The sequence below is a fragment of the Solanum pennellii genome, chromosome 11, assembly GCF_001406875.1.
Source record: "Solanum pennellii chromosome 11, SPENNV200".
In the NCBI taxonomy this organism is placed as follows: Eukaryota; Viridiplantae; Streptophyta; class Magnoliopsida; order Solanales; family Solanaceae; genus Solanum; species Solanum pennellii.
The window spans coordinates 60,442,134-60,499,494 of NC_028647.1; the positions used below are offsets into that span (position 1 = coordinate 60,442,134).

The following is a 57,361-nucleotide window of genomic DNA, read 5'->3' on the forward strand; positions in this document are numbered from 1 at the left end:
CAACTAAGTTACACTCCGATATCATTGCACACAAGTCATCTGCATCTTCCATCTTTTCCACGATGTTTGCTTGATTTTTGCCTTTGCCTTTGTTTTTGTCCTTTCTTGGAGCATGACAATTAGAAGATCTATGACCAGTCTTGCCACAATTATAACAGTTGCCTTTGAATTTCTTCTTGGCCTGTTCTGCTTCTGCCCTTTGGACTTCTTTCTCTTTTTGTCTTTGATAGGAGCTTCTTCAACAATATTAACTCCAATTATTGTTGAACTCTTACGCGACTTCTTTTCGGCATTTCTGTTATCTTCCTCAGTCTTGAGCCTAATCACAAGATCTTCAAGCTTCATTTTTTTTACGCTTGTGCTTTAGATAATTCTTGAAATCGTTCCACGAAGGAGGCAACTTCTCGATCATTGCAGCCACTTGAAAAGCTTCATTTACTACCATATCTTCAGCAATCAGATCATGGAGAACGAGTTGAAGTTCCTGCACTTGTGATCCAACATTTTTACTATCTACCATTTTATAGTCTAAAAACTTTGCGACCACAAACTTTTCAAGCATGCATCTTCTGTCTTATATTTCTTCTCAAGTGCATTCCACAACTCTTTTGAAGTTGTTATTGCACTATAGACATTATATAAGTCATCCTCTAAAGCACTCAAAATGTAACCTTTACATAGGAAGTCTGACTGTTTCCATGCTTCAACAATCATAAATTTTTCCCTGTCTGGCATATCATCAGCAGGAACTGGAGTATCTTCACTTGTAAATTTCTGCAGACCAAGAGTGGTAAGCCAGAAAAATACTCGTTGCTGCCATCCTTTGAAATTCACACCTGTGAATTTACCCGGTTTCTCTGCTTGTGATACAAGAGTTCGGGTTGGTGCAGCAACAGCCACTGTAACACCAGTGTTTTCCATTTCTGATAAACAAAATTGATACAATATAAGTAAGCAATAAACTATAATTGCAGACTTAAAGGAGTATAAAATCACAAAGATTTTTGTCTCCACCAGAAACACAGATTAATAATTTTCTTAAAATTGTTTCCAATCTGTGTTATGAAAATCAGAAATTACTGGTTGTAATAAATCATTCAGAAACACGAAGTAACTGAGATTTTTAGAACCAGTAAGTAAGATGAACAGAAATTTATTTGTAAAAAAATAATTGAATCTGTAAAAACTTACCAGAATCTGGAATACTCTTTTTAATAATTTAGGAAGAAAATCAAGTCCACTGAATTCACAGTGTCCCCTTAAGGAAATTATTCCCCTCTAGTATCCGAGGTTTGATTTGGAATATAACCTCCCAGGGTAAAATGATCTCTTGGATAGNTTTGATTTGGAATATAACCTCCCAGGGTAAAATGATCTTAATCAGTAGAGTATCGATACCAAAAACTCTACTGTCAGCGAATCAATCCACAACAGGAAAGTACACGAAAAAATATGTGTTTTTTAAGAAGAAGGAAGATCAGAAAAATTCGTAGGGAAATATTCTGAAGACTGAATGGTATTTATAGGCAAGAAGAATATATTCTGAAAGGTTCCAACCCTTTCAGAATTGACACGACCATTAATGAAAGGTTGCAAACTTTCAGAACAGTCATGGCGGGAATTTTTTAAATATAACGGAAATTAAAGGGTCACGCGCGCGGATCCGAGTCGGATCGGGTTAACTAAAAAGTTGAAAACATTTCGATTAACTTCTGTTATCAACTAATTAATTGAAAATAATTTTTGGCCATTTGATCATTTGCCAAATCCAAATCCAAATCCAAAGCCGTAGCCAAAGCGAGCGATGACGACGGCGGCGCGAGGGGGGTCCCTCTTTCCAACCCTTTTAACAATTAATAGGAGTGTTAATTTATTTAAACTCTCCTATTTTCATTTCCATTACCGATGAGGGACAATTGCCTTTTTCATTAAAGCATTAGAGGACTTTTCAAGTTCCCAACCTTTCAAGTTCTAAACTTTTCAAATTCCTCTCCTTCCCTCTATTTCCATCAATTCTTGCTACATACCCAACAGTTTACTAGTAATTTATTAAGCACGCACAACAATATATTCCGTGAAATCCCATTAAGTGGGTCCGAGGATGATAGAGTATACGTAGACCTTAATCGAGGTAAAGAGGCTTTTTTCCGAAAGATTATTGCTCAAGTGCATCAAATCCAAGTAAATGAAAGGGAAAACAATGAAGAAAACATAGCAGTTACTAAAAAATACGGTGTAAAGTATACAAGAAAGAACAACAACAACAACAACAACAAAAAGTTTCAAAGATCTTTTAATTTTTTTTAATATTGAAAACTTATGTGTTAGCACTTTTTGAATGATCAAAAAGTATTTGTATATTTTGCTTTTATGACATCACCTAATTTTGGCAATGTAAAATTTCTACTTTAGCAAATCATTACAACAATGTCATAATAATAACGATCGCAATAGCCTAATAATGACGGTGTCAATAGCCTAATATAATTGTTCGCATCACCCAGATCTTGTATTAACTGTAGCTATAGCAATGGAGTAATAGTCTTAATAGTTGAAAACTAAGGTAAGTAACTAGTGATATTTTGAATTAATCATACTCAATATTTGCATAATCTAACAAGATTTTGAGCTATGTACATCAAGTTGCTGCTTTCATTTCATTAATCATCAAAGAATGAAGATAGATTAAAAATTAAATAAACTTCATGATACATAACTTGAGATCTAAATAATCTCACAAGTATTTTTTCAAAAGGAAGCTAAACATAAAATATTATACCATATATATAAAATTATACTATAATATTATATCAAGTATGTGCGATAGCAAATATTATATTAAACTACACTATTTATTGGTAGTATGCTTTTTAATAAATGAGCTACCATATTGAATGTAAATTTCTTTGATATGTCACTTTATAATGTACTTCATGTGATTTGTTTGATATGAATTATGTGTATAGTAGAATACATAATACATACAAACAAATATCAAAAAATCAATTATAGTTAGGTTGACTACCCCTAAACATTAAGTGGATGAATATTGTTTTGTTGTCATATACTAAAAAGAAGAAAGGATAACCAAAACAAACCACCAAAAAGACAACTAGTAAAAGCAAAGATACTATATGTACGAAAATAAGGATACCATACTTAACAACTATATTATTTAGTACTATTACTATTATTAATTATATTATAAAACATAATTCAAATTATTGAGATATTAATCATATGTTCCGATTATATTACATTGGATGTTACCACAAAAAATATTATTTACTAATATGAAGTTATCAATAGTTTAATAAATTCGGGCCTCATTTTTCATTCAAAATTTGTTTTAAAATAAATTATAATAGTGAAAATACAAAAGTAATTGTAGTTCTGCCTGAGCCTTTTGACATTTTTAGATGTGACAAATGGTTGGATTGGATTGAATTTGGATAGATTGAATATGAATTGAGCAAAAATTGTTTGGATTGCAATCCATCCAAATATATAGGGAAAATTGTATATAATAGCAAAGTATTAATTCAAATTAAATATTATAAACATAGTTTGATTTAATTGTACCCCATAGCAAACTGTTGCTATTTTGCGTCTCTCCTGGTGAATTTCGCTCGCCACAGTTATTCTCACACACCTCTCTCACTTTTATACAAATGCAAATTTATAAAATGTGTTTGTATAAAGCAAGAGAAAATTATATATATACATATATTTTTGTTTCCCTCTCTCTCTCTACTCTCACAAATCTCGCTCGCCACTTTCCTAGATATCGCTCACTCGCCTCTCTCACTTTATACAAAAATGCAAATGTATAAAATGTGTTTGTGTTGGTATAAAATATGTTTGTGTCATGTCCAAGATAAAGACTCGAGGCGTGACACGTTTGCCGGATATACAAATATATATTTTTATATCAGTTATATATATATATATATATATATATATATATGTATATATGACAAATATACATATACAATTCGTCTCTCTCCATTTTTTGCCCTCGCTCGCTTCTTTCCTCTCTTCTCTCTCCCAATCTCGCTCACCTCTCTCCTCCCTCTAACATGTAGCTATGAATCGTAATTAGCAAATTATAACTATGGAGTATAGTTAAGTTATTTTTGAGTGGCTATAAGCGAATTTTTTAAAATAGTTTACACTAATTTTTTTATTTCCTTCCGAAATAAATAAACTACATTTTTAAAAGAAAGTTCTCAAGAGGGCGCAATAGGAACAAAAACACAGTATCCTCTTCTATATGGATTGGGTTGATGTAAGTTTTTATATATTAAATTAGATTATTTGTGTTGAATTTTATAAATTTATAAATCAAATTAATAAATTTTGGGTTTTTCAATCTTGAATATTCTTGGATTCTTTGGTCTTCTTAGGTTTTTCCATGATGTTACAATCATATAATTAACTTGTGTTTCAAATATTTTTTTTAAGTCATAGCAAGATATAAATATTTAGAGTATTTCTTAAAAAACATAACAATATTTAATAAGTGTTGACGATAGAATATTCAACAAAAAAACCGTATAAAACAAATATTGCATATTAATAAGTCTTAATAAAAATCCTCATAATAATTTAAAAGTATAAATCATGCTAAAATAACTCTAATAAATATTAGTTACATGACTAAATACTAAAAAGAAATATGAAATGATGAAGTATTTAACTTTCTCAACCAATGCAAAACTAAAGAATAGAGAGCAAACAACATAAAACCCGTTTATTATAGGTAGCAATTACTCAAAGCATCAATAGTTTCTACAGTAAGTTATCTTAATTGAGTTGCCTCTAGATACACTATATCTACAAAATGTATTTCGCCTCTCTCCTCTCTCGCTCTCCTTTTGTCTTTTTTTATCCCTCTATTTTTGTGTATCTATGTTTCACACTTTCATGTATCTGTGTATTTAGTATTAAATATGCATTGATGTATTTATTGTATGTGTGTGTATATATATATTTCATCTAGTGTATGCAATATCAAATATCTAGTGTATCCAATATCAATTTCATTAATTCAGTATAAAAAATGCATTAATGTACCCAGTATTGTGCATAAGTACATCTACTTAGTATCAATTTTTGTGATGTATCTAATATATTTGTGCATAAATACATACTTAAAACAAGACGAAGATGAAGATATAGTTATTCAGATATATGTATTTGTGCATAGATACATGTATTTGGTGTAACTATGAGTTCATTACATACTTAAAAGAAGACAAAGACTAAGATATAATTATCCAAATACATATATCTATTACTCAATTTGATCCATAGTTTCTATAATTACTTATCTTGATTGAGTTTCCTCTAGATACACTATATTTAAAAAATGTATCTCGCCTCTCTCGCTCTCCTTTTGTCCTCTCTTATCCCTCTACATTTGTGTATTTATGTTTCACACTTTCATGTATTTGTGTATTCAGTATTAAATATGCATTGATGTATTCATTTCATGTATGTATATCAATTTCACACAGTGTATTCAATATCAAATATATGGCGTATCCACTATCAATTTCATTTATTCAGTACAAAAAATGCATTAATATATCCAATGAATATGTGCATAAGTACATCTACTTAGTATAATTTTGTGATGTATCTAATATATATGTGCATAAATACATACTTAAAACAAGACGGAGATGAAGATATAGTTATTCAGATATATATATTTGTGCATAAATACATGTATCTAATGTAATTCTGTTAATTACATATACTTAAGAGAAGATTAAGACTAAGATATAATTATCTAAATACGTATATCTATTACTCAATTTGATGAGATCATAGTCTAATTGTTAAGGACTTGTTTTGGAGGCTACTACTGGATATATCGAGGGAGAAAAGTAACCCAATGTTAGGATTAGTATTTACTCCCTTTGTCTGTGTTTATATGACTTAACTTTTTAATTAGTTCCAAAAGGACATATTTCTATATTAAATAATAATTTAATTTTTAAATATTTATTTTATCTTTAATGAAATAATTTTTATAATTAAATAAATATTTATCACTTATTTTAGACTAAAAAATTCAAAAATTTTCATTATTTTCTCAAACTTCGTGTCAAGTCAAACTAACTCACATCAAATTGGAGAGAAAGCATAAGTTGCATTACAATAAATATTCTTATGTAAATACTTTTAAAAATTATATACATGTAATATTGAGTTGAGTTGATTCTGTTTGACTTTTGTTTTTTTAGTTAAAATCCAACCAAACTAATTATGATGAATTTTTTTTCCATAACAAAACCAAAAGCAAACTAAATTACTGATCGGACTTTTTCTCAGTTTGACTTGATTTATCGATTTAGTGCAGTTTATCAATTTTCTTTGTACACCCATACTTGAAATTACAGAGATCTCTGACATAATATCTAGTACATAGAAAAAAGGGAAGGAGGGCCAAATTCAACATGGAACCACATAATTTACCTATCTTGGAGCGAAACAGTGACGGATCAATGACAAAGTTCATAGCTAATTTCAGCATTTTAAATAGTGATATCAAGCATATTATTCTCTCTACGTTCACAAGGTAGGGATAAAACTGCTTATACATTATGCTAAATGTGTTGTCGTCAGTAGATTTTCTACTTATTAGCCATAACAAAAACTAATTTAATCTCGAATATATGAAATTTGCCTTGTTTTATTAGTGATAAGAGAGAACCACTTCATGCCATCAGGATCAGCAATTTACAAAAAAAGTAACCTTGGAACAACAAATTAACAATTTCATTAGCGATTACTGATGGAGCTAGGATTTTTAATAAGGGAGATCAAAATCTAAAGAATTAAACACAGGAACTAATTGAAGGAGATTCGTTATCTTACTATATATACGTAAAAAATGATTTTAACCATGTATAAATATATTCCGCCGAAGGAGTTCTCATGAATCTCTTAATAGAAGGTTGGCTCCACCCCTACTAGAGACGACACAAGGTTAAAATTCGTGTATATCATAGCCTCTTCAAATCCTAACGGTAGAATTTCATTGATATATTATTGTTATTCTTACAACACCACAAGCTATATTGTTGTTGATTCATGAACATGCATGATACAATATATAACATAATAACTAGTATAATATAAAACGATACATTATGGAACGATAGAAAAATAATTTTTATTAGTAAGATACTCTTTTCCCTTTAATATCTAACCTAAAAGGGAATTATATTCATCATTCATTTTTTGATATTTTTCAGTCAATTTTCTGAAAGTCTCTTTCTTTTCCTCAGAAATATTATTCTTTGACAATTGAAGCTTCATTTCTTCTCTCTTTTTCTTAAGCTCTTTTATTGCTGCCATTTTCTCATCATGTTCCTTTTGAAGTTTTGCAAGATCTGACTTCTTTTTCTTACCTGATTTAATCACAAAAATGGACGTATACATATATGTAATATATCGATATTGTATAAATAGTTATGTAATATATTGATATGTTGTATAAATAGTGTATAACTATATATATAATATATATATATAACTATGTATTAGAGATGTGTATACATGCATATACATTTTAATAGGTAAATTCACTACAATAAAAATAGTTTTTAACAACAATAAAAGTGCATATTAACAAAGAGTGTTAAAGTCTTTATCAGCATTAGTTAAATGATGTTAGATCCAATGTTGTTATAAGCTTCACGGACATTTACAAAAAGTATTAATTGTTTCTAAACAAAAAAAAATAGACTTTAACGGCAATTAAGCTGTTGTCATAAAGATCACTTTTGATGTAATGAGTAACCACTGAGACTATTAGTAAAATAGTAAGTATTTTCTTATTTTAAATCAAATATCTCAGAGATAAACCTTCGGAATAGAGAATCTTTCTATTAAAAAAATCTTTGTCTAGTTAGAATTAGAATTGATTGGATAGTGAAAACACATACCTGAATATTTGATTGAGCTGTTGCCTTCCTCCATAATTTCTGTAAAAATTAAAATCATGTCAATATTTAGAAATTTTGTTTTTATTTTTCTTAAATCAATAATCTTTATAAGGAAAAATAAAAGAGAGCAAAAATATGTCTTTTAATTGCTGCTAATAAGTTTGCATTCAATTCACTTGCCAATTATTAAACATGTTTAACTATTTTCCTAAACAAAGTTCCATTTTATTTTATTTTTTTATATTGGTTTATAGTATAATCTTTTGTGTAATTTTATCTTTATTTTACTGTCTTTAAAAAAAAAAAATCTTATCTTATCTTGAAAGAAAAAAATAGGGCAGGGCATATCGTGGGAGATTTTAGTAGCTCAACTTGGTTTATGATTAATTACGTAAACTATTATTTTATAAGTGAAGATTCGATTTATCATCTTATATTCCTCATGTTACAATTAGTTTCTCAAGTTACGAACTGAAAGATCAAAGAAACTTTAAAATATAATGAAGTTAATCAAATTAAGGGTGTGTTTTGCAGAAATTAAAGAAGAATAATTCCAAAAAGTTCTTCAGAAAAAAAATTGTGTTACAAAAATTATGAAAAAATATTTTTTCATGTTTGGTTGACCAAAAAATATTTTCTCGTACGAAACGCACCCTTAAATATTCATATTATGCAAACATTATATATGGTAAGTAATAAGTTACCTTAATTTGGTGTCAAACCTTTACAGCTACCTTCTGTTCTGCACTACTGTCAACTACGAGAAACCTTTTATAAGCAACGAAAATTGACGATCTATCGAAAATAAATTTTTAATATTTATTTAATAAGAATAAGTTATGCGTAAACCCTATGTTTTTAGCAATTACTTATAAAATTACATAGAATATATTATTGTTGTTATTGACAAACATGCTCATGTGCAGAATAATAAAAATAAATAACGCTTTTTTTTATAGTCAATTACAATGCGTCAACTCTAAATAAATAGGGTTGGTTATATAAATCTTCGTGATCAGATATATTTTTGAGAAAAAATTATAAATAGCAAAGAGATTAAACTTAATAAACCTCCTTAGCTACAGTTTGGCTAATCACGCTCCATAATTATAATTTTATTTGCTATGGGTATTTCTGTTCGTATAATTCGTTTGTCAATTTACAAAATGCTAAGTCTATACAAATTTTATGTTTAAACATTTAGAAAATTTTTAAAACTCATATAAATCAAATATATCAACAGGATAATAATTATATACAAGTTAAGGTAAGCATATACAAATTCTGGATTCATACAATTAGACTTATACAACTAGAAATTGAAGACACAAGTTCTTATACAATTAGGAGCCGAATTATACAAATTCTAAATATAGACCACGTAACAATGCTTATAAGTTAATGATGAATGATAATTTTTAATTAAATAAATTACAGCTATGTTATCTAATTATATTTATTTATCCTTGTAATTTTCCCTATATTTTTCATTTATATTATTCTCTTTACAAACAAAAAATATTGATGATATTAAAGACAACATTGATTTTTCTGTTTTGTTTTATTTTAGGTACAAATACAAATACAAATAATAAAGAAGAAATTTCCCTTTGATGGAAATAATATCCATGTTATAGAATTGAGTACAGAGATTTGCTATGCCATAGACATGTAAGTGTTAAAGTCATGTGACTCAGACAAATAAAATAATGATGCAAGGAATCAGAATATTACACGTCATTGCTATGGACAAATTATACATATTTCAAATAAATATACATAAATAATATTCAATATAGTTTGAAAAATTAATTTTCAAGTATAATTATTTGTCCTAAAAATGGTATAGTTGAATTTGTATAAGGTATGCGTCTTAATTTAACTCTTTGTTTTATATTCGTTTATTGAGGATTTAAAGATAGATTTAGTTGACACGAAAAGTAAATATAATTAAATAAAGCATGGAGAATATAATTTCTATCCTCCTTAAATTTTATTTTAGGCTTAAGTCATATGCGGCCCCCTAAAGTTGTCTGCATAATTCATTTAAGCACCTCAACTAAGGCAACTACCTATTAAACACTTTAATTATTCAAAACTGTGTCTATTGAGCATAAAATGCTGATGTGGCTAAATAAGTGTATCTCACAGCCTAGTAGCGCGTGAATATATTCCTAATCTTTTTAAAAATAAACTTTACTCTTTTTTTTATCCTAATCAGCATTAATTAATACAACTCAAAGTATTTTTTTATTTAAAATAATATTTTTGACCAAAAAGAAAGCAACCCCACCCATCCCTGTAGGCCGTACCAATTGTCTTCTTCTTCACCCCATTTCTGCACTCTATTTTTTTTCTTTCATTTTTTTTTCACTCTTCATAAATTGAATTTGTTAAAAGAACTTGCAACAAGAAACAAATGGGACATCAAAACTATAAGAGCAATATTTGTTCTCTTTATTGANCTGCACTCTGTTTTTTTTCTTTCATTTTTATTTTTCACTCTTCATAAATTGAATTTGTTAAAAGAACTTGCAACAAGAAACAAATGGGACATCAAAACTATAAGAGCAATATTTGTTCTCTTTATTGATTTTGAAATAATTTATCAAAATAATTTATCTACGTAGATTTTTTTTCCATAAAGAATCTTAACAATCACTCCATTAATATATTATACTTCATAATTTATTTCACTATTTGCATTAGACTTGATTTCAAAAAGATTAATCTTTTCAAAGGAATAGAAAATGAGAAGTAATTGATGATGATGAAAAAGAAGATAAGGCAAATGATTAGGTTGACGAACTTGGAGGAGGGGGTGGGGGAGATTTTCTTTTTATCTTTTTTTTGTTGTTGCCGGAGGAATGGAATTTGTTGTTGGAATCAGGATGGCTGGTGAAGGGAAGAAGAAGAAAGGTGGGTTTGTGTGGGAATGGGGGTTTTCTTTTTTCTCCTTTTTGCTAATTAATTTTTAGGATTATTAATGATTGGAGTTTTTATTTTCATTTTTTAAAAAATAATCAAATATTCATTAGATGGGGCCCATGTGCCACATACTGCAATTTTATTGGTTACTTTTTAAAAATAGTGCGCGTGAGTTACACACACAACATTTTAAAAGCTTATTATTATTTTGTATTTAATAGGTACATATTTGTTAATATTAGAGTGTCTAATAGGTAGTAGCCTTAGTTGAGGTGTTTAAGTGAATTATGAGGACAACTTTAGGGGGGCGCAGATGACTTAAGCCTTTATTTTATGAGACTACGCTAAATATAACATACAAATAATTTTATTCAATTGTGACATTTATGCATTTTAAATATTTTTAAATTTTGTTCTTTCCAGAAAAGAAGCGGTTGTCAGTTCTTTCATTTCAAATTGTTTTTCATATATTCTTTTTAGTTAATTTCATAAATATATTTTTCTTTTTAAGTAACTGTTTAATTTTAATTTCTAACTTTTCATTTGGTATATTTCAAATCACATGATTAAATTAATTTGATATATTTAACATATTTAAATTTAAAATTATAAAATTTAAAAATTTTTCCAGAAATAAATTAAAATGTGAGGAGTCAAATAAAGTGAGATGTCAAATTAAAATAATTGAAGTCACTTTCAATCGATCTTTTCGCAATGAAGGTTAGTGAGTAGTGACCAATTAATTAAATTCTACAATTGATTTTGGTGGATGTCCACCTTAAATTAAAATTAATTAAAAAAAAATGTAATGCATTAACTCCATAATATCTCTCTTGGCTGGATACAAAAAAAGAACAAAATAAATTTGTTTAACTTAAACTTAAATTTACTCTAAAAATCTCTATAAATTAATGTAGATGGGATTATGAAATTTTATTATTTTATAGAGATATTATTTAATCGTTAAATTAATATTTTTTTTAATTTAAAGAATGATATGAGATTTGATGATTGTTAATTTTGATTATATCAAAATTATTGTATCTTACTAATTTATGTATCATATTTATTGATTTCACATAAAGTATTATTACACATAAAATACAATAAATAACTCAAAATTATTGTATCTTACTAATTTCAAACTTGTGATGTTTATGATAGTAAGAGCTTTCAAAATGTGTTATCGGACAAAATTTATCGTAGGATATTAGAAGGTTATGAAGTGAGAAAATTGATCCAGCAAAGATCAATGTTTTGGATGCTATCAATTTGCAATCCTTGTTTGGGCAATAAATGTTCTACAAGAGATAATAGCAAATTATTTTTGACACTGTAAAACTTATTGGGGGATGTAATCTTAGAGATTTGAATGAACCTACTTATGAAAACGTCATTCATAAACTTGAAGTCATGATTAATGATCTCGTTTACCATAATAAAATAGATTCCAATAACTTGTTGGATTATCCAAGTGAAAGTGATATATGTTCAGAGGTCCAATTAAAAGAAATTGTGGATACCATCGAAAAAAGTAATGTTGATGATGAAGTTAAAGACGATAATATACCTTTGAAACTAGTTAAACGTAAAGAAACACTTATCGCATCTAGGACTCTTAACAATTTTATGGTGCAGTTCGAAAAGAAAACACAGGAGCTCTTAGATGCAATAAGAAAAGTTAGAGATGAGCTTCGACTAGATTTCAATTTTAATAAAAAACAAAACACAATAGAATCATATTTCACTAAATTGTCTTAGATATATTTATACTTTTAAAGAATTATTAATTTATGATATTAATGGGATCAGATATTTATATAAGGGTCTTCTGAAAATATATTATCTTATCGAAATTGGTAATTTTTTCCATTGGCCCAAATTGAAACCGGAGAAAAATATTATTTTAGAGAAATTATCAATTTAACGAGTATTAATTTATAGAGATTTTACTATACTTCAAATAAATAAAAAGCATACTCCATTTTCTAAAAAAGAAATCGTCATTTCATTTAACAGTTGAATTTATAGTTAGGAATTAAAAGACAAATAAGTAAATAATTTGTATAAAGGGAAATAGATCAAAGTCCTAAACAGTCGCACAAAAAATATCACCATAGCATGTCTGTAGGTGGCCAAATATATCTTTTGAACAATTTAAAATAGATTAATTTAACCCATGGTATATTTTTAGCTCAAAAATATTATAGCTTCAACTTAAACTTAAGATAACTTAAAACTACGAAAAGTAATATAACTTATCATGATACTTATAGTTATTTCAATATAATAATCTTAAAATTATAGTCATTTTAGTAAGTTACACGTTTATTTTATCGAATCATTCTTAAAGTAAGTAAAATAAATGCATTATAAATTGGAAAAACATACCAAACACACTCCAAAAAAAAAAAAAATTAACCCATTTTTTATTTTTTTGGAGCAATTGTTATAAAAAAGGATAATTTTTGGAAAGCATTTTATAACCAAAGACGTAACGATAAAAATATTTTTAACCTAATGGAGGTAAAATAATAAGAATGACCTTTTTGAGGTTGGCAAAACTAAACTTCAAATTCAAACATTTTTTTTTAATTTTAACCTTGAAAATTTAACTCTATTAGAAAACTATTATATTTGTTAATCCAATTAATTATAACACTAACTATTATTCTTTTTAGGGCAAACATTGTTTGATGTGCAACTCACTTGATCACATAAAAAAAGTGATATCTATACATTCAATTTCAGATACCCCACAAATAGAAAGAAATTTTCTCAATGATTGTCCAAATAGTTTTACTAAATTAACAAACCACTTAATTAATCGAATATTCCAACTGTTCAAGAATAATATCTATGAATTTAACTCAAGGCCGTTATTACGACTAATAGGTTCAAAATAAGTTTGTACCGCACGTTTGTTGAACAAACAAATCACTCAACATATCAAGTATAAGTTTTCAAGGTTTCGCGCTCATAAACTTTTTTTCTTTCATATATATATATATATCAATAAATTCAAGTCACTTTCATCGATAAGTAGAAGTCATTAAAAAGAGCAAAAAAGTACTGAAGTAAAAGTCCCAAATATGAACTTTCAACTAGGCCAACATACCTTTATGTACAAACCATATCACATAATTGTATGGGACATGTTGTTTCGTGGAAGCTCACATTTCTAAGTTTATTATATTATTTATCTGTTATTATTATTATTATCTTGGACTTATAACACCATAGAAAATCAAGAGACAGAAAAACATGAATATCTACTCAAGGAAGATCTTCACCAACTCTTTATTTGACTAACTAGACTTAGATACACCCCTTTTTTGCAAAATGAGTAAAATACACTCCTATTATTTTCAACACTTTTCTCGATTTTCTATTAAGACCTCATGCCCCTACAAGGGTTTGAGATACTATATCTACGTTTAATTAGTCAAGTAGAGGGCGGTCGATAATACAAACATCAGTCATACAAACATCAATCACTTGTTATATTTATAAACAAATCCTACTTAGACTCTATATAATATTGGTTAGAAGATAATTTGGGTGCACATGTGTACATAATAGATGAATAGGAGAGCATGCTAAAACATAAGGGGGGGCAGCAGTACCCATAAAAACAAAAGTCCAAAGACACATTTAAGTATGAATAAAGGCTATGGGGAGTGAAAGTGAAAGTTGTGGAGTGGAGGGGTAGGTACCCTTTGATACTACCATTCAAATGGTGTCAGTAACCATGTGATAGTATGGCCCTTCAACCCTCATGTTCACCTAAAAGAAACCATAAAATGAGACAAAAGAGTCCCCCCTTAAAGTAGCCTTTGATAGCACAAAAGAACACACTTTTCTTTACCCTCCCACAACCTTCCTTTTGGTAATACTAGTGTCCAAACCATTACATCATGTACCTACCACTTTATTACCAAGGTAACTCTAATCACCAAGACAGCCTTTCGGAAACAGTCTCTCTATCTCCACGAGATAAGAGTAAGATCTGCATACATTCAGTATCACCTACCTCATTCTTGAAAATCTAGGAAGACAAAGCTGGAACCCAATTTGACAGAAAGTGATCTAAAAGACATTTTCATTTTTTCGACTTTAATTTTTTACATCATAGCAAGTTACAACAGTAAAAGCAGAGAAAAGGGAGGAAATTACCATCATAACTAAGGGGTTACTACTAGCCTGCCTTTCATTTTTGCTATTGTTCAGTGTGGTCCAGCACACAACTACAAAGAGGGTACAAAATAGAGAGAGAGAGAGAGAGAGAGACCCCACTCCCATTAATCAGTTCATCTGTCCTTTATGTATACATTTATGTATTTGTTGTAAGTAGTATGGTATTGATGATGACAACAATCTTGAGAATATCTTCCTTACCGGTAGATCGATCTTTTCTTCTGTTGAGGGTATTGTTTGGCTATACAGCTAGAGGACTTTTACTTCTTGTATATGCTACTACTCATGCGTTTTTCTGCATAAACGACATTTAGAGAATCTCATTTAGAACAAAAATGGCAAGAAAGTTGGAAACCGGGAATAACAATAACCAACCTAAGTTAATCCCTCCTAGCTAGCCATGCACAACTCTTAACACCTACATTTCAATGGCTTCTTGCCCAGAAGTAAACCTGGTCAATGACCACCTCAAATTAACTTCTTTCACTCTTTTTTAAAAAATGCAAAGATAATGGAAGAAGAAAAGATGTGGAGATTAAGTACCTTGGCATGTGGAAGTAACATGATTTAAGAGAAGCCATGTTGAGGGTAGTTGTCGTAGGAAGCATAGGGATATTATTGTTAGAAGTAGCAGTAGTTATTGGAGAACTAACGCCAGCTTCAGCTGAATCAGTGGAGAACGCGGCCTGGTTTTCTGCAGCTGACTTTGTAGGAGAAGCAAAAAGGTTATCGGGAAGGATGTGCTCCAAGCTGTTTCAATACAAAACAAACGTCAATACCATTAGACAGAATCCAAAAACATTATTAGCAATAGGTTAAAATCAATCCCAGCAAAATTTGGCATCATCAATCGGGAAAAGAAATAAAAGACTTTTCAACTGCCATCTTGAACTTGGAATTTATGTTGTTAATAATCTTGACATTACATTAAAGAAATCGTAGTTCAGTACCTTTCTTGAAGATTAGAGTTGTCAAAATTGGTGGTCTGCTCCTTGCTGCTACTTCCATTCCCAAAATCAGTAGGCAGCATTTCTTGAGGCACCTTTTCATCAGCTGCATTATGGGGGGTGTTGATAGCTTCATGAGTATCGTTACTTTCTATAAGAAGAAATAAAATCAGTTAGCACTAGATCTATTAAGCTAAAGAAGAAAACTTAAAAATGTCTTAAAAGTTAACCTGCAGGGACTTCTTGATCAATGTCATTCGACACAGGAATAAGATTGTGATTGTTTGGAGAGTGAAACTGCATCTGGGAGGCCGTTGGAAGACCAGGACAGAGGCTGGGTGGGAAGTGATCATTGCGATGTTGATTCTTCAGGTCCAGCAGTTGCAAATTCATTAACCTTCTGCCTTGAAGTTCGATGGCTTGCTGTAATTCAGCCTCCTGCTCTATTTTTCTTCTCAACATCATCTCATGTGAATTATATAACATTCTTGCTCCTAGATATGAAGAGATATATTTTAAGCGTCAAACAACCCATCAGACTATTGACAAGAAAAATAAGAAATTCAGATCATTTATCTTACCAAAGGGAAGGTCAAACGGCTCCCTAGATTCAAGAGCTGATGGGCTTAAACAGGTCGACAGCTCTCCTCTATCAATTGGATGGTGTTGTTGCTGAAGCTGCTTCCTTTATAGTTTAATCAACAATGAAACATTAGTTATGAGTAAAGGGAGATGCAATAACTCAAAATAACATTACGGGGTGATCATATTTACATACTTGTCCGCGATTTTTCCCTTTTCCTTGTAGGGCTTTACAAGTACCCGAGAATCACACACAAAATGTGGGTTTCCTTTAGCCAAGATCATCTTAACAGTTTCTGAGTAGACAAATGTAACGAATCCAAACATTCGCTTCTGCTGATATGGAATTCTAACATCTTGGACAGGCCCATACATACTTCAAAAACAAATTACACAAGACAAGTTACTGTCAAATTTTCATTCCATTTAACCATTTCAAGAATCCGTTTCACAATAAGCGCCACGTACCTAAAGTAGTTAGACACATCCTCCTCCTTAAATGTGCTATCCGCAGGAAATGTTAGGTAAATTTGTCGTGAACTTGAACTTGAGATGCCACCCAACGCCATTGCTGAAAAATCATTTCTATCAGGCCGGCTCCTACCGAATTTGTGGAATTCTTCACCCATCATAAATGCCGCAGCAGCTGATCTGCATTTCAGACCATACATGAAGATACCTTTTAAATATCCTACCAATATTCCAAATCTCAACCTCCACATGATATCCCAACCAAAAGTCTAAGCATAACTACCTAACCTTAACCAATGAGTTGGTATTGAAACGTTTTTTAAACACAAATAAACATCAAATCAAGATTAAGATTAGACAAGAAACAGCAGCATAATACCATAACTACAATCAAAACACCAGAAACTGATTACCCAAAAAAAAAATGTAAAAGTTGAAGGAAATTACTAGCAAGACAAACATTTACAAGTTCATAACAAGGTAGAGTAAAGTTATAAAGTCAATAACTAACAATGAGGAAATATCATGTCAAGGTCCAAAAGGAGATACCTTTGGTTATCATTCAAGACGTTGATGCATTTGTTGTAAGCAATTGGATGGTGATGAGCACCAGAAGCCATAAGAGAGACAGCAGCAAACCTCTGTTGCTGCTGCTGTTGTAAAGCCTTCATCCTCAAGAAATCATCAACAGAGTCAACTTTACTAGGAGAACCAACAATAGCATCTGGTGAAGAAGAAGAATCAGGAAATCCACTGTGCATAAACTTGCAACTATTCCCATTTTTGCAAAACCCTCTAGCAAAATACATGCAAGGCCTCCAACCAAACCCACCACCACCATCATCTGAACCACCAAGAAAAACATCATTGACTGAACAACTCCTACGATGAAGATGAGGGGTTTCCTCACAATTCCCATAAGGGAAAACCAAAGAATCACTTCTTCCACTAGGACTCATAATTGGATCCAATGATTCATCAAGAAAAGACAAGTGTTCTTGAACTTGAGCTTGAACACTACCACAATACTCATCATTATTTGGGTCATAAAAAGGGAGTGACAGTGAAGTAGTTGAACCCCCAGAAAGAGAATTAGTAGAACCATTCACCACAGCAGCATAAGAAAGTGAACTAGACCCCCCTCCTCCTCCTACTGGTGAAGCCAATGGTCTAGGGCTTCTTGTAAAAACTGGTGACCCATTAGTAGACCAAGGAGAAGGTGAAGAAGGTGAAGAAGAAGAAGGAAACCCATTGTTAGGAATGATGATTCTTGGTGAAGATTGATGAAAAAGATTCAATTTGGACATTGCAGATGAATTGTTTGATGAAATTCCTAAACAAGTTTTAGCTTGATTTATCAAAGAAACCAAAAGGGTTTCTGGACCAAAAGCTAATCTTATCATCTCCTTCTCCCCTTGATCTTGTATCAGTATATACCCCATAATTTTTGAAGCATTTTCTGGATCCAAACTTTGAATTCTTGATAAAACTATCTTTGTAGCTTCATAGCCATCCATGGTAGTACAAATTTCTTCAACATTCACTACTACTACTCTCACTGCTACACTACAAAGTTGGAACCTTTTTTCAAGAAATAGAGAGAGAAAGAGAAAGGACAATGATAGAGGATAGTGGACTTTTAAAATAAAATTATTATAAAATAAAATAAAAAGATTTGTATGATTTGGGGATTTATTGTATTTTTGGGAATTATTACTAAAGATTTAAAAAATGTTTATACAAAAGGTAATGATAGTTATATTTGTTCAATCATTATATACCTTATTCAAACGTGACACTTGAGAAGGATATTTAATAGTAATCACTATCTAATTCACGTGACATAATTTGACTTGATATAAAATTTAAAAAATTATGATTTAAAATAATTTTTTAGTATTTATATTATTATGCAATTTTATAAGAATAAATGAGTATTAAATATAGAAATGTAACATTCTTATTTGTACAGATTAAAAAGAAAAGTAAATCATATAAACTAAAATAAGAAATTCATTTCTGAATCTTAATTTATTTGTTCGATTTAAAAAAAATAAGGAATGTGTTTTTGAGCTAAAAATATGTAAAAACAAATATCTTTTAATTTTTATGCTCTTGAATCTATAGCATAGAAAATTGATATTAAAATATTTTTTTAAAACTATTTAAAAAATAAAACAAATTAAATAAATTGAAATGGAGAAATTATACAATTGCTAAAAAAAATTATTATAACGATAGTGTTTAAGTTACTCAAAATTTTGTAATTATTTTACCAGATATTTATAAATTTTTACTCATATAGATATGAAATAATTTCAAAACATAGATAAATAAATAAAATATGTACTTGAAAAAAAAAAACATAACGGAACTCTTATCAATCATAACATTTACAAAGTTAAATTATTAATTCGATGAATCATAGGATAATCAATTAGTCATATACAAGTTACAAAATTAATTATTAATTCAAATAAAAAACGTTACGCTTATTTTCAAACGGAATAGATAATGAGACAATGAGTCATTATGCTTGATAAACGTGAAGTGTCTTGATATTTTTGTCTCATAATATAAATAAATATTTTAGAGGAATTTGTAGATAAAAAGACTATATTTCAAAATAAGTAGAATATTGTTTTAAGATTTCATTATATATGATATTTGTGTCTGTCTTATGTATTTTATATATAAGTAATAATTTAATACATGGACTTTCTTTTGAACGTGTAAGTAAATTCACTTAGATAATTTATTTTAATTTTCAATTCCATTTAAACATGAAATTAATTTTATGATTTCTTTTTCATTTTATGTATGCTCTTGAATAGCAATTATGCATTTACAAATTGACGTACATCCGTTAGTTTTCATTAAAAATATTGACGGAGGAATATCAAATTTTTTTAAAGAAATTCCGTATTTTTGCGTAAAAATAATTGATGGGAGAGTGTCGATTTTCTTTCTTAAATAATCGGTTAAATTAGATAGCATTATGTATTTTATATTTTTCACATATATGTTATCTAGATTTAACTTAAATGCTAGCTTTTAAATTTGGGAAAAGGGTCTGATATACCCCTCAACTTTGTCATTTGGAACTGATATACCCTCGTTATAAAAGTGGCTCATATATGCCCTTGCCGTTATACAAACAGCTCATATATACCCCTGCCGTTACAAAATGGCTCACATATACCCTTCATTTAACGGAAGTTGAAAAATAAATTTTAAATTTATATTTATTACTTCTAATTTTTTTAAAAAAAATTATTTAGGGGTATATATGATTCTTCTATCAATTTCATACATAAATTATTTTTTTACTTCTTTTATTATAATTATTTGAGTTTCTTATTCTTATTTTGTTTGTTTCTTTCATTCCTTAGTTTAAAGAGAAAAAAATCAAACTATTTTTTTTGTGTGTATTGTAATTTAATTTCGTATTTGAAGAAAAAATTTGATCATCTACAATAAGTTTACAAGAATATTAGTAAAATATAAATAAATTTGATTATCAAAATAATAATTATAAATTAGTCATTGAAACAAAAAAAGTCATAAAAATATGTTTGACGAGGATTAAATTTACTCATATGGGATTATATTTTTTAGAAAAAAATAATAAAAATTTAGATTAAAATTATTTTTTTTCATTTCCGTTAAAGGAAAAGGGTATATGTGAACCATTTGTTTACAAGTAGGGGTATATATGAGCCACTTTCATAACAAGGGGTATATCAACTCTAAATGACAAAGTTGAGGGATATATCAGACTCTTTTCCCTTTAAATTTTAATTCAACTCAATGCAGATAAAATGAATTAATCTTCAAAAATTCATGGGAAAATGCATAAGTACCCCCTCAACCTATGCCCGAAATCCTACAGATACACTTATACTATACTAAGGTTCTATTACCTCCTGAACTTATTTTATAAGTAATTTTCTACCCTTTTTCGGCCTACGTGGCACTAGCTTGGAAAAAAGTCAACAAGCGTTGGGCTCACAAGATAGTTCTACATAGGCCGAAAAGGGATAAAAAATTATTAATAAAATAAGTTCAGGGGGATAATAGGACCTTAGTATAGTATAAGTGTATCTCTGGGATTTCGGGCATACGTTGAGGGGGTACTTGTGCATTATCCCAAAAATCATTGCTAACAATATTTTACTAAAAATGCGAAAACTCAACTTTGTTGGATTGTCATTAGTTTTTTTAAGAAAGGAAATCGATACACTTTCGTTGATTATTTTTCACACAAAAATAAAAAACTTAAAAAGAAATTATTATTTTTAAATAAGTCAATGTTCGTCCATCATTTTTTTAAAACGAATTACGAAAAACTAACGAACAAACGTCGCTTTTAAGATGTAAAATTGCAGTTGAAGAGCGTATATAAAAATAAAGAAATCATAAGACTAACCTTTTTTTTAAATGGTACATAAAAAAGAAGTTGAATGGTTAAAATGAAATACGGCTAAAATAAAGTGTCAAAATAAAAAATAAAGACAAGTTATAGAGGCTAACTATGTATTTGACTCTTATTATAATTGATCAAATCCCCCCTGAACTTGGCAGGAAAACTCGCTTTAGTACTTAAACTATACGGGTGTTTATATACCCCCCCCCCCTTAACATGTTTGATGTGAATTATTTTTAACCTTCCGAGCTCCAGCCTCCTGCACGTGTTGATACAGCTTTGTATGGCGTGTAATTCATTTTTCAGCATTTTTTAAAAATAAAATTTGACCCTCAAACGGTATATCGGACCCATTACATATTTGAATGTAAATCTTCTCTTTTGTAGAACTCTAATTTTCTCTTCTCCTCACCAACCCAATCACCCAAAATGCTGACCTAATTCATGCTATTTTTCTTTATTTTTCTCAAATCTTAGCTCTTCAAACCTCAAATCTTAGCTCTTCAAACCTAAAAGTTGAACCTTTGAAGGAATAATTGTTCTTCAAAATGTAAGCTTCAAACCTATTCTTCTTTATCTATTATTTTTATTTTTATTTTTATTTCGTCCCTTTTTCTTATTATCTGATTTTTTTCCAGATTCTTGTTACTTCTTGCACAAAATTTTTAGAACACAATGCGATCAATTAATATGACAAATCTTTGTATGGAAGAAGATGATTTATACTACGAAGAAAAAACGTTTATTGTAATCATGGACTTGTTGTGCGTTTGAAAACATCTTGGACTTCCAATAACCGCGAAAGAAGATATTGGTCATGTCCTTATTATGGGGTAAACATCATTTTTGTTTAATTTTAGCTGATTAAGAATTTAAGTACTAATTCCATCATCCTTTTTCATTATTGAAGGGTCCTAGATCTTGCAACTTTTGGTGTTGGAAGGATAAAGAGAATATTGATTCGAGGTCGAAATTTGTGATTCCTAAACTAATACAGAAATTGGTTGAGCTTGAGAATATAGTAGAATCATCTCAAATCTCAGCCACTGCATTTGAATTGGTTGAGGATAATGAAGAAGTTGACAAGTCGGGAGATTTCAAACAAGATGATGATTGTCTAGGAATGAAATTAAAAATGTTGGAAGAAGAGGTTGAGAAGATGAAAGTAATGCAGAATAGATGGAGAAGAACATGTCAAAATGTGCTCTTTTTGTTTGTAGCTTGTTGTTGTGTTATGGTAATAGCTATAAGCTATTGTTTCTGGGTGATGTATAAAAAGAAAGGTTCAATGAAGTTACCTTAAGCTCTTGATGTAGTGAGATCAATGTTGGAGTAGTGTAGCACTGTAAATGTTGTAATCAATTAGGTGCAACTCTTTTGTAATGAACTGTGTATTCTTCTTATTCTGTTAATGCAATTTGTTGGTTTATGTATTTTGTTTGTGTTTTATTTATAACTGCATTGACATTATTGCAGTCACAACTGCATAATTGTATACGTAAAAGTAATGCAAAACTGGTTGCACAATTGTTTCAAAAAGAGATTACTAAAATAACAAACTATTGCAGCAATCACAACTGCATAATTGTTCAAACATAGATCAAACTAACGCAATCACAGCTACAACATAATTCTTTCAAAAACAAACATAGATCAAATTAATGCAGTCACAGCTGCATAATTGTTCTAAAAACAGATAAAACATCAATCTAAAGCAATCACAACTGCATAATTGTTTCAAAAACAGCTGAAATATCAAACTAAAGCAGTCTCCATATCAAACATCATCTGCATTAGACCTTGTTCTCCTTCTTTTGTTTTCTCTCATCTCTTGAAAACCTTGTTGAGTACAACATCTTTTCCTTTCCATTTTAAGCCTGATCTTGGTTTATGATGCCCAAGATTTTCAGTCACTATTGAAGAGTTCATAGGCATTCCAGGCTACATTCACAACATAAACATTGTCTTAGATGCTTCATAAGTTACAATTGAAAGGAGTAAATATTTAAGACAACTTACATTGTAGATTGTAAAATCACTCTGTGTATGTAAAATCCCCATTCCGACCATTCTTGGCCTCTTCACTCCTCCAGTAGCGCCAGGAACATCTGTAGCAGTAGCAGCTACACCAATTCCCCTTCCTCTTCCCCTTCGAGCTACACTAGTTGCAGTTCCTCTTCCTTTTCCAAGAATATCAGTGCCAGTTCCTCTACCCCTTCCAGTAGGACAAAAACCATTGACAGCACCACTAATCCTTGTTTCATTAACAGATCCAGTTGTAATTCCTCTTCCCCTTCCAGTTCCAGCTAAACCAGTTTCAGTTCCTCTTTCCCTTCCAGTAGCACTAGCCTATAACATAAGTTGATAACAAAAATATTAGACTGATAAAGCTGTAAAATAACAACTACATGAATTACTATAAACATTACCTGTTTTGTAGAACCTCTTGGTCGACCTCTTTCTCTCTTTGTGCTTGATTGTGATTCAGTTGATGTTGTAGAAGAGCCAACACTTGCCCTGGTTGAACTAGTATTTGTTCTTCTCCCATTTCCTCTTCCTCTGCCTACATTAGCTTGATTATTCAAATGAAAACCCTTCTTATTATGACCCTTTGTATGACAGAGACTGCAGGTCATATCAACACCTCTCTTGGATAATTTTTCTGTTTTATTTTCATTCTGCTCCTCCTAAACTTTCTAGGCCTTCCTGGTAGTGTTTTGATAACAAGTGATAATACAGAAGGGTGGTCGATTGTGGCCACATTTCCATGTTAGTAACTGGTTGAATGTAATGACTATAGACCTTGAGATAAGTCTCCTTGCTATACCAATGTGCAACATAGTTAATGGACTCCAGTTTTCTAAAATGAAGTGCAGCTATAGCATGACAACAAGGTTAATCCTCTTAGCATCCAAGATCTACAAATACATGTTTGTGTGCCTAGATTCACAATAAATGTGTTACCCCAGCTGTCTTTAACCTCAAAACCATATTCACCATTCCGTTCAAGGTTACATTGCATCGACTTTGTTGTGTTCTCTGTTAATACCTTTAAGGCCATTGAAGATATGTCTGTTATGCAAGTATCACTGAACTCCCTCAATTGTCCTATTCTTCTCATCACTTTGACCCTTATTTCTTCAAGCATTGTGATGATAGTTTTGTGTCTTGCCCCCAAAATCCATGAATTAAAGCTTTCAGCCATTTTGTTGTCAACACTATCACATTAGCTAAAAAAGTTAAAGTATAATTTAGACCACCTTTCTATATCGTAGTACAATAAGTTATCAATTATTCCAGTACCTAACTTCTCCATATGATCCAAATTTCTTTTTAATTCTTGTTCATATGTAGATTTGGCACATCTCCAAAAACAGTTTCTTCTTTCAATACCTTTTCAATTGATAGACCAGTTGGCTAGCACATGTCTTTCACACATTCTTTGTTCTACATTTGGCAGAAGTTCTTGAATAGCTTTATCAAGACCCTTTAACAACATTTAGAATATCATGAGAAAATAAATGAAAAAGAAAATAGATAAATAAATGGGAAAAGAAAATAAATGAATAAATGAGAAGGAAAATAAAAATACCTTCTGCATATCAGTAATGGTTGTCAATTCTGTCCCACCTCCTAGCTCAAGATCATATCTTACAATCTTGATAAACCATTTCCAAGTGAATGTGTTTTCCACCTCAACAACTGCCATGCTAGTGGTAGCATTTGGTTGTTCCCATCCTTACAAACAGCCACAAGTAATTGACCTCTAGAAACACCTTTCAAGAAGCAACCATCAAATCCTATACATCTCCTAGCTCCAGCTTTGAATGCTTTATTTAAAGCATCAAAACATATGTAAAATGATTGAAACATTTTCCTGCCACCTTCAAAAGTTTCTTCACTAAGTCTCACCACACATGTGCTACATGGATTAGTCCTTAAGAGCTCATCTCTATAATCTAAAATTCTTTAAACTCCTCCATATGATCACCCATAATTTGTTGCAACACAATGTTTCTTGCTTTCCTTGCTACAGTCCTCCCACATACACATTCAACTCTTTCTTCACTAAAATATGAAACTGAAAAACTCTAATACCATGCTCAAAAATAATTTTGTCCTTGTACCTTCCTGCTAAGTACTTTGAATTTATCAATTTATTTCTGGTTGTGCCATTGCATTTATGTACTGAATTGTAATTCTTCACCACAAAATCTCCTGTTCTTAAATCAATACTTCCAAACAACAACCATAGACAACCAGTCATACACTTTATCCTCACCCTAGTTGCATCATTAACATATTTATCTAATTCAGCATGTTCTTGAACTGCATATCTAGTAATAGCTTCTCTAAACTGCTTAACACTTTCAAAAGCAAGTCCAGTCTCCCAAACTATTAACTGACAAGTAGGATCAAATACAATTTTCTTTTTATTTCTTTTGCTCTTTTTTCTTTTCTTTGTCTTCTTATAGGAAGTTCAACCTGATCTTCCTCATTAACATCATCATCAGTATCTATTTCAAAACTAACAACTTCATCTGAATCAAAGTAGGGCTCATCTCCAGCTATCTTACCAAGTAGTTTGTTTCTTGGATAGATATTCATCATATCCCAAATCAACTCCTTTTTTTCCTAAATCAACTCTTTCAGATCTTCTAGGGCCTTTTTCTTTCCTCTTTTTTATTTTAGCAGCCCTTTTTTCTTTCCTAAGATTTATAACTTCCTCATGAACATCACTACCATACTCATCTTCTCCTTCATCAGACAAATCTGCATTGTCTGAATCATCACTTTCTTCTGTTTCACTTTCCCAATCAGACCCAACTTCTGGAATATCAGATGCAGCAGCAGCAAAAGAAGTATCACCCAAGTCTTCTCCAACACTAGCAGAAGCCCTACCCAATTCCTCTCCAGCACTAGTAGAAGTCCTACCCGATTCCTCTCCAGTACTAGCAGAAGCCCTACCCAATTCCTCTCCAGCACTAGTAGAAGTCCTACCGAACACTTCACTCAACTCTTCACCCACAATAGGTTGTGCAGGTTGTGCAAACCCCAAACCTTCACTATCCTGAAAAGTCTGACTAGATTCCTTATCAAAAACAGCATTAGATTCCCCACCTACCCCATCCACTCCACCTAACCCATCCACCCCACCCACATCACTTAGATATTCAATTGCTGGTGGGGTCACAACAGCTTCTTCAACTAAATGAGTCACATAAAGTTCAACAATATCTCCATTTTTTAATTTAGGTACAATACCCATAATATCCCTATCACATTTAACTTCAACAACATGTCGACATTTAGGTTGTTTAATATAAACAACACTAGCAGCACAGTTATACCCAATTTCTTTAACAATATCAACAAATTCGAAGTAGGACAATTTATCAACATCTATGTCAAAACAATCAGTGACCATACCTCCTTCATACTTAATACGAGGTTTTCGTTGAAGTATTCTACCATGGTGAAACCTTAAAGTAACGTACATATCCATCATCAAACTGAAAAGATTAAAAAAGACTAAGCTTCTCGAAAACCCTAAAATTGGTCAAATGCTACAATCATCTAAAGGAAGATTACTAACCTGGTAACTCTGTTCTTCACGCGATCCACTGCTTCTTTCACGAAAACCTTAAAATCAATAATTCATTCACGCTAATGGAAGAGAAATCTTCAGATTCGATCTTCTAGGTTTGAGAGAAGAGAAAGAATGAGAATCGCGGGCTTAGGATATTTATTTATAAGTGGGTCGGGTTGCATTTGGGAACGGATCTTAAAGATTTAGGGATATTTATTTATAAGTGGGTCGGGTTATATTTTGGGAACGGGTAAGATATTTTTTAAATCCTTAAGCGACGTGGACCACTAAAAAGGCGCGTTAAAAATATTATCATATCAACATTAAAATGTTTGTGATACTTATTTAGAATTGAATTTATAACAATGATACATATCAAAACAAATAGTTGTGTTTTGTAAGGTGAGCACAAGGAGCAACATCTCATAACATGCAATAAAGATACATGTTAAAATAAATAATTGTACTTTTTGTTTTATAGAATATTGCATACAACTTCATAGAAATTTAATGTTATGGTTGATATTTGCTCTGTCATCATTTTGAAAATATAGTATTTGTTTAAAATTTAAATGTGGTTGAAAGTTAATGTTTGTCCATACTTGTATATAAATTTGAGATTCTTGTTAACATTTGCTTTGTCATCATCACATAAATATGATATTTATCTAAATGTGATTGGTTGAACACTAATGATTTTTTACACCTATATATAAATTTAGCATTCTCATTGGCATTTGCTCTATCATCATTTCAAAAATATGATATTTGTCTAAAAGTGGTCGAACACTGATGTTTGTTTATATATTGATATAAATTTAACGTTTTCGTTAACATCTGCTCTGTCGTCATGTTGAAAATATGGTATTTGTCTAAATGTGGTTGAACATTGATGTTTGTCTACATTTTCATATAAACTAATTGTTCTTGTGGGTATTTGTTATGTCGTCACTTCAAAGATATAACATTTGTCTAAATGTTATTGAATGTTGGTGTTTGTCTACACTTCTCGTTGACATCCGCTCTATCATCATCTCGAAAATATGATATTTGTCTAAATATGATTGAACATTGATATTTGTTTATACCTGCATACAAATTTAACATGCTCATTGACATCTGCTCTGTCATCATCTCGAAAATATAATATTTATCTAAATATGATAGAATATTGATGTTTGTCTACACTATCATATAAACTAATTGTTCTTGTCGATATTTGCTCTGTCGTCACTTCAAAGATATGAAAGTTATTTAAAGTGATTGATGGTGTTTGTCTACACCTCTCTTTGACATCCGCTCTGACATCATCTCAAAAATATGATTGAACATTGATATTTGTCTACACTTTCATATAAACTCGGTATTTTTATCGATATCTGCTTTGTCGTCACTTCAAGGATATTACATTTGTCGAAATGTGATTGAACATTAGTGTTTGTCTATACCTGCATATGTAAATTTTCAAATCTTAGTTCTTCAAACCTAAAAGTTGAATCTTTGAAGCAATAGTTGTTCTTCAAAGGTAAGATTCAAACTTATTCTTCTTCATCTATTATTTTGAAAAGATAAAAAATTAGGCTTGACGAAAACCCTAAACTCAATCAAATGCTACAACCATCCAAATGAAGATTACTAACCTGATAACTTTGTTTTCGCCGAGTAACACCACAAATTCGAAAAGAAAATCCTTCAGAGAATGAGAAACGGGATTTGAGATTTAAGGATATTTGTTTAGAATCGGGTCAGGTTCATTTTAGGAATGGGTAGGTTATATAAAATGAGTAAGATATTTTTTAAACACTTAGCGATGTGGACGAATGAAAACGTGCATACACAACAATGCCCAACATTCAACTTGGTTGGTGTTCGGGGGTATTTAAACACCCGTATAGTTTAAGTACTAAAGTATCTTTATTTCATAGAGTTTAAGGACTAAAGTAAGTTCTCGTGCCAAGTTAGAGAGCAGGGCCGACTCAACAACATTGGGGGCCTAAAGCGAAACTTAAGAGAGGGGCCGTAATATTTTTTTTTTTTCATCATATATACTTTTATTTAAAGTATACTTTTCTAGCTATTTTAGATGCAAAGTCATTAACAATCTTTTTAATAATCCTTTTTTCAAATGATAATATAGCTAATTAATTTAATCTCTCTTGAGACATTGTTGATCTTAAAGAAGATTAAATCAATTTTAATTTCGAAAAAAAATCTGCTGAGGCAACAGTTACAAGAATTGTTAACATTATCCTATAAGCAAAATGTGTATTTGGGAAAGAAAGTTTTTTTATTTAATCGAGTATTTTCATTAGATCATTATCTTCTACTTTTATTATTTCTCTTAACAATTTTAATTCAAAAAACACATCTAAACCATCAATATTAGAATAACTATTATGGGTTAAAAGAAAGTTCAAGGTTAAGACAATATTGTTTTAAAATTTTCATCATCTAGTAATCTCTATATTTTAATACTAAATAAGAAATCAAAAATATTCTTATATGTTTCAATTGGTTCAAATCTATTCTGAAGTGAAAAAAAATACTTCGATCTACTCAACATATATTAAGTAATCAACTCTAAAGATTCTTCGGGAATTTAGGGATTTCCTTATCCATATTTTCATCAAATTGTTCTTACAAAAAATCAGATTTATATTCATCACATGTGCATTTCTCTTAGTAGAAATCATAGCACTCATAGTACACATATTTTTGTTATTTTTTTTTAAAAGAGTAATATATATAAGTAAAAGAAAAATTTAAATGGGTCCCCCAAAAAATATGGGGCTCAAGCGATGACTTTAATGACCTAGAGATTAAAACGACCCTGTTTGGGAGGGGGGTTATGTGTTTTCTACTTTTCTCTAATTTATTATGTAATAATCATTACTATTTCGTTGGGAATGATATATGATACTTGTTAAGTATGTATTGATGTATTCGTGCCATACTTTTGTATACTTTATATATATGTACGAATATTCTCTTTTATATCATTTTATTTGTAATTTTCTATTTCAAATATTATATTACTCAAATATAGTTATAGATTCAATTTTTGTTGATCATGACCAACATCACAAACCCTTGGGGGCACAACAATGATTTGGCTTCCACTATATATCATATTTTTTGTTATTATTTATTGTAATTATATCATTTTATCTTACAAGTTTTAAATGGTTATTATATCATAAATATGTTTATCAAACCTCTTAATTTGTCCCATTAAGGATGATTGGGTGCCATCACTATTTTGTGATAACATACAACTTTAAAATGTAAATATATCACCATTTAGGTCTATAAATTGTTTCCATATATACCTAAAGGGATTTGAAATCTATTTTTTAAAATTAATTATCCAATGATATGAATTGTAATAAAATAAATAAATTTTTATCGGTTTATCTTCTCAAGCTCAACCCCTATGAATTGTAAGTTATAGTAGAATGTATTTTTACCTAAATAAATTTCATGGGATGTAAATCTAGATAGTCAAATCAGCATGTACTAAATATTTAATGATTAATTTTTTAAAAAAAAATAAGACTACTTTGGATTCTTGAATTTTATTTTCTCCATTTTACATTACTTGAGTCATGTTTATTTCACACACTCTTTAATTTATTTTTAAATTAAAAATATATTTTATTAAATCAACGTTATTATTAATTATATTTTGAAATTCTTCATATAGTTATTTAATATTAAAAACAGTAAAAAATATTCTTAGTATTATTTAATTGAATGAATATAATATTAAATATGTTTTTTTTATATACTAGCCCATTAAAATAAAAAGAAAAAAAAATATAATAAATAGATAAAAGATTAAATAATTGTGTTCGAAGGTGGTTAAAGTAGCAAAAACAATTTCTCAGCCAACCAAGATGGGTTGTGATACAAAATGATGAGACTGATTCATCATTAATTATAGATCCATAATTTTCGAACCCTTACTAATAGAGAATTATGTTTTGGACCCCAATTTTTGAATGGAGTCTATAATATAAAATTTAAATTTAATTAAAATTTTAATATAAATTTCAAATATTCGATGAAAAATTAAAAAAAAAAATATTACCTTGATGACAAGTAATAAGAACCACAACTTTTAACATGGGGGTGGGGGGGGTTAAATTAGCTTTATTTGTCAAGTCTAGTCTTTATCTTCCCCTTATATTTTGTGGGTCTCTTTTATAGCAAATGGACAAAACAATTCTCACTATTCACATCAGCTTCACAGGGAAATGTTCCCTCTCTCCCCCCACCAAACATTTTCTTTTCACTCAATTATTTTTTCTATATACTTATTAAAAATAATTATTTAAAAAAAATAATTAATAGTAGCTTTACTTGTAACAAATGATAAATGAGTTGTGATTAGATTGACGTATTGAAATATTTTTTATATTATATAGTCTAATTGAGTATGAAATTAAAAAAAATCTAAAACATATAGAGTGTGATTAGATTGACGTATTGAAATACTTTTATATTATATAGTCTAACTGAATATGAAATTTTAAAAAATATAAAAAATGATAAATGAGAGTGTGATTAGATTGACATATTGAAATATTTTTTATATTATATAGTTCAATTGAATATGAAATTTAAAAAATATAAAAAGATTTTAGGGTGTTTTTAAGTTTAAAATAGAAGAGTATACATTTGTGGGACTTTTTTAAGCATAAATAAAATATTGATAACGTCTTTAAATATTTGTCAAATAAAAAGAATATGTCGCTAAAAAGGAAATTGTTTTCTATAAATTGAGATTAAAAAAAAGTATAATATTATCTAGTTGATTCTTTATTTTTAATTTTTAATCTTACTTAATAAATGATGAGATAGATTAATACGATATGAATCAATATATATTAAACTGTGATCAAAGAAAAAATGAACATAGTCAACTTATTTACTTTAGTTAATTAAATCTGTTTTTTTAGTTAATACATTCCGTAAATAAAAATATGACATGATGTAGCTATTTATTATTATCTGTCTTGATAATAGATGATATGATATGACATAGTATATGTTATTTACAAGCGAATAGTTTTGATTGATGAAACACATGAAAGAGTTCAAGCAAGTAAAAATAGGCATAACCAGATATAGAAAACGAGATCAAAATAATTATTTTAGCATTATCTAACTAATCTTTGTAATAGCTCAAACTCTAAAATACTTCAAGTAATGGATAACATATTGTGTCTCTAAAACTTCACCCACAACTCCCTTGTACTATGTTGGTAGGCGTTTGAACATGCGATTTTATGTTTCAATATCAGATTACGAGACGAAATTAAGTTTAGATATATAATTATAAGCTGATTTTGTATAAATTTGTAACTTACCCAAAAAAATGATTTGAAAATTTCAAATCATTATTAGGATATAACGGTTATTCTAACAAAAAAAAATTATTACTTTAAATCAATCCCCACTTATCATTTATATTCACCAAATTCATTATTTTTAAATCAATTTTATTTACCTATCAAATGACTCAAATCAACAATATAGGTTTGTCTTTTCAGTCACATAATCGAGAAATGAAATTCAACATAAAAAGATTGTTTGTACTATGTGGGAGGATTACATTAAAGATTGGTACACTATAACTTATGTTTAAGTTTATTTTTTATTAAATAAAAATTTGTTAATAAATATTGTATTATTTAGAATAGCTTTGCGATAGTGTATTATGAGATTTTATATTACTTATTTTGTAAGATTATTAAAAAAAATCAGACATTTTAATAATTTTACAAACTTATGATTTTTTTTAATGTTTTTTAAAAAAAAACAAAAAATTAATCAATTACTACTCCTTACATTCCCCACTTAACATGAGTTACTTGTTTTTCTTTCTGATAGTATAATTTTTTTTTTCATATTTCAATATCAAGTAGCAATTTAATTTTAAAATGTCTATATTATTCTGAAATGATTTATATTTATATAAATATTTATTACTTATTTTAGATAAATAAGTTTAAAAATACTAATTTCTTTCTTAAATTTCATATCGAATCAATTACTTCATATAAAATTGATAATGAAATACTACGTTCTCTGTCTACACTGCCCAACTAACATCCTTATAAATATCTTAAAATAATATTTTAGACAACTATTATTAGACGGAGAAAAAGGAGAAAATATGAGAGAACACAAGTGTCGTTATCCATTACACATCCCCAAAAATCTAGTCAAGATTTTGTGTTGCGTGTTAGTAACGCGCTAAGACCGAGAGTGTCAATACTCTTACCCCTCAAATAGTGCACGTTCACTTTTTTAGAAAACAATTTTTTATTTTATTTGATACGTTCTTTAACAAAGATAATCTCGTATCTTATGTAAATTTAAATTTAAGAATTTTTATCAAGAATGAAAAAATATTCATCTCTTCGTTATAATTTTTATTAATTTTTTTTTTTAGAAAAAACAAATTAGACAATGACAAACTTCTTTGTCCTTTCTACATTTTTCAATTTTCACATACTTTCCTTCTTTTCATTGAAGTCTTTTAATTTTTTAAAAATTAGAGATATATTATTATTAAATCAATTTCATTCATATATTTTTAAAAAAATCTAAATTCTTTTGATGAAAGGAGGGAACTCAAAATTTAAACTTAGATTCTCTTTCTAAATTCAATAAAAGGGAGTAACTTTTTGGTGCTTTTCAAGAGTCATTACACCTTTCCCACATCATTCCTTTGATTTCAAAATGATCACTAAAGTATCTCTCTCTCCAAAATATGCTCCTAACGGAGTTTGTTAAATGGTCAGCAAATTTGATTAAAAATATAAAAAAGTTTATGATTTATTTAAGTTGGTTTATTTTTAATTTTAATTAAAATATATCAAAGTTTAAAAAGTTTTAAAAGGTAAAATAATATAGGTAAAATATTATTTTGGCTAAAAGTATTTTTTCATGGATATCTTCAAAATATTTTTTAATAAAAGTAATTCTGTATTTACGAGATTGGACTCAAAATTTTTGATTAAGAATGAATGAGTACTTGTCACTCTATCATAATCTTAATTAATAAAAATTAATTTTTTTTCCGACCGTTATATAATAAAATTAAAATCCTATTTTTTAACCCACTTTCTAGTAAAAAAAATAAATGATAATTCGAAATGTGTGAATAAATGCTTTTATGCCAAGAAGTCAGGCAATGATTTTAAAATTTCAAACTATTTGTTCCGTTCATTATTAGTTGTTCACTTTTTTTTTATTCGCCTCTTGAACATCATAAATAAAAAGGCATAGTTTTATAATTTGCTCATCGTTATTTTTATTTGTCACATATTTTTATTATATATTTTCATTTTTAGTTATCACTTTTGACATATAAAAAAATAAGTAGAGAAAATGAGAGTTTAAACAGTCAGTCAATAGAACTATTAAAAATCTCCCTATCTTCTTCGATATTGAAAAGCTACATAGAATAAAAATAAGTAAAATTTAAAAGTATTTAGTAAAATTGAGTACAAAGTTTAGTATTTTGTAAATGTTATCTTTATTGTATTTGTCCCTAGCAAAGTTTTTTGTGTTTAGGTCAAAGGGTTTTTTTCCAAACTACTTCACCTTCCATGTCATTATGCCATTGATATGAGAGGCATAGTTAATGCATGAGGAGTGGATAAAAGTGCAAATTTGAAGAATTCATTGGGTGAAGATAAATATTGTTGAAATTTGGAAATTGTTTTGCTGTCTTGTCCAAAGACACCACCTAACCCCCTCCAAACATTAATGTTTTTCATTTCTTGGAATTAAAAATAAGTAGAGATTGGGACACATGGGGGTGGGGGGGTCTATTCAAAGATTTTGATTATAGCATGCTTCTATAGTAGTACCATATTATTGCTGGCTAGGTAAGTTTATACCAAATTAATGAACACTTAAATCATATGTTACGCATAAGTATATATTTTTGGGTTAATGTTTACGTGATTCGATTAATTTTATGAGATATTTATCACGTTTAACTAACAAAAACTAGGTTTAAATTCTAGCTAGGATCCATTTTTTCATAAAAAATATTTATTTATTTTTAAAATAGAACAATGATAGATGACGAGAATTTAATCGAAAATGTAAAAAGTCTATAATATTTTTATTTCAAATTTTGCGTTTGTTCCCTCAATACTTTTTCCTCCAAAACAAAAGTAACTTTTCTTTTTATTTCCCAAACTCCTTGAACTATTTTCTTTACATATTTTTAATTATAAAAGAAAAAAAAAAGAAAAAAACTACATACATATTGGTCTAAATAAAAGTTATATATGTATGGAAAGAAATATAAAATTAGTCAATTTCTCATGTATTGGAAATCTTTCTCATTTACTAAAACATAATTAATAAATTAATTAATTAAACAAAATGTAAATTTAACAAAGAAGGGTATAATCGTCAAAAAGAAAATTAGTTTATATTGTACATATATATTTGGGCCATTATGGCGAAAATGATTTTTCCTTTGAAATATTTTTTTCAGTGTTAGTCGAATATTAGCGTTTGATCTTTCAATTCAATTTGAAGTTGTATTTTAACTTGTTTTTCACTTTGAAGTTGTATTTAAGTGCCTTCAAACAAACATTATTTCATTTGTTCTTTGAAAAATGTACAATCCAAGACAGCTTCATAAATTTAAAATAAAGTGAAAATTAATTGAAATCTATGGCTGAACGTTTACTTGAAATCTGATTTTTGTGGATACAAATTTTGGATTTATGAACATAAATTATTTGATTTATTGAATTTGAAAGTTATTATTTTATAACAATTTAGCTCGCTAGTGATATTATTCGCTTTAAGCTTAGATTCATACGATTATAAAACGAATCACTAAGGTGTAATATTTGTTTACTTATATACCTACCTAACGTCGTGTTTTGTCAGTGTGTCCTAAGAGATAGAGTGTCATATATACCTTCTTATGACTCAACATCCTCACTGATGTTTGCCCCCATCGCATGACATTTGTCTAGATTCAAAACTAAGGTTTATTTTGTTTTTTCGAAATTTATCTAAACTCAATTGAACTTTGATTTACCATCGACAAGGTTGACATACAAGTGACTATGATACAATATGTAACACTCAAATCCATTAGTGATATTGTTGGTTTTGGATTTAAAAGCAAACGACTTTAAAACACGTCAAAAAGCGTAATATATAATTATTTATGTATCCAATTATCTTTTATATATTTTTTCGATTTGAGGCTCTTTATCTTAAGATATATATCATATATTTGTACCTATTGAATAGATTTTTAATACATCCCTGAATATATAACTTGTATACTAATATCATGTTTAGCCAAATTATAAAATCTATTAATTTTACAAAATATTTTCTTATCAGTAGTATTTTATTTATTTAAAAAGACAACTTTTTCTGAGCAATATTTTATGTTTGGCTATACAATTTTAAAAATATTACTAAAGCAAGTATTTTTAATTTTTTTTATAAATTTTTATTTAAGTTTTCAATAACTTGATCAAACAAAGTTACAACTGCTAAAATAGTCTGATCAAATTTAAATACCCAAATTAAGTAATTCTATAATTTAATTCAATGTTATGGGCTCCACATAATTGGGCAATCATGCACATAAAATCTCCATAATGTCTAACAAGTCGTGCAATTTTTGAAGAAATTATCACGAGTTTCCTTTGCCAAATTTGGTGAAGTAGAACTATTTCATACTCTTTAAATTTATTGGTTAGATATATGTTACTTTCTTCCGTTTATATCAAGTGAATTGAGTATGATATTTTTTTAAAAAATATAAATTATAGGCTACTTTTGATTATTTTCATATCGTAATATCCTAGAAAATGTAAATTAATTAACAATCTCATTAAATGAAATATACATGTGAATAATGAAAAAGGTCTTAACGATTCACTTAATGTGGACTCGAGGTAGTACTATTTATACATACTTAATAAACTATTAATATATATTTGTGCAAAAGATATTGAGTTCAAATGAACTTAGAATTTGTATCCTAATAGATATCCTGTTTGGTCAATTTTTAAAACCTGAAAAATATATTTTTTTTTATGTCTGAAGTGCTACTCAGAAATATATTCTTAGAGGACTAAGAATATCAATTTGTGTTTCACCTATTAATTTTGAAAAATACCTTTGTTAATATTGTAGTAGTACTTTGTGTTTGACCAATGTTTTAAAAATAGATATATATTTTTTTTCTAAAGGAAACACTTTTAAACTTCTCAAAAAATTTGACTCTATCTCTGGTGTTAGGTGGTATATGTTAGTATCACTTTAATTTATAACTCCTAATATTAAATTGCTTGATTTAATTTTAAGTATCCAAAATAAGTAAATGTAGTTTAATTCAATGGTATGGAACCCACATAATTTGGCAATTAAGCACATTGAAGTTTGAACCTCTATATAATATTTAACAAGTGGTGCAATTTTTCCTTTTCCAAATTTGGTGAAGTGGAGATAATTATTAGAACTATTTTCTAATTAAATCTATCATTTTCACACTCTTAAAAGAAATTATAAAGAAAAACTAGCACACCTCAAGATAGGTACCAATAGATATTTAATATTATAAATTATATTATATTTAAACTATTCATAAGAAATAAAAAAATCACAAAGAGTTTCGTCTTTGCTTTTCATTTATTTGTTGTATAAATAATTAATGATATTTGTAAAACAGAAGACATCTTATATATGATTGTGAAAGTGGTATATATATGTGATTTAAGAGGATATTTTAAGAATTTAAATTCAAGATATTTTAGCTCGAACATTTTTATTTTAAGTTATTAAGTATTAAACAAAAAATACACCGAATTGATTTTTATATATATGATTACTTAACTTGACTATTTTAACAATAAACATGTATTTATCATATTTTGAGATGACCTTGAGGAAGTTTAACACTAAAATCATAATTGCTAGAAAATGTATGCATTGATATGATTGCTTGCAAGAGGAAATTAATCTTTCCTCTTTAGAGTTATAGATGTTTGTTTTTGATGTTATTAATATGAGGTTTTGATTTTCATATAGTCATAATTGCCTATTAATTCCATTTTTGTGTCTTGCTTTTATATGATGGGTGCTTTGTTGAATCAAGTCAATTGAAGGTAGGGATTGATTTATAACCATTGTGTTCAATTCTTTTTCATTTTGTCTCATCTTCTATCATTTATCTTTTTTTTTTTTGTTCTTAGTGTTAAGATTTTAATTTTTCGTATCTTGATATTTTATCAATTGACACGAGTTTGATACAATTCTAAGAGTGGAATAAGAAAAATAATTTTTCTTAAATAAATAAAGTAAGAGAAAAAGGGATAGAAAGGTAGAACAAAATGAAATCAAAGACAATCAAATCTATTAAGAGGATTGACCTCCTAAGAATATGCAAAGGGAATCTAACCTATTAAAAAGACCTCAAGGGAATTAGATTCCCATCAACCTTTCTTTTCAAATTCAACTTAGTCAAAAGCTTCAACAAGCTCATAATGCTCTCAAAAAGTGTTTAGTTTTCAACAATCAAGATACTCTAAGAGCTTGATTGATATCTATATTCAAAACTATTTATTTTTAGAAATATTTTTTAAAAATAGATTTTCAGGTAAGTGTTTTTGAAAAAACAAAATTTATGTTTGATTAATTCATTTGAAAAGTGCTTAAGCAACTCGTGTTTGACTAATCTTTTTTAAAAAAATTGTTTTTTGAGAGTCAAATTACCAAAAAAGGAACGTATTAATTTACTTTTAATATTAAAATTATTTTATAAAGAGAAACTATTTTAATTTTCTATACTAAATTAATTAAATTTTTATTTTGTTATATTAAATTGTACAAATTCAAATTTTCAATCAATATTATACTTCATTTCGGAATGGCTGAAATCTTTAATCGGTTTTTTCTAATCTTGCATTAATATTGTTGTTAAACGTAATAAAATAAAATAAAATTTTGTTATATAAAATAAATAAAAAATTTAAATGAAACTCAATATTAATAAGAGATATATTGGTAAATATGTATATATGAAAGCGATATGTTAGTTTCTGCTTCTAATTTTTTTTAAAAAACGAGAATTTCTAGCTTCCTACTAACAGTAGAAAAACTACATTTGCTTTCATTTAAAAGCAATTTTATTATTTTCCAAATGCTTCATTTTTCAAAATAAGTACTCCCTCTGTCCTATTTACTTGTCAATATTTTCTCTTTTAAATGCCCCTACTTGTCCATTTTGACAAATCAAGAAAGGACAATTTTTTTTCCTATTATACCCTCGCTTAAACTTCTTGAGAATTTCTAAGTTTTAATTCACCCTTTATGAAACCATAATAAATAAGGGTAAAATTGTAATTTTACTATACTAATTATTGTTATCTTAATATTTGTGTCATTTCTAAAGTAGACAACTAAATAGGGACAGAGAGAATACTTTTTTTTCTCAAAATAAATGCTTTTGGCCTTTAAACAACAATGCAAAAACAAGCTCCAAGTCATTTGTAATTTTGGCTAGTGTTGAAAATAATTTCAGTCATGACAAATTTATCCTCAAACATTTTAACTAATATTTAGCCAAAAAATTGATTAGAAAGAACAAATGATAAAAAATCTGAGGCCAAACTAGTTGAAAAGAGAAATAAATTAGCACCAAAACAAAACCAAACAACCACAAATTCACAAAACAATTTTCAAATTTTATATCACAAATACAAAGGAAAATATTATCTAGATAGGAAAAGTTGGAACACCAAAAATCAATCTAGAATATGTTGGAACTAATGAGATGATAATGAAACAACAAGCCCAAATATATCTTGCCAAATCCATGTATCCGAAATCTTTTTCCAAGATGTTAGGAAAAACTTTGAATTTTCTAAACCAACATCTTGAACACTACTGGCTCTGATACCATGAAAGTTAACAAAACTTCGTATTTTATCATAGGAAAAATTATACAACTAAGCTAATATTAAAGTAGGTAATTATGCTACATGACTATAATTTTAATTAGGGAAATTTTTCAAAATGTCAATATTTTAGTATTTAATAGGGTATAGTGTCAACACTTTCAATATTTAGTGATAATGTCAAAATTTGACCTTATTATGTATGTTAATTATATTTTAATTATTTTGTTTAATTAAAAAGAATACAGAATTTATATAACAAACAGGAGCTATTTAGGGGAGAGAAAATTTATAAAAAGTAACAGATGCTTAAAACTCTCAACATCAATTACAACTTATACAAAAACTGAACGATAAATCTGTCCATTATTCATGATGTTCATCAATTACAAAAAAATTCTTGCAAGGTTTATGTTTTGGAAAATAATCTGGGTAAAAGCTTTTTGGAAAATAAACAGGATGGAAAAATCGAAAGTCAGGTATGTTTTAGTTAATTAATCCTTATTTTTTTGTATTTGATTGTGATTTCATGTGATTTTGCTTGTATAATTATTAATCATATGTATTTGCATTTTGAATTTTTATGTATTTTGATCAATGCAATTATCATTATTTTTTCTGGGTTTGTTGACATTGCTTTTTTTTTTTTTCAAATTTAAATATACTGATTTATTGTAAAAAAAAGACTATTTTGATTTGAATTTGTTTTGTAACTTTGTATAAACAGAATACAAAATACATTAATTATATGAAATACAATATACAATTCCAAATCTATAGATACAAAAATACATTAAACTATGAAATACAAAAATACATACTGATTATAACAACATCAAAATTCAATATACACTTCCAAATCTATGAATACAAAAAACATTAAAACTATGAAATACAAAAATAAATACTAACTATAACAGAACCAAAATTCCATATACACTTACAAATCTATTCGATAATAGTAAATACACAATCAAACTCACAATATGTGTTACATTGACATAACTAACACACACAAAAAAAAAGCAGAATACCAAAATACAATAAATATATGAAATACAAAATACACTTCCAAACGCATTGTAACATGTATTTATTTGAATCTTAAAATTTACCAAACAAATTCAACTAAACATGCAAGACACATAACATGCAAAAAAAAAATACCTCTTCTCCAACAAATTTGTCTTCTTCAACTTCGTGATTATGAAATACATAATCAAACTCCTAATATGTGTTATATTGACATAACTAACACACACACAAAAAAAGCAGAATACCAAACTACAATAAATTTATGAAATACAAAAATACACTTCCAAACGCATTGAAACATGTATTTATTTGAATCTTAAAATTTACTAAACAAATTCAACTAAATATGCAAGACACATAACATGCAGAAAAAAATACCTCTTGATCTCCAACAAATTGGTACTTCGTGGTTATGAATTTGTGCGGAATTTTGCACACCGACAGAGTCCTGCATTTTTCCCCGTCGTATATCCTCCATAGATTTAGAAGCGAAACCTACATTATTGTTTATTTCTTGAGTGAAAAAAATATTAAATGATGGGAAATCAGAAGAAATTTGATTATTTTGTCCAATACCTCTAGTAACTCACTTGAAATCGTCCATAGAAGATAGAATTTTGGATTATCAAACTCTAAAATAGATTTTAAGAACAAGAACAAATCAATAAAAATTAAAAAAAAAGTAAAATTAGTAAGCAAACAATAAGGAAGATGAAAAACATAATACCCAAATCAATTTTAATCTTCAAATCCAATCTTGCAACGAAATTAAAGGAAAATAATCGAAAATAATAATATATTGAATATGAAATCTGGGGATATTTGCTTTGATATGAAACAAACTTAGAAAGAGAATTGAAAACATGGTAAACAATGAGAGAGAAATTGAAAAGGGTTTTAACATCAATGAGAGAGAAATTGAAAATAACTTTAATATGAGAGAGAAATTGAAAATATCTTTAATATCTATCCAATTGCAGAAATATAGAGAGCGTGTAATCTATGAGAGAGAAAACATGTGTGTAAACAATGAGAGAGAAAATTTGATTTATATCATAATATTTTTTATTTTTAAAATAATGACATTTTTGACATGTTTACTAATATTATTAAATTATGGATGTAATCACTAAATAAGTTGGTTTTTTTGACTAATTAGCTAAATTATCCTTTTAATTAACTATATAAAAGGGTTATTATTTAAGAAATGATTTTGATGGGTCTCACATTTTTATATTAAACTAGTTTTATGACACGTACGTTGCATGTGAATATCAATTTCAAAAATATATGCTATTGTAAATAATATTGCTTATTTAAGCAAGATTTGAATAATAAGCTTAGCAAAAAATAATATTGCAGATTCTTTTGTGAATGTTAAATGTGGATCGTCATATATATATCTCTTATTAATGCAACCTATGTAGATGGTCAATGAAAAATTTTATTAGTTAAATGCAATCATGTATATATATTTAATTCAATTTGTTGAGGTTCAATCATGTAATTAGTCTTTATCTCACTAATATAACATTATAGACAATATTTGCTTTGTATTTTTGTTATCAACTAACCAGATTTACTTTGCATGTGTATTCTACGTTAAATTGTTTAGATGTCATATGAACATGTGAAGAGAACAACTATATTTTATATATTCACATATTTTCACGTTTGTTGTGAGTTTTTTTAAAAAAGAATTCGAAACAATTTAAAATATTATATTTTACAGTTAGAAGATCTCTCAACTTGATAATACCTTTGTGACATATATGAAACTTTAATTTAAATATAAATATCTATCCAAATATTAATAAATATTTACACTAATGAAAATATTTATCTCATAAAATTAGCTATTAAATAAATAATAAAAATTAAGCTAATACAAACTTCAACTTGCGCTATTACAAGTCATATGAATTTTTCTTCGTCTAAAATACTGAAATATTAAGAAATAGTAAATAAGTAAATCAAAAGGACAATGTTTATATAGTAATAACTATCTTGAAGCAAACTCCCTGAGAGTCTAAATCACATAAGTAACATTGATAATAAAGTCATTCTTTTATCTTGAGCATCAAAAACAAATCGTGACCATTCTCTAAATTTAGGAAAAAAATATTCAGAAACATATCTACATCACAAGAGAAAGTTACCAAAAATAAATAAATTAAGACTACATCATGTTAACTTTATATATTGAAAAATTACATACTAATGTACATATTAAGCAAAAAATAATTATTATATGATTAAAATTATATTATTTTCCTCAAACACTCGAGATTCTAGAATATACCATCTTAGAATAGAATGACTTACTTCATCAGAATAGTGGTACCTCATATTTCGCTAAACTTCGAACTCACTCAATGGCAAAAAATTATACAAAAAAGTTTAAAATGCAAGAAGAAGAAGTGTAGAAGATAAAAAATATTTGGTTGGAAAATGAGAGGAAGTTCCTCTATTTATAATCAACAAAGGGTAATATGAACAAATATTTTTTGTTTCTTATCTGAAAATTATGACCTTTTCGAGAAGTCACAACTTATTGAAAACGTCACAACTTATTGAAAAAAGTCACAACTCTTGGAAAAATCAAAACTTATTGAAAAAGTCGCAACTCTTTGGAAAAATCACACCTTATTGAAAAATTCACAACTATTTGGAAAATTCATAACTCATCGAAAAATCACAACCCTTTGAAAAGAAATCACAACTCGTCGAAAAAGTCACAACCTAAGTTAGGAAAATTTTAGTAATTTAAGTTAGAAGTTCATGCTTTTAAAATAGTATAGATTATGTATATTTTCATTTTCCTATTTATACAAATCTTTTCACTCTCTCTAACCTACCAACTTAATTGACTACTCAATTCTCTCATTCTCCGTGAATCTCTCAATCGATTCAAATTTCAAAATTTCAAAATTTTGAATCAATGCTCATAGTCTTGCAAAATCAGGTAATCTCCATTGTTTTTTTTTCTAAAAAAAGTTTCATCCATTTTTATTTCTTTTTGTATTTGTATAATTTTCTCAATTTCCCCAATTTTTTTCCATAATTTCATAGCCAAATCTTGATTCCTTCAGTACAATCATTCCAATCACGGAGAAACAATCTTTATCAAAGAGAATCACTAGAGGTATACATTTGTATGCAACAAATTCGTGTTGGGGATATAAAGGAGGTGAATATGGCGTCATGCGAAATCTTACAAATTGCAAATTATATGGTTGATAAATCAGATGACAAAAACTAATACTGAAGATCAAAATACTATTATATCAAAACTAATATGAAGAAAAAACATTAAAACTAGAAAGAATAAAATCTCCCTATAAGCAAAAGTCTCTAAACGACTACATTGTGGATTCTATTGTTCTATTGTGTTAGAAGAAACAATCCTATATTTATAGAGTACTAAAACCTTTTCCTACTAGAAAAGAACTAGCTACTCCAAAATATTTTCCTACTCCAAAACTTTTTCCCAAAAGAAAGGAATAAACCAAATATAAATGAATATTATATTTTCCTTTCAAGAAAAGTAAAAACATTTATGGTAATGTTTTGTCTTTTCTTTAAGGAAAAATAAATCTTAAATTATGGAAGAAAATCCGAGCAAAACCCTAACAATTCGATTGGAAATACATTCTTTCGTTGAGTTTAACTCAATATTTTGAAGCAATTGCAGGTATCATTACGAAATTTAAAGATATTGATTCAAACAGTGCATGAAGAAGATTAGATCTAAGTTTCTCAATGACCCCATCAATACTTGGTTAAAATCTCTGAGGAAAAATAGAGAAGAGTTAATGGTTCCGAGTTTGATGATTCCTATAAAATAAAGAAAAGTACAAGAATCATGATTATGTTGCAATGGACTAACATGAAGCAGATGATATTGAGGTATATCACTGATTTCTATTCTTTCTTTTGTTTCGATAAATTAAGTTGTATATGACATAATAAATGAAGTGTAATTAAGAAAACTAGCATTTTGTATACATTGCATAATTAATCATCAATTGTATTATTGTTCATAGTTATACAAGTCCAATTTGTAGAATTCTCACGTATATGTGGAGAAATCAAGGATTGTATTGATGATTGAATGATTGAGTACATACTCCTTATATAGGAGAAGAGTCCTATACTAGCTACATCGAATTCTAATACAACATAAATATATTATTTACACCTTATACTAGTCGACTGCATCAACTTTAATCGTATAAATTATAGACTTGTACATAAATTAGGATTTAATAGTCTAGTCCTAGTGTAACTCGAACTCTAACTCGTCAGGCAGCTTCACCAAACCTGCTCCTTTGACGTGTTCCATTAGCTTCTTTCAACACTTTCCCTCAAGCTAGTGATTTGAGTAACTATAACTCCTAGCTTGCAATGAAACTCAGCAAAAACTTGCGTTAATGCTTTTGTATGAATATCTGCCAGTTAATCCTTAGACCTTACAAACTGAGTAACAAGTTGTCCTCTGGCTACCTTATCACGAACAAAATGATAGTCCATTTCAACATGTTTAGTTCTAGCATGCATAACTGGATTAACTGTCATGTATAAAACACTCGTGTTGTCACAATACAATGTAGGTACAGATCGAAGAAACACCCCAAGGTCATGAAGTAGATACATGATCCATGTCATCTCTAAGGCAGTGGAGGCAAGTGCTCTATACTCAGCTTCAACACTTGAGCGAGCAACTGTGGAATGTTTCTTGGAGGTCCAAGAAATACAGTTTGCACCTAGGTAAATGCTATAGCCTGTAGCCAATCTCCTAGTTGTGGTACAACCTTCCCAATCAGCATATGAGTATCCATACAACCTACAAGGTGATTGTGAAATAAGTCTAAGTCCAAAGTGCAAAGTGCCTTTGATGTACATGAGGATCCTTTTTACACCTTGAAGATGTCCACTGTTCGAATTTTGCATAAATTGGCTTGTTAAATTCACAGCATGAGTAATATCCGGTCTTGTGAGAATCAAGTGTTGAAAGCTCCCTACTATCATTCTGTAAAAGGATGCTTCAACCAGGCTTCCCACAACTTCATGTAGACCATGCTTTGGAGCCAAATGAGTGACTATAACCTTTGCAAAAGTCATTTCAGTCTTGTCTAGCAGCTCAGCAACATACTTACTCTTCTTAAGTGGATGCCCCCATCAAAATACTTGTGTAAAAGTCCAAGATCTTTCATGGCAAATTCTTTCCCAAGTTGTTGAACCAATTTTGAGACATACGATGGATTGCTACCTGTGATAATAATGTCATCCACACACAACAAGATAAATATGATGCCTTTGTGATCTTGCAATGTAAATAATGAATAATCTGTCTTACTACAGATGAAGCCAAGGTGTAGGAGATGCATGCTAAACCTATCAAACCAGGCTCTTGGTGCTTGTTTAAGACCATAAAACGCCTTTTTAAGTATACACACATGTTGATGATACTTGGGATCAATAAATCCAAGAGGTTGACTCATGTACACCTCATCTTGTAAGAATCCATGAGGAAGACATTTTTGACATCGAGTTGTCTAACTTCCTATCTTGAGCTGATGCAATGGATAAAATTACCCTTATAGTTGTTGCTTTAACCATGGGGCTAAAGGTTTCTTCAAAGTCTATGCCTTCAAGTTGGAGAATCCCCTGGACACAAGTCTAGCCTTGTATCTATCTATCTATCGTTCCATCAGCTTTTAATTTGGTCTTCAACACCTATTTTGAGCCAACCAAATTACTAGGAGATTTGGGCACCAATATCCATGACTTGTTAGTGTGTCAAGCATTGATTTCCTCCTGCATTGCTGCAAGCCAATAAGGTGACTTAAGTGCTTCCTTAATAGTGTTTGGTTCCCTCATAATGTCTTTGCTGCTGTGAGTAACAAGTGATAAGTGATGTTCTTCCGCCTTGCGTCTATGGATCATATGATGCCCTTGTGGTGCATGAAGTACCTCAACTGGTACATCAACCAAAGTAGTTTCAGATTGATGTTCCACGGTACATCAACTAAAGTGGTTGTTTGATGATGCTCAGTGACTGGACCTGTAAGTGCAACTTGTTCCTCAATGTCACTGGCAGATCCAAAATCTGCAGCATCACATTCAACCTGTTCCTTAACACTGATCCTGCGCTTGAGTGGTCAGTAGAACTTTTATCATCGACAAATATAAGAGTATGAGCAGCATTATCACCATTAATATGTGTACTATCAGCCTGTATATCCCCTGAATTAGAATTGTGTGCCTGTCATTTAGAGAAAGATTCAACAACAGTAGCAAGGTGAGATGAGACATCAATGTTAGTTTGAGATTGATTTGGAGACACATAAGGTAATGTGTTTTCATCAAACACAACATGTCTGGATATGTAAACTCTCCTCGTAGATGGATGATAACATCTATTTTTTTGTGTAGGCTGCTATACCCTATGAACACACTAGGGTAAGTCTTTGGACTGAACTTGTTGTTATCCTTGATATATGGAAAACATCTACACTCAAACACTTTTAGACTATTGTAATCAGGTTGTTCCCCATACAACTTAACAAATGGAGTCACCATCTTTATGACTGAGGAAGACAGTCTATTAATAAGGAATACTGCAGTGAGGAAAGCCTCAACACATAGAAACAAAGGTGGGTTAGCATGAAGAAGTAGAGTTAAGCCAGTCTCCACAATATGCCTATGTTTTCTCTCAGCAACTCCATTTTGTTCAGGTGTGTAGTACATGAAATATGTCTCACAATGACACAATTTTCTAACTGTTTGATGAAGTCTGTGTGGATAAACTCACCGCCTCCATCACACTGAAAAATCTTAATTTCTTTAAAGAATTGTTTTCTCATCATTTTTTCTGAAATTTTACAAAGACCTCAAGGAATTCAGATTTCTTTTTCATTGGATAAATCCATGTATATCTCGTGTGATCATAAACAAAAACGACATAATATTTCATATGTTGTGAAGATTCAATAGGAGAAGGTCCCCATAAGTCACGATGGATTTTCAATAATGGTTCTTTCTCAATTTTATTTCTCAAGCCAAATGAAAGTTTACAACTTTCCCAATTGACAACTAGAACAAACAGTAGGCATTTTATTCCAATTACTAACATTGATTTAACTATTACTATTCAAAATTTTTAAAGACTTCAAACTAAGATGTCCAAATCTAGTATGCCACATGTTGTCTGACGTTTTCTAATCGTGTGCAGCAGTTAAAGCATAGAGATTGTTATCGTCCAAAACGTAGAGTCTATTCCTTTTAGTTCCCTTGGCCAGTAGTGTCCTTTTTCTTTACAACAAAGTTAGTTTCATCAAATTCAAGAGTGCAACAATTATTCTTTGCGAGCTTACTAACTGAGAGTAAATTCTTATTAATCTTAGGGACTACAACAACTTCCTTCAATTTTAGACCTGGTCTGGATGTGTTTCCAACATGTGTTATGTCTAACTTTTATACATTCCCAATAATAATTTTATCTGGTCCATTGTAGTGTTTAAGATCAGTTAGGATACCTGAGTTATGTGTCATATAACTACTTGCTCCTGAGTCCACATACAAGGTGTCATTAGCGTTTTGAAGATTTGTGGCAGTCAATGCTTGTGGTAGCTCATCTGCGACTTGGCAAGAGTAATCCCACATGTAAAATCACTTAAGAGCAGTATGGTTATTCTTACCACAAATTTGACACGCATCAGAATTATTCCTCTCATGACTTTCACTTGAAGGACTGTTTTGAGGACCTGGTCCGTTTTTGCTGTTATTAGAACATGTTCCCTGTCCAGCAGGCTGAAAGCTTTTTCCTCTGGAATTATAGTTATTGTTTCCTTTTCTTTGAGAGTAGGTTCCTCTTCCCATGCCTCTTTGGACAGAGAATACCATGTTATGATTTTGTTGCGGCACTTCTTCTTTATCCTCCCTCATATCAAAACCCCTAAGAGCATTAACAAATTGATTAAGAGTAGGATATGATGCCTTACCTAACATGACAGTCCTGAAGGTCTTGTACTTAAGACCTAGACCTCTAGCAAAGTTAATCACTTTGCTATCGCTCATCTATAGGCTTGTGAATGGTTGCAAGATCATCACATATGCCTTTGAATTCCTTAATGTATTCATCAATTGATTTGGTTCCTAGCTTCACACTTTGCAGCTGTTTCTTGAGCTGGAACTCCTTATCTTTTGTTGCTTGAAGATATGCTTCTTCTAAGCATTCCCACATCTCCTAGGCAGTTGAGCAACCTACGATCAGGTACATGCTTTCTTCTGTCAAGGTTCCTGATATCCAACTCCTTGGTAACACATCCTTCTCCTCCTCGTTATCAACAATGTTGTTTTCTCAGGAGTCTGTCCAATGAAACATGTTCCTTTACGTGTTTCTGTGATGAGATAGGTTAATCTCATCACTTGAATCAACTGAATCATTTGTGTCCTCCATATAAGATAGTTCGTTGACTTAAGTTTAATGGAGCAGGATGAAATAAGATGATGAAGTGAAGAGGTCGAAAGAGTGTTCGTAGAAGGGGCCATTGCGGTTTGATAATTTGGTTCTTTTTTTTCTTTTTGATCTAATACGTTAAAGAGCGGAAAAACTTTATTGCTCTGATACCATGTAGAATTCTCACGTATATGTGGAGAAATCAAAGATTGTATTGATGATTGAATGATTGAGATACATACTCCTTATATAGGAGAAGAGTCCTATACTAGCTACAGTAGAAATCCTAAGACAACACAAATATATCATTTACACCTTATCCTAGTCGTTTACATCAGCTTTAGCAGTACAAATTATAGACTTGTACATAAATTAAAATTTAGTAGTCTAGTTTTAGTGTAACTCTAACTCGAACTCTAACTCGTCAGGCAACTTCACCGAACCTGTTCCTTTGACATGTTCCATCAGCTTCCTTCAAGACAATTGACATATACAAAACTGATAGAAGTAATAAAAAATTACTCAATTATATATATATATATATATATATATATATATATATATATATTCATTTATTGACTTAAAATATATAATGAATTGAATAAAGTCTATCTAATATACAAAACAAACATTAACATATGCAAACCGATACAAGTAATCGACAATTACTCAATGATATACACTTTTTGACTTAAAATATATTACGACTTGTATAAAATCTATATAATATACAAATCAAACAGTAACATATACGAAACTGATAAAAGTAATAGAAAAACTACTCAATTATTTACATTTATCGACTTAAAATATATACCAACTAATATAAATTCTATCTAATATACAAATCAAACAGTAACATGTACAAAACTGATAAAGTTGGAAAAATTTCATAAATCACAAAATATTTAGACATAGAATCACCCACGACTTGTATAAAATCTATCTAATATACAAATCTAACCGTAAAACATACAAACTGATACAAACAATTGGAAATTACTCAATTATATACAATATATTTAGACAAAGTCACACACAAACAAACTTAGTCTGAAATTCTATACAAATTGTATATGTTTGATACATAAATATACCCTTTAACTTGACTTCAAATTACATTTGTGTCCTTCAACTTTGGAGTTGCACAAATAGACACTCAAACTTGTCTAAAGATGAATAAATAGACACACATGTCCTACATGTCATCCTACATGTCATTTTTTGTCCTACGTGGTGTCCTACGTGTATTGTGCCATGTAGGACTGATGTGTTTATTTATTTAAAAGTTGGATAGTTAAAGTGCCTGTTTGTGCATTATGAAAGTTAGAGGTCAAAGTTAAAATTTAAAATTAAGTTTAGGGTCCAATATATGTATTATGCCAACTGTATACATCTACAAATTGTTTTCAAACAAATCAACTACTTCATATCTTAATACCATTCTAAAGGATCTTAATACAAATTAGACACGAACTAACCAAGAAATATTTAAAATACATATACAATAGAAAAATATACAACTCGTAATGAATATATTGTGATGTTTATCTTTTTGTTGTTTCAGCCAAAAAAAATCAATTGTTACCATTCTAATGTTGAAGAAGTTTTGATTGAATGAAAACAATGAATACTTTGTGTTTCCTCACAAAGAAGAACACTTATTTTGGTAACGTATTCTAATTAAACCAAAAGACCATTATTTAAGGAATTATTTTCCTTAATTACCGCATAATCATTTAGATATAATTAAATAAGATTTTGTATAATTACTTATAAAAAGGACCAATTATACAAATCAGAATCATAATAGCCATTTAAAATATAGTTGTGATGTGAACTATACAACCCATGTTGGTTGTAGTGCAGTGGTGGGAATGTGTCACCCCAGAGGTCTCGGGTTCGAAGCTTTGGGTATGGAGAAAATCTTGTTGGGAAAGCCACCCTTGAATGGTTCCTGCAGTGCGCAATGCGGATTTAGTTGGGGCTCTAATGTGGACTTGGGACACCAGTGGGAAACCAAAATAAAGTAAAAATGAAGTACATAAACTTGTTAACACTTGTAAATGCATCTTACTATGATAAATTGTAGATTTACAAGCATTTTACTCTAATACAGTTTCTGTACAAAGAAACATGGTTTGAAAACTGTACAAGTTTGTTTATTTTCTGATTTCTGTCTAGTTTTCTTCTCTCTCTCTATATATACCTATACATGTATCGTTGTAAGCTGTTGCTTGCTTGATCTTTTCACCTGTCCTGGTGTTTTTGATGTTATTATGCTAAAGTTGCCCAGAAACTCGTTAAGCAGAGGCTAGTAGGAGTGCCAATCGTACGTGACCATGTCCAATCTGTATCTCCTGTCCGTCGCATTTCTGCCAACTAAAGTCATGGGAGACAAGAGTTTTAAATACAAAACAACCTACTTTGGGTGATTTCTTCTAATCTACTTAAACCATGAAAAGACTAAGTTACTCGGTACCTGTGCTAGTAAAAGGTAACAACTACCTAGTGAAATAGTATGGTTACTCAACTTTACCTATTATATACTGACTTTGTTGTTATAGTGTGTAAATCAAAGTTGCTCTAGTTGAGAAAAAATAATTTTGTTACTTGTTCGTTGTAACGGATAAAGTTGAGTGACTATACGCATTCCAGTGTGTTCGTTGGCATCAATAATATGTTTTACTAGTAGTAGCTTTGATTCTATCTGTTAAAAGAGAAAACAGTATTATAAGTAAGTTTTTATGGCAATTCTGGGAATTAGTTTATGAAATGATAAAAGACTTTTCAAACCTCTAAACGTTCAAGCAGCTTTTAGAAATGAGGTTTTGAGTAGAATTCAAGTTTACATACTCTGCCATCTCTGAGCTCAAATATGACTGAATCTTCCGTAAAAGGAATCGGTCTTGTAAGTGCCACCTGTTCATAAACCAATGTAAGATTCTGAATACAGACTTTATTGCATGGAATAAGTATTCAGTACTGTTATGTTAGGATTCATAAAGATGTGCTATACCAACGTAACTGCATCTAGGCGATGTCTGATGTAGAATGTAGACGTTGTGGGTTCTGAAATATAGATTTTAGACTATGCATACCTGAAGCTCTAGGTTCTACAGAACTCGCTAACCTGTGGTTGGGTTGTTCATGTAACATAGCCCAAATACTGTTTAGGATTCAAAAAGGTGTGTCCATACCAATGTTTTACTTATTGGATTACAAGTCATTCAACTGATTCACATCCAGATCATGAATGTTTGGACTCAAAATTATGCCAACGGATGGAGAATCCGAATAACATAGTCCAAATATTCAAGAAGCAAGTAGAGGAATAGTAAATAAAAACTAACCTTGGAATCACAGTTTTTGTTTAAGGTTTGGAGGTTTTCTTCAATTTTCTCTAAACAATCTGCAAGATCATCGGAAGTACAAGTTTCTTTATGATCATGATTATCAGAGACATCTTTTTCATTTTCCATATATGGGAAGCCACAGCTTCTCCATTTCCATGTTCCATTGTCCAAGAACCTTAGATACACTTTTCCATCTGAACCTATTAAGAACAGATGAGCACCTGCGAAGCATGGTCCCGGTGAACCAACAAGAATGACACTTGGATCTGGTGTTCCGTGTTCTATCCAATTCCATCCGTTGGACGGATTCCAATTATATTCAACTAGTCCACCATCTGCCGAAAGCATGAAAAGAGAACCTTGCAGTGACAGTGAAGATAACCTCATTGCAGTTCCAGGAGATCTTGATAGAACCAAATGTTGAGATTGGTAATGCTCATGCCATAGTTCAGTGACTTTGTTATACTGGTATAAGCGTCCGTTCCTTCCAATGACAAACACCACGTTCTCTCGGAGCAGTTCCTGGTCGGCAATGCTTGCAATCTTCGTACTGGCTGGATACCGACAATCTTTCCATTTGAACTTTCTCAGTGCAACCTAAGAAACAGGTTATGACACTTTAGCCTTCATTTTATCAATATTTAGACTGGAAGCTTAGAAAGTTCAGGATATATAAGCTTAGTGCCACTCATTTTAGCCTTCATTTTATTAGGCTGAAAGCATTCTTCGTATACTCACCTTTTGAACCTCTAAACTAGAAAACTGTACATAGTATGTGCTACTTACTGCAAATTGTAGCAATCTCCCACTTTTGCTTACAAAGAAAAGTGCATCTTCTTTTCTAGCATTTCGAGATTTCCCTGGTAGATCGTCCCACGGAGGACCTCCGATTACTTGCCTCCCTCTCTTCATAGCAGTGCAATTAATCCATGCTAGTTCAGCACTATCTCTTTCTCTGATGAGCAAACTCCTTTGCTCATCAACCAAAAACAAACTACCATTATAGTTCCCAAGGGCACCTCTCATAGCTGTTGGATGATCATGCCTCAGCCAGAACCACACATTATCAGAATTTAGATACTCGAAAATCAGACCACCCTCCGTTATTAGGAAGAATGATTTTCCTTCATGCATCACCCTCAGATTGAAATTTTTGTTGATCCAGTTATCCGGGATATTGTTTTCTCCCTCGGGTTCAGCAGCTTTCCTAGCTGACATATCAACTGATATGTAACTGTATTGTTCTTTGTTAGTCCTTCTCCTTCTTGCTGTCGATGTCGTGAGGTCTAGTTCGTTGTTTTCATCTTTGATGCCTGCAATGCAATTCGACGGTCCATGTTCTTCAGTGCAATACTCTGCATTCCATCCTTCTGTTTCCGGGGCATCTATTAGAAACCATACATACTTCTGAGATGATCTTCTTCTGGCATTAATTTGATGATTCGGTCCGGAATTCTCACTACCGAGACCAGATAGGCGAAGCTCTCCAAGCCTACCATCATCAAGTGGGAAAATAATTCTGCCAGGATGTAATTGCACTCCTGGAATTCCTCTTGCAGCCTTGGCATAAGGGGGATAAACATGATTGATCCAACTTTCTGTAATATCATCCTCTTGGTCAATGCCTGTATTCATGTCAAAGATTAAATTTTTCGAGGCAGATTAAGGGTTGAATACTGTATCTGTTGCTAGTAATGAATTAGCACATTTAAAAGAGTTATGTTAAAAACATACCTGAATGATCTGGAATTCGATATTCGAAAATGTAACCAGCTGCAGTAGTAAGAAACAATGAGTTTGAAGATTCAGCCAAGTTTTCTTCAGAAAGGCATGTAATGGAAGACAAGACATGATCTTTTGGATTTCCATGATTAATCCATTTCCATTTCCTTTGTTGCGACCGTCTCTCTATTAAATATCCTCCCTTCATATGTTCAAAAGTTTACAAGAAAAGGGAAGTCAAAACTAGATATATGTTGCATCAAAATAGATAGTGATGTTAAAAGATGGGAGTGTAGGCATGAAAGGGATCAGAAAACCACTTTAGTAGATCAAGTTTATCTAATAAATGGATTAACATTAACATACCCAGTCACGTCCTACTAAGTGGGGTTTGGGAAGAGTAGACTGTACGGAGACCTTACCACTACCTCGTGGAGTTAGAGAGACTATTTCCGAAAGTATTCTTGACTTATCACACCATACATTGATAAATTCAGGGGAAAATTGGAGGATCATGTAATTTCATCAAACAATTTACTATAAAGTTGCAGTGATCTCATTTTAGTACTCTTCGCGCAGTTCCCTATTTGTCCTTCCAGCAAGAGGGAAGTCTTTCGAGACATGAAGTCCTTGCATTATTTTATCATCAGCTGAAAAGTTTCTTTTACTGTTAAGACCATGTATGGGGGTTAACACCTGCTCACTGGAACTAATCAACGAGTCCTCCATCAGTAGTTGTGAATGGTTAATGCGTTCCACTTATTGAGCAAGGTTCTATGGCTGGTCCGTGACCCCTAGGATGCTGAAGGCATCCTTATGGTAATCTCGTAGTTCCTACGGGGTAGAGTCCACTAAGTTTCCTTCTTTTTCTTAGTACAGTGTTCTTTTTGCTAAACTATATTCGTAAGTACAGGTGATGGACTTATAAAGAGCTTTGTACCTTAGCCAAGAGAAACAAAGATTTTGAAATAGCTCCATTCACTCCTTTTAAACTGCATCCTAGAGATGGTGTCAGAGAAGTATCTTGATCAGAAGGCTCCTTTTGTATATGCTTCTTCCATGATGGCCTTGAGCGCTGATCGTATTCATAAAGATCTCCTGCAGTACTGTCACAAAAACGTTACATCCATTAGGCAAAGAATAACATATATTCGAACGATTGAACCAAAAGAAATAGGATCTTTTTTTTTTTTTTGCTGTTTTACCTAATTGTAAAGACTACTTCTGATATAAATGTAGATGCATCCGCGATTGCTGCAACATTTGCTCGGGGAGGTTTTCCATGATTAGTCCACCTAATTTCATTTGAAAGCAGACATTGATGTGTGTTCTTTCTAGTGATTTAAGCTTTTAGATGTGAAGATCACACACTCAACAAAGACGACCATAGTCAAATCATATATATATGAGTGGTTCTCACCTTATGGGATCAACCTCGGTGAGTTCTAATAAAGTTCCGTTCTTTGTACAGAAGTATATTCTCCTGATGTTGATGGACAAATTCAAGGTGTTATTAGCTTAGCCTGGAGCTCACACAAGTCACAACTATCTGCAGTAACATAATTTAACTTTGTTTTTCCTCAAGAAAATCCTCAATATCGAAATAGTCAAGCGTACGAATATACTATACTTACTTCCTATCACTGGATACAACTCCTGATACAATTTGAATCAGTTCTGTTTCTTTACTTGTTTGATGATCACTTGCTGGTGTAATATTTATCCAAACTGGCTGATCATCACTTAGCTGCAACTGTGGGAAAAAAAACAACATAGATTACCCTTTTTACACCAAAGGTAAATAAACATGAGAATTATATAATATATGAATCCTCATTATCCATATCGCTCCATTTATATCCACACTCCAATATTCACTAAAATTTATCAGATAGTTGACCAGGTGCACAAAGCATCCCGTGTTAGCAGGGTTCGGGGAAGGATATGTAGACAGCCTACCTAATGCAAGCATTAGTGACTTCTTCCACGGCTCGAACCCGTTACTCTCAGATAGTTTAATGATTACCTGATAGATATATCCTGATTCTGATAGAGCAAGAATTGTATGATTGACCATGAAAACAGAAACTGCATATCCTGCTGATATTGACAAATCATGAGGTGCTATAACCCACTGCAGTCCATTCCAAAATCTTTCATAGATTGATCCACTTACACCAGTGATCCAAATAGATGCTTCAGACATTTTTGTCAAAGAAACTCTTTTTCTCAAAGGTAGATATGTATAAGAACTTCCCTCATCCTTAACTTTACTAAAGATCTCATCTTTTTCAGGTTCTTGATTAGTCTGATCAATTCTATTGACTTTTGTACAGTTATCATTGAAACAAGAAACTAAATCATAAGGTAAATCCACTTGTAACCAACTGTTGGACTGCTCATCATACTCCCAAAACTTGTTGGTTTTCAACTCAAATTTCCTCTGACCTTGTCTTACATATTGTTGCACAAACCATGACTCTGACTCTGATTCTGATATTTCTACACAGCCAAATGATGACAAGATAATGAAAATCTTGATCAACAACAACATGGTTCTTAGAGACATAACATCATGAACAAGATATGCACATACTTAAAAATCCATATGGGCCATAACAGCATAGTCTTTACTTAAACCATTACATATAAGTTAAAGCCAATATTCTTCAAGAGGGGTAGGCCAGGGTAGGGTGGGGTGGGGGGTGGGGTGGGGG

The 57,361-nt window shown here is 30.0% G+C and overlaps 3 protein-coding genes and 1 long non-coding RNA gene across 10 annotated transcripts; all 4 read right to left on the minus strand.

Moving 5' to 3' along the window:
- Positions 1-7,026: 7,026 nt before the first annotated feature.
- LOC107004228 lies at positions 7,027-8,762 on the minus strand. Its single transcript, XR_001454707.2, has 3 exons — positions 8,666-8,762; positions 7,962-8,000; positions 7,027-7,424 (listed from the first exon to the last, which is right to left on the minus strand). It is a non-coding gene; the product is annotated as an uncharacterized LOC107004228 (long non-coding RNA).
- A 6,200-nt stretch (positions 8,763-14,962) lies between these two features.
- On the minus strand, positions 14,963-18,732 carry LOC107004685 (zinc finger CCCH domain-containing protein 53). Of its 4 annotated transcripts, none has more exons than XR_001454777.2 (9): positions 17,636-18,732; positions 17,084-17,266; positions 16,812-16,991; positions 16,615-16,718; positions 16,264-16,527; positions 16,037-16,184; positions 15,630-15,836; positions 15,462-15,518; positions 14,975-15,381 (listed from the first exon to the last, which is right to left on the minus strand). XR_001454777.2 is itself a non-coding variant. In XM_015202989.2 (9 exons), exons 1-8 carry the CDS (start codon positions 18,601-18,603, stop codon positions 15,505-15,507), a joined length of 2,088 nt encoding a protein of 695 aa, XP_015058475.1. In that variant the 5' UTR covers positions 18,604-18,732; the 3' UTR covers positions 14,975-15,381; positions 15,462-15,504. The 4 variants fall into 4 exon arrangements, 3 of the variants coding, with proteins under 3 accessions (XP_015058476.1, XP_015058475.1, XP_015058477.1); XM_015202989.2 differs by having other exon boundaries at positions 15,462-15,538; XM_015202990.2 differs by lacking the exon at positions 15,462-15,518 and having other exon boundaries at positions 14,963-15,381.
- A 4,566-nt stretch (positions 18,733-23,298) lies between these two features.
- LOC107004014 (jacalin-related lectin 34-like) lies at positions 23,299-24,060 on the minus strand. Its single transcript, XM_027912805.1, has 3 exons — positions 23,942-24,060; positions 23,532-23,856; positions 23,299-23,453 (listed from the first exon to the last, which is right to left on the minus strand). Exons 1-3 carry the CDS (start codon positions 24,058-24,060, stop codon positions 23,337-23,339), a joined length of 561 nt encoding a protein of 186 aa, XP_027768606.1. The 3' UTR covers positions 23,299-23,336.
- Positions 24,061-51,613: 27,553 nt separating this feature from the next.
- On the minus strand, positions 51,614-57,292 carry LOC107005142. 4 transcript variants are annotated; one of them, XM_015203644.2, is made up of 10 exons: positions 56,671-57,291; positions 56,279-56,397; positions 56,065-56,127; positions 55,850-55,939; positions 55,585-55,750; positions 54,657-54,846; positions 53,709-54,547; positions 52,920-53,519; positions 52,423-52,488; positions 51,614-51,948 (listed from the first exon to the last, which is right to left on the minus strand). In XM_015203644.2, exons 1-10 carry the CDS (start codon positions 57,211-57,213, stop codon positions 51,844-51,846), a joined length of 2,781 nt encoding a protein of 926 aa, XP_015059130.1. In that variant the 5' UTR covers positions 57,214-57,291; the 3' UTR covers positions 51,614-51,843. The 4 variants fall into 4 exon arrangements, with proteins under 4 accessions (XP_015059130.1, XP_027768857.1, XP_015059131.1 ...); XM_015203645.2 differs by having other exon boundaries at positions 51,805-52,276; positions 52,363-52,488; positions 56,671-57,292; XM_015203646.2 differs by having other exon boundaries at positions 51,818-51,948; positions 52,363-52,488; positions 56,671-57,292.
- Positions 57,293-57,361: the final 69 nt, after the last annotated feature.

Bases quoted from the DNA above. Each gene is read 5' to 3' on its own strand.
- LOC107005142 (XM_015203644.2), bottom strand. From the start codon at position 57,213: ATGTCTCTAAGAACCATGTTGTTGTTGATCAAGATTTTCATTATCTTG. The intron at 54,847-55,584 runs GTACAAAGCTCT...GAACATATGAAG, and splicing joins CTTTGTTTCTCTTGGCTAAG to GGAGGATATTTAATAGAGAG. The intron at 52,489-52,919 runs GTTAGTTTTTAT...GTTTATGAACAG, and splicing joins ACAAAAACTGTGATTCCAAG to GTGGCACTTACAAGACCGAT.
- LOC107004014 (XM_027912805.1), bottom strand. From the start codon at position 24,060: ATGGGAGAAGAACAAATACTAGTTCAACCAGGGCAAGTGTTGGCTCTT. The intron at 23,857-23,941 runs GTAATGTTTATA...GTTATAGGCTAG, and splicing joins CAAGAGGTTCTACAAAACAG to TGCTACTGGAAGGGAAAGAG. The intron at 23,454-23,531 runs GTAAGTTGTCTT...TTGTGAATGTAG, and splicing joins GTGATTTTACAATCTACAAT to CCTGGAATGCCTATGAACTC.
- LOC107004685 (XM_015202989.2), bottom strand. From the start codon at position 18,603: ATGGATGGCTATGAAGCTACAAAGATAGTTTTATCAAGAATTCAAAGT. The intron at 16,719-16,811 runs GTATGTAAATAT...TAAACTATAAAG, and splicing joins AAGGGAAAAATCGCGGACAA to GAAGCAGCTTCAGCAACAAC. The intron at 15,539-15,629 runs GTACTTAATCTC...GTCATTGACCAG, and splicing joins TGTTACTTCCACATGCCAAG to GTTTACTTCTGGGCAAGAAG.